The following is a 72,089-nucleotide window of genomic DNA, read 5'->3' as shown; positions in this document are numbered from 1 at the left end:
GACAATATATGGGTGTGATTGCACTCCTCATAGGCACACATAATTTTAAAACAAGACAATGATTATCTAGTCTCTCAGTCAAGGTTTAGTTACAACTCTGGACTAATGTAAGACGAAAAGCAATGGATTGACATTGACTATTGATTTATATATTGAATTTAAAATGTTGAGTAGCAGGGCATACCGGGCAATATGGATGCACTGTAACGGTTTTCTTTACTTGAAGGAGAGGCGGACCAAAACGCAGCGTGGTGGTTATTCATGTTTTAATTTATAAAGACACTAGACATGCATAAACTAACAAAACAAGAACTGTGAACCACTAAAACAGCCCTATCTAGTGCAAACACAGAGACATGAACAATCACCCACAAAACCCAACACCAAACAGGGTACCTAAATATGGTTCCCAATCAGAGACAACGACTAACACCTGCCTCTGATTGAGAACCATATCAAGCTAGACATAGAAATAGACAAACAAGACATCCAACATAGAATGCCCACTCAGATCACAGCCTGACCTAACAAAACATAGAAACATACAAAGCAAACTATGGTCAGGGTGTGACATGCACATCTATCAGTAAATAATAACCATCAAGAATTCAGCCAAGCCATAGTATAAATAGTATTTTATATTTCAAAATGTATAAAAGGAAATCTGGGGGAGCCAGTTTGAATGTGTCTGATGCAGCTGATAAAATGTATAATATCGTTATCTATAATTTACAGGTTCTATGCTTAAGTCAGTAGAGTAGATGCTGGATCATCAGCCAGTACAAGCACAGACTCAGCTGATCCACATCCAACCTCAGCCAGTACTAACACAGACCCGGTACTGGCAGCTTCAGCAAGTACAAACACAGACCCATTACAGGCAGCCTCAGCCAGTACTAACACAGACCCAGGTGAAGTACAGGCAGCCTCAGCCAGTACTAACACAGACCCAGTACAGGGAGCCTCAGCCAGTACTAACACAGACCCAGGTGAAGTACAGGCAGCCTCAGCCAGTACTAACACAGATCCAGTACAGCCGTCTTCAGCAAGTACTAACACAGATCCAGTACAGCCGTCTTCAGCCAGTACTAACACAGACCCAGTACAGCCGTCTTCAACCAGTACTAACATGGGGCGGCAGGGTAGCCTAGTGGTTAGAGCATTGGACTAGTAACCGGAAGCATTGGACTAGTAAGCATTGGACTAGTAACCGTTCAAATCCCCGAGCTGACAAGGTACAAATCTCTCGTTCTGCCCCCGAACAGGCAGTTAACCCAATGTTCCTAGTCCGTCATTGAAAATAAGAATTTGTTCTTAACCGACTTGCCTAGTAATATAAAGGTAAAAAAAAAAACACAGACACAGTACAGGCAGCCTCAGCCAGTACTAACACAGACCCAGTACAGGGAGCCTCAGCCAGTACTAACACAGACCCAGTACAGGGAGCCTCAGCCAGTACTAACACAGACCCAGTACAGGGAGCCTCAGCCAGTACTAACACAGACCCAGTACAGGGAGCCTCAGCCAGTACTAACACAGACCCAGTACAGGCAGCCTCAGACAGTACTAACACAGACCCAGTACAGGCAGCCTCAGCCAGTACTAACACAGACCCAGTACAGCCGTCTTCAGACAGTACTAACACAGACCCAGTACAGGGAGCCTCAGCCAGTACTAACACAGACCCAGTACAGGGAGCCTCAGCCAGTACTAACACAGACCCAGTACAGGGAGCCTCAGCCAGTACTAACACAGGCCCACTACAGCCGCCTTCAGCCAGTACTAACACAGACCCAGGTGAAGTACAGGCAGCTTCAAACAGTACTAGCACAAATAGAGGTGTCCAGCCAGCATCAGATACAAGCAGCTCAGACCCTAATAGAACAGTTGCTGCTCCACCAAATGACCCAGATTGGCCCCCAGTCTTAACAGACTGTATGAGGACTGAGTTAGTGCGCAGAGGTCCATTCAAACCAGGACTGGGTTTTTCTTACCCTAAAGACAATTCTAGAAAAGGTTTCCATTCAGGCTAATTATAGAGACAGCTGTTAAACGGGGAAAAGATTACCAGGAGCTGGCTTTCATATTCAATCAAAAACAACGCTGTGTATTGTTTTCGCTGTAAGCTCTTCTCTACAAAAGACTACAAAATAATAAAGGAAGGTGTGAATGACTGGTCAAATATCAACAGCATTCTGAAACACCGTGAGGATGGTCCTGAACACACAAACAATATGATTAAGTGGAGATGGTGGGAACATGTTTTGTATCAGTCTCCTGACAGAAAAGATGGTGGGACATACATGTTTTTATCACAGATGACAGAAAGAGATGGTGGGATGTCCTTACATGTTTAATAAGTATCACCCAGTCTCTGGCTGACAGAAAGAGATGGCTGGATGTCCTTACATGTTTAATAAGTATCACCCAGTCTCTGACTGACAGAAAGAGATGGTGGGATGTCCTTACATGTTTAATAAGTATCACCCAGTCTCTGACTGACAGAAAGAGATGGTGGGATGTCCTTACATGTTTAATAAGTATCACCCAGTCTCTGACTGACAGAAAGAGATGGTGGGATGTTTAATAAGTATCACCCAGTCTCTCTGACAGAAAGAGATTGGGACATGTTTAATAAGTATCACCCAGTCTCTGGCTGACAGAAAGAGATGGTGGGATGTCCTTACATGTTTAATAAGTATCACCCAGTCTCTGGCTGACAGAAAGAGATGGTGGGATGTCCTTACATGTTTAATAAGTATCACCCAGTCTCTGACTGACAGAAAGAGATGGATGGGATGTCCTTACATGTCCTTACATGTTTAATAAGTATCACCCAGTCTCTGACTGACAGAAGAGATGGTGGGATGGTTTAATAAGTATCACCCAGTCTCTGACTGACAGAAAGAGATGGTGGGATGTCCTTACATGTTTAATAAGTATCACCCAGTCTCTGACTGACAGAAAGAGATGGTGGGATGTCCTTACATGTTTAATAAGTATCACCCAGTCTCTGGCTGACAGATGGTGGGAACATCACCCAGTCTCATTGGTGGGATGTCCTTACATGGGGTTCATCAGATAAAGTCTCTGACTGACAGAAAGAGATGGTGGGATGTCCTTACATGTTTAATAAGTATCACCAGTCTCTGACTGACAGAAAGAGATGGTGGGATGTCCTTACATGTTTAATAAATCACCCAGTCTCTGGCTGACAGAAATAGATGGTGGGATGTCCTTACATGTTTAATAACTATCACCCAGTCTCTGGCTGACAGAAACATAGCATTAAGGGGTTCATCAGATAAACTCTTCCAACCAGGTAATGGAAACTTCCTAAAAGAGGTTGAATTACTGGCAAAATTTTACTCCATTATAAAAAATAATCTCAGCAAAATTAAAGATGGAGAGATACATGCTCATTGCCTTGGGAAACGCACACAGAATGAGCTGATACAGATTGTGAGTGACAAGATTCTGGAAGCAATGGTGACTCAAGTAAGAGAGTCAAAGTATTTCTCCATTATCTTGGACTGTACACCTGACATGAGTCACCAGGAGCAAATGTCCATTATTCTGAGAAGCGTGGCTTGAAAGGGAAAGTCAGAGATCAAGAAGCCCTTCCTCTGCTTTGTGAATGTTGAGGTTACAACAGGCTTGAATCTGTCATTTTAGATAAGCTGAACGAGCTGAAGATTCCATTTGAAGATTGCAAAGGGCAAGTTTATGATAATGGGGCCAACATGAGATGACTGACTGCCGTTGAGATGCTTCCCTTTCTCTGTGAGAACAACCTGGAGGAACTCTATCCTAATCTTTGGACGACCCTAAGAACTGCAGTCACCATACCAGTAACAGTAGTATCGGCAGAGAGGAGCTTTTCAAAATGAAAGCTCATCAAAAGCTGCCTGAGGTCTATCGTGTCACAGGAAGGTTTGAGTGGTCTGGCCGTCATGACCATAAATCATGACATGGAGAAACACACGTCCTACGATGACATCATTGATGATTTTGCCTCAAGAAAGTGCAGAAGAGAAATAATTTGACGGTAAGATTTTATTCAAACATTCAACTGTTTACACATTTAGTAACATTTAACATTGTAAAGCAGAAGTACATTTGTGTAAATGACTGCTTAACTAAGTATGTGACTTACGTGCTCAATTTCTTCCAGACAGTCCAGATAGACTGGTGCCCATGCCGATGCTGAACATGCCCAGGCTGTAGAGGGAACCAAAGTTAATCACACAGTTGTATAGGCTTTATTTGACTATTTTGAGACATATAGCTGCAGCCATAGACTATGGGCTTATGTTTACATTGTATAGACAAAGCTAATTGTATAATATTGTGAGGACTGGACTAATTACCAGGCAGCAGAGCCAAAGCTCAGTGTTACATTTGATTATTTTCCATATTTGATATTTTCTACAATTTCTTATTTATGTTAATGTTTATATTCACAAATCTTAAGATCCTATAAAAAAATATTCTATTCAATAAATATTGTTTGTTTAAACCTCATTCTGTTCTGTATAGGTCTACTTATTCTTAGACCGACAGATGAAGCAAACTGTTTTAAAGAAGGGAGGATTGTAGTGGGAGCACTGGGGTGTCAGGTGTGACTGTGTGGCAATGGTAAATGGTTTCCATGGCTCACGGGTCAGGTATGAGGGCCCCTTAGCAGAATTTTGCTTAGGGCCCCAGGGAGGTCAGTACTGGCTCTGGGGGAAGGTTAACCTTCCAACAGGACAATGACCCTAAGTGCACAGCCAAGACAATGCAGGAATGGCTTCGGGACAAGTTTCTGAATGTCCTTGAGTGGCTCAGCCAGAGCCTGGACTTGAACCCGATCTAACATCTCTGGAGAGACCTTAAAATTGCTGTACAGCGACGCCCCCCATCCAACCTGATAAAGCCTGAGAGGAGATGGATCTCTGCAGGGAAGAATGGGAGAAACTCCCAAAGTACAGGTGTGCCAAGCTTATAGAGTCATACCCAAGAAGACATGAGGCTGTAATCGCTGCCAAAGGTGCTTCAACAAAGTACTTATTTTTATATTTGTATTTTTTTATGAGTAAAGGTTCTGAATACATATGTAAATGTGATATTTCTGTTTTTTACTACTGGTCAAAAGTTTTAGAACACCTTCTCATTCAAGGGTTTTTCTACATTTTTACTATTTTCTACATTCTACATCAAAACTGGGAAATAACCAAGGGTGTACAAAGCAGTCATCAAGGCAAAGGGTGGCTATTTGAAGAATCTCAAATCTCAAATATATTTTGATTTGTTTAACACTTTTTTGTTATTACTTGATTATATATGTGCTATTTTATAGTTGTGATGTCTTCACTATTATTCTACAATGTAGAAAATAGTCAAAATAAAGAAAAACCCTTGAATGAGTAGGTGTTCTAAAACTTTTGACCGGTAGTGTACATTTGCAAAAATGTCTAGAAAACATTTTTTGCTTTGTCATTATGGGGTATTGAGAAAAAATAATATTTAATCAATTTTAGAATAAGGCTGTAACGTTTCAAAATGTGGAAAAAGTCAAGGGTATCTGAATACTTTCTAAATGCATTGTATAACAATGCAAAGTTCATTTAACAGTAAAAATAAGACAAAATGTATTTAAAAAATATATGCTGTGAATGCCTGAAATGTATTATCTTGTTGTAGTTCACCAGGTTATGTTACACCTGTGTGACTATGACATGTAGGCACAACTGTCAGCATGAAAAAAACATATTTTCATTGACAAGAAATAGTCATTAATGGCCATGAAATATGCCATTGTGCATATATCAGTTCATGAATATCTTAATTTTACATAAAGTATGATCACTTATCTGAGAAGCAACAAAACATTTCTGGAATATGTGTTTATCTGAGTGACGCCTCAACACCAATTTTTTTTGCAACTTTGAAATTGGGCGCTAGTGGGGAATTTACACAACTTTTCAATAGCTTCATCTGATTGGCTTAGAATATAAATTGTTATGAATATAACAACCAGATGAATTGGTTAAGATATTAAACAACAGAAAATGTTTATTTTTTTCCTTTGAATCCAAAGATGGAAGTGGGCTTGAAGAGTACGTGGGCTTAGCTACGCTTACCCAATTTATTTATCTTGTTATTCCTCTTTTTCTCTCTCAGCATTGTTTGGAAGGGCCCATAAGGAAGAATTTCACTGTTAGTCTACACCTGTTGTTCACAAGCTTGTGTCAAATACATTTGATTTGATTTGGACTGTGGGGTGGAAGGAAAACTTTTTAGGTCAATTATAGCTTGTATGACTGCCCCTCCAGGATTCAGCGACCGTGGACACACAACCGCATCAAATCCCAGTCTGTCCGAGAAGCATACCATATACCAAGCTAACATGGATACAATTAAGAAAAAGTACGTACTGTAAAATATGAATAATACACGCATGTGTTAAAAATGTGTTAAAAATCTAATGGATCTGACTTTTTGAGGTTCCTTTGAATTATACATTTCAGTTTGAATGTGCGGTATTGTTGAAAACAATCATGTAAACAATCAATTTTCACAAACAAACTCTGCATCGTTGGTGGTCCTGATCAAACATACCATGTTTGTATCCAAACCCAGATACACCCATTCCACTAGGGAATTACCCATCAAGCCATATCCTATCACCCACTGACATCCAAACAAGGCTGTGGTCAGTGGTCACATTCTCCTAACAGCCACTAAATAACAGCCACGGACCTTATCTTTCAGTGGGTTTACAGATGGCATCTCCGACAGTGGCAATTGATTATGTATCATCATCTAGTCATTTCAGAATGATCAGGCCATTTCCTAACAAACTGCATCTAACGGCCTGTAATTCTGATGCACCTTCCTGTAGGGTTCCAGAACATTATGGAAATTCTTTGGAATCCTTGGACATTTGCGGGAATCTTGTTTCTGAGAAAGTCTCTGTAGTTTAGTCTGAAACCACATTGTATTGTTTCTTTATTTAACCTGATTCTGATATAGTCTGATAAAAACAGCGGGACATGAGCTTACATTCACCCACCAGTCATTAGATTTAAAGCCATTTATGATTTTACATAAAACATAATCATATCCCACTGGGCACACACTGGTTGAATCAACATTGTTTCCACATCGTTTAAATTAAATGACATTGAACCAATGTGGTATAGATGTTTAATTGACGTCTGCGCCCAGTGGGATACCAGCAGGCATAATGGAATTGCAACATCTGCATCCATCCTAAGTCTAGAAACAAACAACTTTCATATTATATAATAAGTATTCAAATGTATATCTAATCTATATACTGTATTTAATCATATATATATATATATATATATATATATATATATATATATATATATATATATATATATATTTTAAATCGCATGGATTGTCTCAACCATATAATGATATCTAATATCATGGTAGCCTTAGCCATGCAATTGTTATTGAGTGCTTCTCTCTCCATGTATTCCTTGCTGGGTAAAAGTGTGTCACGGTAACCATGGTTTTGTGAAATGCCCAAACGCAGCGACATCACATTAATCTTGTGTTTTTCCCTCTGGCGACAGAAACACTTACAATGGGAAACGACATGATACATGGGGCTGCCATCTCCACAGCTTCACCCTGCAACAGCATTGGAGCCAAATGGCTTTTGATGAATTCGATAGTTAATTCCCCTCCCAGTCATGTTTACAGCAACAGATCAATACTTCACTCCATCAGGACAGTTTCACACCATATTGGATCTGATAAACTGATTTAAATACCCACTGAGTGACATGGCATTGGCAGTGCTGAAGCCCACAAACCTGTCTGTCTGCCTGCAAGTCTGTCTGTCTGTACGCCCATTATTATTCCTTCTGTCTGTTTGCCTGTCTGTCTGCATTGTTTTTGATGTGTCTTCATGACTTCTCCTCAGACAATTTTTCGTAACAACACAGACATGACGTGGTGTTGAGTGAAATGTCTGCTTAGGCTTTTGCTTAGTAATGGAAGATCTATAGCACTCATCTGTTGAAGTAATTTTGCGTTTTTTAGGTTAACCTTTTTGCTTCAGAATGGAGTTGTTGATGAGCAGCCGTTCACGAAACGAGCATCAGTACAATATGTAATGCCTTTTTACTGAAAGTGAATGATACCATCAATTGATAAGATGACCAGATATGATTATCATACAAATCGGAACAAAAACCTTCATTTTACAATGCAGAGGCAACGGCCTACATGTAAATCATGTTGCAAAATGGCTACGACTACTAAACAGCAAACACACATCTAAAAGGAGATGATACTTATGCAGACACACTGACAAAATACACAACCAGGACATACAAGAAGAAACCGTTGAATGATCATAAAGATTACACTCAGATAAGGTATTGACCTCATACCAGATAGTAGCACTAACTTCCTGCAGAATAAGGTCCTCCCCACTCTTCATAGCATTCCTGTGTTATCAGACTGGTGGTGCTTGGGCCTCTGTGGATCTGCCTGTCCCTGGACAAGCCCTGATCCTGGTGATACTGGCCAGGGAACAAGCTCGACTGTGAAGGGGAGAAGATTATAAAAGACTATAGGCTTGGGGAAGATTACATTAACAACTCATAGGAATCCAAGGCAGGCTGACTACACCCACACTGGCCACCCCAAGCCAGTAGTGCATGACTCAGGGAAGAGTTGATCTAGATTAAGATAATGTTGTTTGACAGTACTCTTCTTTTTGGAATATATTTCTTTATGAAATACTCTCTGGTACTATTGTCTGACTTCTGGGAAAATTCAATAAATGACCTGGCTTTATGACGAGGATTCTGTATTTCCTTCTTATTCTCTCCTGATTCCAGGAATCGTTCAAATGGGATTTCAGGAAAACCAAGGAATTCATAGAAAACCCTTGTCTGACAATATTTTGTTATGTAAAGTAAAGTTATCTGGCAGTACCCCTCATTCTGGAATTGTCTGACTAAACCATTACCTCTTGAATGGTGTTTTTTCTATTAATCTCCCCAGCAGACAAGCTATCGACCTACAACTCCTACAACAGTTTTGTCATCCTCTCTCTTCAACTGGCACTGATTGTCTGTACTGTACCATGCTCTTCTCCTTGGTGGAAAGTGCTGTGGAAGTCTTGGGTAAGGCAGAAATCTTGCCTTGCTCAGAGTCAGGGTCTCACCACTCATCATCCCTAATGATCTCCATATGGGCTGACTGCAGCTCAATGCCAATGTACTCACTTCCTGTTCTGACTAACTATAGGGAGTCACACCAGTGGAAATTCCTGAACTCCTGGTGTAGAAGAAACTAATACAGGGAGTTATTTCTGACCTTGTGACTTGACAAAGAGGAACTCCATGCCTTAAAGTCAATCACTAGCTTGGATTCAGTTTGAAGAACAGGTATACTGTTAGGCCAGGGTAAAGAATGATAATCCATGGACACTGTGACTTCAGATAAGACTCATGGTATAATTAGAGCAGCACAACTTCAGGGACAAATATAGTGCAATGAATGGAGATGTCTAGACTAATCCGTTTTTCAAAAAATTGTTCAAACCTTCCATAAATCACTCAGGCCTGCTCCCATTGATAAAGGGCCGTAGTAGGGTGCTTCCATAGCGGACATAAAGATTAGGAAACCCGGTAAATGCATTTAGAACAGTTTTTTAATTTCGGGTTACCAGATGCCGATTTTCAATCACCAGTTGCACAGAAAACATAGTGCAATGAATGGAGAGGTCTAGACTAATCCGTGAAAAAATATGTGAAAATGAATAAAATAAAGTTGCAGCTGTCTTTATTAAGATCAAACTGAACTAACTGCTATCTTGAAATGTTGAAAAAGTGTTTTTAAATAGTTCAGGCTGATCCCTCACCTTGATCAGCTCTGGAGATTAGATTAACAGCCTGAGGTCATTTTTTTAAGACAAAAAAATGAAAATGAAAATGAATAAAATAAATAAAATAAAGATGCAGCTGTCTTTGAAATTATCAAACTGAACACATTGCTGTCTTGAAATGTTGAAAAAGTGTTTTTTAATAGGTCAGGCTGATACCTTACTTGAGAAAAAAACTGACACTTTCCAGGGGTCTCACCACTCATCATCCCTAATGATCTCCATACGGGCTGACTGCAGCTCAATGCCAATGTACTCACTTCCTGTTCTGACTAACTATAGGGAGTCACACCACTGGAAATTCCTGAACTCCTGGTGTAGAAGAAACTAATACAGGGAGTTATTTCTGACCTTGTGACTTGACAAAGAGGAACTCCATGCCTTAAAGTCAATCACTAGCTTGGATTCAGTTTGAAGAACAGGTCCCAGTATACTGTAAGGCCAGGGTAAAGAATGATAATCCATGGACACTGTGACTTCAGATAAGACTCATGGTATAATTAGAGCAACACAACTTCAGCGGCAAATAAAATACAATGAGAAATCATATGAGCAGAGAGCTGGCATCTGGCTTGGTACCAAACTCTAAACTGAACAACTATCCCAGAAACCTCTGCTCTTTATACCCAGAGCAACAGCATCCAGTATGAAAATAAAGATCATCCAATTACCGTCCCACATCACCCTCTGTCTCTCATAGAAGCATATTTCTACTTACCTTTTACCACAGTGCAAACATAAAAAACATACATTATGGAAGGGCAAGATAAATATCATGCACTGAATAAAGGAGTGAAAAGGCCTGGAGTGTCACTGAAGCAAACCTTCACTGGGTGCATTGTGGGCGGCTCATGCAATTTTCAGCCACAATACTGTTTTGATGTCAATCTTTCACAATTCAATACTCTCTGTCTAGTCTCTCTCTGCCCAGAACGTCGTCTGGATGTCCTCTCTGACCCCTCTTTATAAACCCATCATTTCTGCTGAGCTGAGGGAGAAGGCACGGTACAGTTCCTTAGCTCGCTTGTAGTATTAAATAACTGCAGAGGGAAGCAGTGTGTCTATTGATGTTGGCCACGCAGCTTAGCACACCCCAACCATCCTTTTCCTTTGTTACTGTGATTCTAACCTTTAATCCAATATATGACCTTTCTCCTTGTTGTTTAAGTGATTTTAGACAGACTGAAAGACATACTTAATTTGGTAAACGAACAAAAACCCTGTAAGAGGTTAATATAATGGAATTCAGACCTAAACAAACAGATTTTGACTATAATTTTTTCATTCCAAATGAGATTAACATGGTAGAATTTAGATTACATAGATAAGTCTTGTATATCGCTGTAATATGCATGCGATCTCTCTCTCTCTCTCTCTGTCTCTGTCTCTGTCTCTCTCTCTCTCTCTCTCTCTCTCTCTCTCTCTCTCTCTCTCTCTCTCTCTCTCTCTCTCTCTCTCTCTCTCTCTGTCTCTGTCTCTGTCTCTGTCTCTGTCTCTCTCTCTCTCTCTGTCTCTGTCTCTGTCTCTCTCTCTCTCTCTCTCTCTGTCTCTCTCTCTCTCTCTCTCTCTGTCTCTGTCTCTGTCTCTGTCTCTCTCTCTCTCTCTCTCTCTCGCTCTCTCTCTCTCTCTCTCTCTCTCTGTGCTGGGTCAGAAGACACTTCTTTCCTGAATGAGCACTTCCTCGTCTGGGCTCTGTGATCAGTGGGGCGGCTGTTAAGAGGAATGTGGAAGGGAGGAGAGCATCAGCACAATGATCCCCCTCTCCCTCTTTACCTTTCACTCTTTCTCGTTCGTGCTCCCTTTCACTCTCCCTTCTCTCGCTCCTTCCCCTCTCCTTTTCACCTCTATCGCTCTATATAATATCCTTGGCCCTCCTTTTCCTTCTTGTTCCCTCTCCTCTCTTGCATGGTCAGGACACTGGGAATATGAACATGGATTTGAACTACTTAAACTAGCTGATATTCCTGTATGCTGCACTTACCATACGATACCACTATTCACCAACATCATACATGTATCTCTGTGTTGTGTATTTGTACTCTCTTACAATGAAGTAAGTGTTGGCAGCTTCCTCTAAAAACAACATCCAAGCAGGAATATGAGGAAACACCTCAGATATTCTCCTCCAGTTTCAAGCATTAACCAAGGTTATGAAAAAGTGCTCCAGACTCACAAATCATTAGTTACCTTAGAGAACATCTCTACTATATGAATACCAGACAGAGCTCAGCCCCGGCCCTGATTGGCAGATCTGGGAGTTTCTGTGAGTGGGGTCCATTCGGGTCATGGCTACAGCTTTTGTCAAATGAATTGAAAGTAAAAAAATTGAAAGTAAAAAAATTAGAAATTAAAATCCTAACCTTAACCTAATTCTCCTAACCTGCTACGTTAATTCTCATAACCTGCTGTGTAAGTTCTCCTAACCTGCTACAAAAAGTCAAATCTGACTGACGTTAATTTGACAAAAACTGGATCCCTTCTAGCCATGACCGTCTGTACCATTGTCTTGCCAGTTCTCTGGGAGCAGAGAGTGTGGGAACATGACCTACATTATACTGGAGATTGGTTGCAGATGCAGCCTCAGTGCTGTTGTAGCAGGGAGCTGCTATTGAATCAGCAAAAACCCAGGCTTCCTCTGAGGTTTGCCCCCAAGCATGAGATTTCTCTCTCGGAGGAGGTCTGGAAGTCTCCTTACATGTCCTCTATCTTACTACGAGGAGAGAGACACACAGAGAGAGAGAAGGAGAGAGGGAGACAGAGAGATGAAAAGGAGAGAGAGACACAGAGAGAGGGAGACAGAGAGATGAAAACAAGAGACACAGAGAGAGAGACAGAGAGATGAAAAGGAGAGACACAGAGAGAGAGGGAGACAGAGAGATGAAAAGGAGAGACACAGAGAGAGAGAGGGAGACAGAGAGATGAAAAGGAGACAGAGAGGGAGAGAGAGAGAGAGAGAGAGAGAGAGAGAGAGAGAGAGAAAGAGAGAGAGAGAGAGAGAGAGAGAGAGAGATGAAAAGGAGACAGAGAGAGAGAGAGAGAGAGAGAGAGAGAGAGAGACAAAAAGGAGAAAGAGAGGGAGACAGAGAGATGAAAAGGAGAGACACATAGAGAGAGAGAGGGATAGTGAGCTTCCGTCATAAGATACATTTCACTGCGGTGCATAAAGTAGAAATTGCTTTCTTGCCATCACACTGATATCTGTGTAAGACACAAGACACTTGTAATTTCATCCATGTGATATGAGTTCATTCATTAAAACATAATCAGCCACTCTCAGGTTATGGGAATTTGTGGACATCTCTCATCAGGTAGCTTATTTTGATCAGTTGGTTTTTGTTAAGGCTACCACTTCTTCCAACCAACATAACATGTGGTCATAACACTTGTGTAAAAGTCAGTATAAAACAGACTTCTGCACAGTTTTTACAACAACATGAACAGTTTATTGTAGAGGTGACCGTGGTGACGGTGACATAATTTGTCATGTGCCGCTTTCCAAGTTTTCTCGAGTATAACTACCCTCTGTTTGCAAAATTCATGACTCATATAACCAGTATCACCTTCTTTCCCAAGCACTCCCTTTTCCACAAGGTTTGCCGTTGAGTTCAATTCTCCGCTGGCAAAATGAACCACGGGCCGTTTTCCATGGAAAAGGATTTACCAGATTGGGAATGGGGCCCAGAATGTACCACACACTGTAGTTACTGTACTGTATCACGGCTATTGACAGCTAATGATGATGCTGCTGTGACGGCTGTCTAATAGCTCCTTTAACCACACTCGTTTCAGGGATTTTAAACACATTCAGACTGCATTGATTAACTGCTTTGCCAGGGAAAACATGCCACAATGATGCTCACCAATGAGCAAGGATTCCTATGCTGCTCTACGACTTGTATAGCAAACCACAGCCCCTAAGGTCCTCTGCCAATGGCCATATCTGAAATTGGTCAATGACCCTGATAATAGCCTGTGTGATTAATCTATACATAATGTCACTGCCAAGTGAATTACATGATTATATGGTTATTAACATGGTTTATAGAATAACATGGATGAGTGAGGTCTACCTGAACACTAAAGGATTACATTTCTTCCCAACATCTCACGTAAGAAGGAGACAATTCAAAACATACAGTAAACCCCACACACCTGAATGAAGTGATGTCACCTAATAACATTTCCAGATGTTTGTAAAATTGGATAGACTTTCCTAACTAACTAAGATTAATGGGCCTTTAAAGGGTTTCTGGTGTTTAAAAAAAAAATTGGCATATATATCACTGCATTCAAGAACAATTCAGCGTTCAATGAACCAACAACGTGCTTTGGGCCAATCGACATGGGAACCCCACTCTACCATGTTAAACCCATTGTAAACCCAATCCCTCCAGAACTTTCATTATGCACACTTGACCACTATTCCCAGTGATTAGTAATTGTATAAGTGTGTCCTTGGTTTACCATTGTCCTGTCAATGATTGTTCCCATGTCCGTTGGTGGTGTGAGTACCTATGCGTTGGTGCAGCTGTTATGCTGCGTGTCTTATATATTGGGTATTATTGGGTATCGTCCCGTGTCGTTCAACAAGGTTTACCCTCGCTCTTTTGTTTGGGTACAGCCAAGTGTTTTTGTATATGTGTTTGTTTTGAGTGTATTAAAAACCCCTACTGTGTATTCCTGCGCCTGTCTCCAAATCCTTTATACCAGCGTGACACCCACTCAACCGTGTTAAACGCATTCAGCAGTGTTAGTCTACTTTCAAGCCCTGATCTGTTTCACCTGTCTTTGTGATTGTCTCCACCCACCTCCAGGTGTCTCGTGTTTTCCCCATTACCTCTTCTCTTCTCTTCCTCTCCCTGCTTACCTCTTCTGGAGCGATCCTGGTACCTGCCGGGCATTCCGTTCCCAGTGCTCCCTCATTTTCGAACTCCAGCCCTCTTTGTTCCCGTCGGACAGATCAAAGATAACATATTTAGTCATGCTAATGTCCGGAAGGGTGCTCTCCTAGGCAATGGCTGTGTGGAAGCAGCAATCTGCTGTGTGCCATAGCCTGGAGGAATTCATGGCAGTGAGGAAGGTTTTTGATTCTCCGGTGCCCGGGAGGGAGGTGGCTCAAGCTACTGCAGGTACATCAGAACTCCCGCAGTGTGGAAGACTATGCAGTAGATTTTCGCACGCTGGCCGAGGAGAGTTCCTGGAATCCGGAGGATCTGTTTGACACCTTCCTCCATGGACTGTCGGAGGAGATAGGTTGATGCTTCTGATGTTGGAGTGGGGGCCATCCTGTCCCAGCGATCTGCTCAGGAGCAGAAGCTCCATCCTTGTGCCTTCCTGCCCTATTGTCTCAATCCTGCAGAGAAGAACTACAACGTAGGCAACCGAGAACTCCTGGCGGTCATGATGTTACTGGAAGAGTGGAGGAACTGACTGGAAGGAGCAGAACAGCCATTCTTGGTTTAGACCGACCATACAAATTTGGAATATCTCCGTACAGCCAAGTGCCTTAACTCCAGGCAGGCCCGGTGGGCTTTATTGTTCACAAGATTCAACTTCACCATCTCCTACCGCCCAAGGTCCAAAAATGTGAAGCCTGTCGCCCTCTCCTGCCTATACAGTTCCTCTGCCACACCCTCAGTCTCCGAAACCATTATCCCTACATCATGCCTTGCAGCTTCAGTGGATTGGGGTATTGAAACCTTGGTCCGCAAGGCACAACGCTCCCAGCCTGAACCTGAAGGGGGCCCGGCTAACCGGTTGTTTGTCCCTAACTCAGTCCGGTTCCGGGTCCTAGAATGGGCTCACTCCTCCAGACTGACCTGTCATCCAGGTTCCCGTTGTACCCTAGCCTTCATCCAACAACGTTTCTGGTGGCCCACAATGATTCCTGGCATCTCTACCTTTGTCTCTGCATGCACAGTGTGTGCTCAGAACAAGACTCAACGGCAAACTCCTTCTGGCCTCCTTCAGCCACTACCTGTATCTCATCGTCCCTGGTCTCATATCCCTCTGGACTTTGTCTTTGGGCTCCCTCCATCTGACGGCAACACTATCATTCTGACGGTAGTGGACCGGTTCCCCAAGGCCGCCCATTTTATCCCTCTCCCCAAACCACCCTCTGCCAAGGAGATGGACCAACTTATGGTGCAGCACGTCTTCCAGATCCATGGACTCCCGGTGGAGATGGTCTCCGACCGGGATCCTCAGTTCTCATCTCAGTTCTGGAAGGCGTTCTGCACCCTTATTGGGTCGTCGGTCAGCCTGTCCTCTGGATTCCATCCCCAATCCAACTGCCAGTTGGAGAGAGATAACAAGGATCTAACCCCCCCCCCACTACCCCACCCCACAGATGATCAACCAACCCCACTACCTGGAGCCAACAACTGGTCTGGGTGGAGTATGCCTGGAACACCCTTCCCTGTTCAGCCACGAGACTCTCCCCTTTTGAGTGTTCTATGGGGTATCAACCTCCACTCTTCCCAGAACAAGAGCAGGAGGTCAACGTACCCTCGGCCCAGATGTTTGTCCACCACTGTCGACGTACCTGGAGAAGAGGTCTGGCAACACATATCAAGACCAACTTCAGATATCTTTGACAAGCGGACTGCCGTCGGACTCCAGCTCCCCGCTATCGCATTGGGCAGAGGGTATGGTATCCACTCGGGACCTCAAATCAAATCAAATCAAATTAAATTTTATTTGTCACATACACATGGTTAGCAGATGTTAATGCGAGTGTAGCGAAATGCTTGTGCTTCTAGTTCTGACACTGCAGTAATAACCAACAAGTAATCTAACTAACAATTCCAAAACTACTGTCTTATACACACAAGTGTAGGTGATAAAGAATATGTACATAAAGATATATGAATGAGTGATGGTACAGAGCAGCATAGGCAAGATACAGTAGATGGTCTCGAGTACATTATATACATATGAGATGAGTATGTAAACAGAGTGGCATAGTTAAAGTGGCTAGTGATACATGTATTACATAAAGATGCGGTAGATGATATAGAGTACAGTATATATGTATACATATGAGATGAATAATGTAGGGTATGTAAACATTATATTAGGTAGCATTGTTTAAAGTGGCTAGTGATATATTTTACATCATCACGCCAGGTGGCGTCCCTAAAGGGGGGGATACTGTCACTCCCTGATCTGTTTCACCTGTCTTTGTGATTGTCTCCACCCACCTCCAGGTGTCTCCTGTTTTCCCCATTAGTCCGCGGTGTATTTAACCCTGTGTTTCCTGACTCTCTGTGCCAGTTCGTCTGGTTTTGCCAAGTCAAACAGCGTTTCTCCTAGCTCCTATTTTTCCCAGTCTCTGTTTTTTCCTAGCCCTCCTGGATTTGACCCTTGCCCGTCCTGACGCCATATTTGCCTGCCTTACCGCTGCCTGTCCTGACCTTGAGCCTGCCTATCGCCTGGTACTGTTTGGACTCTGACCTGGTCTATGAACTCTCGCCAGTCCCCGACCTGCCTTTTGCCTACCGCTTTTGGTATAATAAATATAAATCAACCATCTGCTTCCTGTGTCTGCATTTGGGTCTCGCCTTGTGCCCTTTTACACCCCTCGGCTCTGACGTTTAGAATAGATTCATTATGATATCAATAGGGTCATTGACCAACTTCAATTATTTGATATAATTGTTTGTTGTATAATCCTCATTGGAGTATCATTGGAAGCGGATCATCTTCATTTGAACAGGTCAATTATCCTCAAGTGTAATTTGTCTCCCCATAACATCATGTTACAGCTTTCTAAATCATGTGACAAATGTTTTTGTTTTCTTGATCAACAAATAGTTTGGCCATTTTTGTGTGTACGTCTGTCATTACAAGAAGTCAGGTGTTCCGGCCTGGTTTTGTCATGGCTAAGTAACAGCATATAGGGTTTGCCCGAAACGGAGCCCTCAGAAGCAGGCGAGCTCAGTGGGAAACAGCCCTCCCTTTCAGCCCAGCGCGTGTACTTAATGAATTTCGACACGTTCCCCATTCCTTTCTATCTCCTCTACCAAAATGAATAGAAGCAGGGCTCTACACTGAAAGGCTACGAGGGGAAATCTAAATGAAAGGAGATATTGTGTTGACACTATGGGACTTCCTAAAAAAAAAACGTTTAAAAAAACTATGGGACTTCCTGTCTGTATATTGTCTGCTTTCACAATATCCAATAACAGTGGGTCATGTTACAATGTTACAAGATAAGGGATCTAGAGAGCTGCTACACTATGTCTGTTGTTTGAATAACAGGAATTTTATCAACTGTGATCTCTCTTTAGGCTCTGGGAGGAACATGATTTCTAAGCCCATGTGAGAGCCATACTATGTGATCATGACACCAAAACCACAAGCACGACGAGATCACACGATCAGAGTCCAAGACCACAACACCAATTCCTGGCACAACTGCAGTTTATAGCTTCAATTAGGCATTTCACTACATCTAACTCCTCTCAGTTTATGCAACATTTTCACAGAAGACTCTCTGTGATTTGTCTAAAAGAGATGAAAGCACTGGCCTTTTTCGAAATAACCTGCTGTCTAATTAGGGCTGTAGACAGACAATAAGATGCCTCACTTGGCCAATTAGAGATAACAAACATTAAATCAAATATGTTGGGCTGTAACAGCAGTTATCTCTCTCTCTCTCTCTTCCATATATCCCTCTGTCTCTACACCCCACCCTTTTTCCAACTCTCCCTCTTAATCTTTCATCCTTCCCTTTCTCTCCATCACACTGTCCATCCCTCCCTTTCACTATCTATCTCTTTCTCATCTCTCTCTCTAATCACTGCACAGTCGTGGGCCAGTCATGGCAGCGTGCCATCAGGATTGATTTGCAGACCCTCCTCCTGAAAAGAGGACAATGAGGCCGAGGAGGTGGGTGCGCAGGGGCTCGCTTCTGATTAAATTCCACACAATCTTTTCCTCAGAGGGTTCCAACCCCTCAACACATACCCCTCCGCCCCCTCTGTATCCCACACAGCAGCTGGTCACAATGATTATAATAACACCCTGTACCTAGGTCAGAACTGGTAATGCCAGCAGCCACATGTGAGGGAGTTGATATAGTAGTGTTAGCATAGCAGGGGGTGATCTGGTCTCTGAGGTGTTGTTTTATCTAATGGATGTGATGATATCAGACACACTGTGATGCTTGACTGAAGGCCCTTTGACAGCCGATTTATGATCTCTTCATTATTTATTTATGATTTATTTGAGTAGGGACCCTTGACATTACTGTGCTGTATGTCTAAGAGAAGCAGTTATCGTCCATTTTTTATTTAACCTTTATTTAGCTAGGCTAGTCAGTTAAGAACAAATTCTTATTTTACAATGACGGCCTCGCCCGGCCAAACCCTCCCCTAATAACCAGGATGACGCTGGACCAATTGTGTGCCACCCTATCGGACTCCCAATCACAGCCGGTTGTGATACAGCCCAGGATCAAACCAGGGTCTATAGTGACACCTCTAGCACTGAGATGCAGTGCCTTAGACCGCTGCGCCACTCGGGTCAATGCCCTGCTCTCTTGCTGTGTTTCATGTGGGAGAATCAGAGTTTTGTGCTGCCACCTTAAATTTCCTGGCTTCTGTTCCATGCGCACTAAATCATCAGATGTGGTTGTCCTACTTCCTGTTGTTCTATTGTTCCCATATCTCCAGATAGACATCAAATCTCCAATAACACCCTGTTGCCCATAGTGCATTGCAGAGCTCTAATGTGGCTCTGGTCAAAAGTAGTGCATTATAAGATACAAGATAGGTTGGGAAATGAGATGCATAATGAGCGAATGGTATCTGAAACCCTTCCCCATTATATTAGATATTCAATACCAAATGCCTCAATGTCTGTCCTGAGATGTCTTTTGTCTGAGAAGCATCTAAGGAAATCCTGGAGAAAGGAAGGACTCAGTGAGTCTGAATATCTAGTAAGATGCTTCATGGATTGCAGTACAAGCATTGTTTTATTGATTTCATTTTTCTTCATTCTGACAGTCTCCCAACAGTACCCCCGTCTCTCATGCAGTCATGGAAACCCCTGGAGTGTCTGTGCCAATGGTGCCAATATCCATCCCCGTCACCTCAGAGGGAGCTGATGGCATTGTAGGACAAGACTGGCACTGGTAGGGTTCCAGCAGGCCTGGCATGGGACACACAAGGGAGGGCATCCTAAATGGTTATTTGTGTGACAGTGGAACAGAGCTTAGCGCCATGTGTTTCTGAAGGTCCCTGTGGTGAGAGGGGTAATGAAGGAGCTGTAATCCTGTGGTGAGAGGGGGAATGAAGGAGCTGTAATCCTGTGGTGAGAGGGGGAATGAAGGAGCTGTAATCCTGTGGTGAGAGGGGGAATGAAGGAGCTGTAATCCTGTTGTGAGAGGGGGAATGAAGGAGCTGTAATCCTGTGGTGAGAGGGGTAATGAAGGAGCTGTAATCCTGTTGTGAGAGGGGGAATGAAGGAGCTGTAATCCTGTGGTGAGAGGGGGAATAAAGGAGCAGTAATCCTGTGGTGAGAGGGGTAATGAAGGAGCAGTAATCCTGTGGTGAGAGGGGGAATGAAGGAGCAGTAATCCTGTGGTGAGAGGGGGAATGAAGGAGCTGTAATCATGTGGTGAGAGGGGGAATGAAGGAGCTGTAATCCTGTGGTGAGAGGGGGAATGAAGGAGCTGTAATCCTGTGGTGAGAGGGGGAATGAAGGAGCTGTAATCCTGTGGTGAGAGGGGGAATGAAGGAGCTGTAATCCTGTGGTGAGAGGGGGAATGAAGGAGCTGTAATCCTGTGGTGAGAGGGGGAATGAAGGAGCTGTAATCCTGTGGGGAATGAAGGAGCTGTAATCCTGTGGTGAGAGGGGGAATAAAGGAGCAGTAATCCTGTGGTGAGAGGGGGAATGAAGGAGCAGTAATCCTGTGGTGAGAGGGGGAATGAAGGAGCAGTAATCCTGTGGTGAGAGGGGGAATGAAGGAGCTGTAATCCTGTGGTGAGAGGGGGAATGTAATCCTGTGGTGAGAGGGGGAATGAAGGAGCTGTAATCCTGTGGTGAGAGGGGGAATGAAGGAGCTGTAATCCTGTGGTGAGAGGGGGAATGAAGGAGCTGTAATCATGTGGTGAGAGGGGGAATGAAGGAGCTGCTGTGGTGAATGAGGAGCTGGGGATCCTGTGGTGAAGGGGAATGAAGCTGTAATCCTGTGGTGAGAGGGGGAATGAAGGAGCTGTAATCCTGTGGTGAGAGGGGGAATGAAGGGGTAATCCTGTGGTGAGAGGGGGAATGAAGGAGCTGTAATCCTGTGGTGAGAGGGGGAATGAAGGAGCTGTAATCCTGTGGTGAGAGGGGGAATGAAGGAGCTGTAATCCCGTGGTGAGAGGGGGAATGAAGGAGCTGTAATCCTGTGGTGAGAGGGGGAATGAAGGAGCTGTAATCCTGTGGTGAGAGGGGGAATGAAGGAGCTGTAATCCTGTTGCATCTCCATAAATCCTGCAGCAATTAACATTAATGAGGCTGGTGAAAAGGCAGATGGGATGTTTACTGAGGGCCCTGAGACAAAAGAGGGTCATTTGTACCAATCTGTGACTGCTCTGTCTAAAATACGAGGAAACCAGAATCTTAAGAGTTCTCAAGCGTCTGCTTGTATTCACAGTGACATAATTTGAGGATTTTACTTTTCAAGGATAGTGTTGGTTTATTTCTGACTGTGTAAGCAAGCATGGGCTGATGGTGAGTATGGATGTGGTAGAGACTGGGAACAGCACAGCTGTGTGTGTGTGTGTGTGTGTGTGTGTGTGTGTGTGTGTGTGTGTGTGTGTGTGTGTGTGTGTGTGTGTGTGTGTGTGTGTGTGTGTGTGTGTGTGTGTGTGTGTGTGTGTGTGTGTGTGTGTGTGTGAGAGAGAGAGAGAGAGTGTGTCTGTGTGTGTTTTGGAGGTATTCCCTGTCTGTGTAGCCTACTTATAAGTGACTACTTTCATTCTTGCATCAAGAACAAAAAGAATTTAGAGGCACATGATCATATGTGCTTTTGTTAAAAAGTCACAAGGCGCATCTTTCATTTCAAGGCACAGATTGGATCATGCTCCCTAATTATTCAATTAGGCTGATTAAAGTGATATGAGATGGACAAAATGAATATGAATATATAAACGAATGTATATGCCAATGCCTGAAGATCACCGGGTTATGATTAGGGAAATGGTTATCATTAAATGATGTCACAGAAATATATCAAAACTGGAACATTTGCTCCGTTATTGCTTTGATGAAAGTGTATACCAGCCAGCATGATCCGTCTTCATAAAAAGGACGCATCTCCTTTAAGAGAAAATGGGGCGCAACATCTACAATGGTAGGGGTGCATAAATCGACTGAGAATGAAAAATAGCATCATATCTCTAGCACCAATTATTTATCGTTAACAAATCACCAACAGTTATGTTATAATAATCAAACAATGTGAACTTAAATCACTATACGAAGATTCATATGCAAGAACATTTGGAATATGTCCCTTGTCACCCCTTTCCCTGGCGCCGTCATTGTATGGATACGGACTGTACAGTGCGCTGCAGATTGCGTTGAATTAGCTGTTTGGTGTTGCCCTACAGTTTGGAGGCCATCCCCACACGTTCCGTATAACGGAACGATATTGCAGTATCCTTTGTTTTCTTTCGCTGGGTATCAAGGTAAGGAATTGACCTATGGTTTACGATATGCTTGTCTAGTAGCCGATATATTCTGCACAGACTGGCGTTGCTATGCATTCTTTACTTTTTTCGTCCGTTTCCCTCAATTCTCCATCACCGCAGGCTGAATGGATTGTTTGAATGATGTCAACTAGCTAGCTAGTTATTAAACACACAATATGGAATAAAGTCAAGTCTGAGTAAAGTCAATTTCAGAATAAATTCGTGAACATGTGCGACGTCGTGTTTCAACCGGCATGCAAGCACCAGGCAACGTTCGTGCGTACTCCACTGTTGTTTTTTTTGGCTCACAATGCTCCATACAGGTTGTTGGTGGCTGTAATTTAGTAGCTACACTAGTTCTACAACGTTGCGTCATTACACCAGCCTGAAGCAGCAGGTCACAACGAAACGATGCAACTCAACCTCAATGTTGCTCTCTTTTTTTTGCGGTTTTAACATTCTGTCATTATGATGTTTTGGGTGGCTCGAGCGCTGGGGGGTTGCGTAGTCAGCATCGTTATTGTATGATTGTATGGGGTTATGAGATGTGACATAATTCGAGTAATTGCCCGCTAACAAGCAGGGAAAGTTTGACTCGCCAGTCCACTGAAAACATGGCATAAAGGACAATGTTATGGTTCTTCTGAGATATTATGGTGTTTTTCTGTTTTGACTGACATTTTTAGGCTGAGACACTGTCTTTATTACATTAGTGGAAATTAAGTGCAAGTGTATTGCATTGATTATATATTAGCATTAGGTCTGTTAGCATCGAGTGCCAATAGTTTAAAGCGGCAATCGGCAGTTGAAACATTAACTAAGTGGAGTCCCCGCCCCTGTTTCTGGTAAAAAGCTGAAGGATGGTGCTGGAGAATTGTAACAACCTCTCAAATTCATAGACAGAGTTATGGCTGCAAGTACTGACCGTCCATGATATCAACATTATAGTTTTAACCATGTTTTGAGGCTCGTATATAGTGTTTGTTAACATTTACTTTGTTTACAAACATTGGATTGAAACAAGCTTATATTTTGGGTCTGATGGGGTACAACAGTTGAACTAACTCTTTTGATCTTCAGTTGATCTACAGTGCCTGGTACACAGCTGCACACCAGGTTTAGTGTCAAAAGCTAAATATTGGGATTAGAGTGTGCGTGTTCGTTGGTAGGCTGGGATGCGAAAATGCATTTGGGTGTTTTATATCAGTGTGAATAGATTCTCAGGAAAATACGAGGTGCTTCTACACCTGCATTGCTTGCTGTTTGGGGTTTTAGGCTGGGTTTCTGTACAGCACTTTGAGATATCAGCTGATGTACGAAGGGCTATGTAAATAAATTTGATTTGAAAAGCATTAGGCTTGGATGAATTTAGCAGAAACACTTTATTTGAATGTTCCGTCATACTGCCTGCATAAGTCATAAACATGACTTAGTTTAACTTAATGTTTCCTATTGACAGTATGTTAAGCATCATATGCTTATATCAGGTTTATGACAGAGACCAACAGTGGGGTCATAAAGGAATGTCATGCCCCAAGTCCCTTTTATTACACATCAAATGTGTGCATTAAAAGTTAAACTACCATTTAAAAAAAATATGCATTTGGCCCTGGCCTAATCATTTTAAAGGGATACTGTGAGGATCTGTCAATTATCTCTACAGGTATGCTAGCGTAATGCTACTGTACTTGTAGACTTCCAGTCATTGCGCTACTGCTAGTTAGCTTTGGCTCGCAAAACTAACTTCCGTCGCACTGCACGCAGAGACATTAAAATGGTATCCACGAGTTCTTCTGGCTGTAGAAAAACGGCTTACTTGCCAGAATCTCACAGTATCCCATTAAAGCTTGACACTGTTGTGATGCATATTGCATAACAGCAGTAGCCAAACATTTTAGGCAAAAAACCTGACTGTGTGCGTCATAGGTTGCCGACTCGAAACAACACATTATGACACTGTCCACACTTTCTGTCCCTGCTGTGGAATTGGACAATTTGAATTCCCCTCTTGATCACATTAATATTAAACACTAAACCTGCCCAGTTGCTCACCAATAAACTAATCCCTTATCTGGCCTGGCCATGCACACCTGGGCTGGCACAGCCAAGACAACAGCAGCTGTTGATTCTAGTGTTCATCACTAAAACTTTTTTTATTTGTGAGGAATGCTGAACCTTGACGAATTGGAGAGACTGACATGTCTATCATATGGGTCTCACAGTCAATGCCAGGTCAGTGTGATACATTTTATTCATTTCACTATTCCCAGTTATCTGGAGTAGTAGGCTGTGCTATTATACACTACATGTTTGTTGCCCCTTGCAAAGGGATATCATGTAGGCTAGCCTACACTCTGCTATGGCAAGCAGCAAGGGATCATGTCAAGAGGAACACAGAAAGGCAGTAAATGCTAACTCTAAATGGTATTACCTTCACTAGGGAGTCATTAGCTTCACTCCTGGAAGTGTTATGACTGCTGCTTGTACTGAATGTCCATAGTGCTGCTGCCTCTCTATGCTATAAACATGAACCAAAAGTACCCCCTTAACATCTGTTGGGTTTACATTAAAACAAAACATGAAGATGATAAGCTAGCCTACACATTTTCTTGCACAGGGAAAACCAGTAAGTCACTTGAAAATATCACTTGTATGAAAATGTAGGCATGTTCCTAAAAACATTGAGGACATACAGTGCCTTCAGAAAGTATTCATACCCCTTGACTTATTCTACATTTTGTTGTTACCGCCTGAATTCAGAATGGATTAAATATATTTTTTTCTCACATGTCTACACACAATACCCCTAATGACAGTGAAAACATGTTTTTAGAAATGTTATCTGTATTTCATTTTCAATAAATGTGCTATCTAATTTACATAAGTATTCACACCCATGAGTCAGTACCTTGTAGAAGCACCTTTGGCAGCGATTACAGAGTCTTTCTGGGTAAGTTTCTAAGAGCTTTCCACACCTGGGTTGTGCAACATTTGCCTATTATTATTTTCAAAGTTTTTCAAGCTCTGTCAAATTGGTTGTTGATCATTGCTGGACAACCATTTTCAGGTCAGGCCATAGACTTTCAAGTAGATTTAATTCAAAACTGTAACTCAGCCAGTCAGGAACATTCACTGTCGTCTTGGTAAGCAACTAAAGTGTAGATTTGGCCTTGTGTTTTAGGTTATTTTAAGGTGAATTATTCTCCCAGTGTCTGATGGAAAGCAGACTGAACCCGGTTTTCCTCTAGGATTTTGCCTGCGCTTAGCTTCATTCCAATTTCGTGATATCCAATTGCGATCTTGTCTCATCGCTGCAACTCCCCAACTGGCTCGGAAGAGGCAAAGGACGAGTCATGCGTCCTCCGAAACATGACCCGCCAAGCTGCGCTTCTTAACACCAGCCTGCTTAAGCTGGAAGCCAGCCGCACCAATGTGTTGGAGGAAACCATAAAGGAAACCATAAAGCCCCCCCCCCCCCCGGGTTTGGACCAATTGTGCCCCACCCTATGGGGCGATCGAACCCCAGGCTGTTGCGATGGAGTGCCTTAGACCTGCTTTTTCAATCCTAAAAAAAAAAACTCTCCAGTCCTTAGTGATTACAAGCATATCCATAACATGTTGCAGCCACCACTATGCTTTCAAATATGGAGTGGTACTCAGTAATGTGTTGTATTGAATTTGCCTCAAATATAACACTTTGTATTTAGGACAAAAAGTGAATTGCTTTCCCACGTTTTACAGTATTACTTTAGTGCCTTGTTGCAAACAGGATGCATGTTTTGGAATATTTTATTCTGTACAGGCTTCCTGTAGTGACTGGGTGTATTGATAAACCATCCAAAGTGTAATTAATGGCTTCACCATGCTCAAAGGGATATTCAATGTCTGCTTTTATTTTTACCCATTTACCAATAGGTGCCTTTTACAAGGCATTGGAAAACAGCGTTGGTCTTTTTGTGTGGATATGTGTTTTGAAATTCACTGCTTGACTAAGGAACATTACAGATAATTAATTGTGTGTGGGGTACAGAGATGAGGTAGTCATTCAAAAATCATGGTAAACACTTATTACAGTTATTACACACAGTGACTCCATGTAACTTATTGTGATTTTTCTTGCCATTTTTTACTCCTGAACTTATTTAGGCTTACCACAATAAAGGGGTTCTCTTTAGATGTGAAGCTCTAAGCTGCTGCAAATGCCTGACCTGGAACAATCTGCGAACACATGAGCATCCATACATCATACACTGAGAATCATCAGACAACTAAAGCAGTATTCGCCGACGTAAAAGACCATCTTACACCTGTGTTTTTCAACCTTTTCTGTGCCAGGGACTAGCAAGCTGTGGTTCTCCGCCTTATAGCTGAGTTTTAAAGCTATTAGTTGAGAACTGATGAAATAGTGAGTTGACACTATCTGACAGAGCAGATAAGTTAGCAACATCACATAGACCGGAGCTGGTCAACGGAACAGAGGGTTGAGAAACCTTATCCTACTCCTCCTCTGGTCCTCTGCTGATGTAGAGGTTAACCCAGGCCCTGCAACCCCCAGCAGCGTTCTCATTTGACTTTTGTAACTGTAAAAGCCTTGGTTTCATGCATGTTAACATCAGAAGCCTCCTCCCTAAGTTTTTTTTTTCACGGCTTTAGCACACTCCGCCAACGCTGATGTCCTTGCTGTATCTGAATCCTGGCTTAGGAAGGGCACCAAAAATCCTGAAATTTTCATCCCCAACTATAACATTTTCCACCAAGATAGAACTGCCAAAGTGGGCGGAGTTGAAATCTACCGCAGAGATTGACAGAACAATGCAGACTTACTATCCAGGTCTGTGCCCAAACAATTTGAGCTTCCACCTTTCCAGAAACAAGTCTCTCACCGTTGCCGCTTGTTATAGACCCCCTTCAGCCCCCAGCTGTGCCCTGGACACCATATGTGAATTGATTGCCCCTTATCTATCTTCAGAGTTCATACTGCCAGGTGACCTAAACTGGGACATGCTTAACACCCCAGCCGTCCTACAATCTAAGCTAGATGCCCTCATTCTCTCACAAATTACCAAGGAACCTACCAGGTACAACCCTAAATCCGTAACCATGGGCACCCTCTTAGATACAGTGGGGGGGGGGAGTATTTAGTCAGCCACCAATTGTGCACGTTCTCCCTCTTAAAAAGATGTGAGGCCTGTAATTTTCATCATATGTACACTTCAACTATGACAGACAAAATGAGGGAAAACAATCCAGAAAATCACATTGTAGGATTTTTTTTATGAATTTATTAGCAAATTATGGTGGAAAATAAGTATTTGGTCAATAACAAAAATTTATCTCAATACTTTGTCATATACCCTTTGTTGGCAATGACAGAGGTCAAACGTCTTCTGTAAGTCTTCACAAGGTTTTCACACACTTTTGCTGGTATTTTGGCCCATTCCTCCATGCAGGTCTCCTCTAGAGCAGTGATGTTTTGGGGCTGTTGCTGGGCCACTCCAGGACCTTGAAATGCTTCTTACGAATCCACTCCTTCGTTGCCCGGGCGGTGTGTTTGGGATCATTGTCATGCCGAAAGACCCAGCCACGTTTCATCTTCCCTTGCTGATGGAAGGAGGTTTTCACTCAAAATCTCACGATACATGGCCCTATTCATTCTTTCCTTTACATGGATCAGTTGTCCTGGTCCCTTTGCAGAAAATCTACGATATTATCTTCATGGATGAGTAGCAGGCAGTTGAATTTGGGCATGCTTTTCATCCAAAATTCCAAATGCTGCCCCCTTTCCTAGAGAAGTTAAATAAAGGTGAAATAAATAAATAACCATTAACCAAGGCACGACCAGTTACTTTCCCACTTTCATGGTTAGTGTTCCTCCTTGGAAGAGAGAGGCAGGTATTTTGTGATGCTGATGTTTTACGTCCAACATTGTTTTATTGCTTGGCGTCTTGTTGAACAGTAAGATCTTCTATAGCTGTGAGTGTGAGTTTCTGCTGTTTTCCAAAAGGCACGACCAGACAGTCAGGTCTTCTATCCCTCTCGTTCTTCTTGTCGGGCGCAGCATGGGGTGCATCGTAATAGTCTAGAAAGGGCTTCCTTTCCCTCTCTCTCTCTCCTCTTCATCTGCACTGGTCTGAAAAGGGTAGGTGAATCGTGAAAGGAAGTCCCTGGATACCTGCTGGGAATGCATAGTAGCCATCTGATTAATAGACTTGCATGTGGTGGTTTTAGTCATTATAAAACATTTTTATTGCAACATAATCACTTGCCAATCAATAAGGGATATGCTTTGGCTTTATGAAATAGCCGAGGTAAATCTACCATGTACATGCTGGTCAATTTAATCTACTTCTGATCTGAGGACACAAAGCAACTTATTGTGACTCTTACAAAGGTTAGTTAGGTCATTGAATTACACATCAAACAGCTAGTGATGTGCTATGTTCAGCAGGACCTGTACCACATGTCCTCTCTTCTATAATCTAGGCCGTTCCTTCCTCAGCCCCAGGGCATGAGGTGGTGGTCAGCGAGACGTCACACGTTTTGATGAGGACATTTTAAGGCTGGCTATGTTTGTCTTGAACATTTGGAGTCAAAGAACTGTTGGCACTGGCAGTGACATTAAATATCCATGGTTCCTGAGATAACTATGACTGCATAGTTACTCTTCCTGGGGTCCAGCAAACACTGCTAGCCAACAACCTCAGTTTCTGTACTCAAACAATAGTGCCCTCTTGTACATGAGTACGCTACAGTGTCTGAGGCATGTTAGCATGCCGTCTGAGGAGCAATAGAGAGAGACTGGGTCAGTCAGACAGCGTTCACTAGGACAGCTCCACTGATATGATTCTGGAGGGAGCAGAAAAACTGGGAGAGAGGGAGAAAGAGGGCAGAGGAAAGAGGGAGGAAGGGAAAAAGAGGGGTGTGAGGGGGGGTTTAAAGTGGAGCAGTGGAGTTTTACTGAGACTGGTTATAAAGCTGGCACTCAGGAGGGAGGAGGAGGAGAGGTAGAGGAGGGGTAGGAGGGAGAGCGAGTAGAGTACAAAGACTTTTGGGAGTGGGCATTTACTGTAGACCATGGGAGTCTTGAAGGTTGACCATAGACATCTCTAACTGTAGTGTAGAGAATCATTGTACCATCTAAACCGCTGTGAAATATATTTTCCATTACCAAAAATATTGTATTGTCAGCTGTTTGAAGTTGGGGTACAAAACCGAAAGTAAGACGCAAAAACAAAACTTTAAATGGGAAGCATAGAAATAGCGTACATAACCGATCTACTGCTTCTTAGACTTGCTTTCAATGAGAATGACAATCTATAACTCACATTTCTATTTTGAATTTTGTCGGGTCGCCCAAAAAAGTTACATATTGCAGCTGTAATGCTCTAAAACTAAGCTAGCTGTAATAAAGCCTTGCAGTTGCTGCTGATGCTCGTGAATTTTCTCTGATGGTTGTACTATACTTGAGTTAATTTACTGTTTACATTGTATGATAGTGGCATTTACTGGCTAGGTTGTATTGTCACTGTTATAGGTTTTGTTAAAGTGTGGCTGTAGTCTCAGCCACGCTAGCTATTTTTATGTCTGGGCTGTTTGAGTTGGCTGGGCTAATTCGGAGATTGCTGTGGTGATAACATTGTGGCTCATTAGAATTCTCTGGAAGGTCAGGCTATATGAAAATGTGGCTGTGCAGTGTCAATTTAGGATTGTGATAATGCGACTATCTGCATTTTGCTACAGATACTGTCTCTGTTGTGTCATATTGGAGATTAAAGTGTGGCCATTTTATTTATGGTTATGTGGCTGTCTCATGTTTCAGTTATGTTTGTGTGTACTACTAAGTCACTTTTGTTATTGTCTGGCCATCTAGGCTAGGTTGTGTTATTGTGTTGATGGTTTCATCTTTTGGTTGTGATAGTCTGGCCATCTAGGCTAGGTTGTGTTATTGTGTTGATGGTTGTGATAGTGTGGCCCTGGTCTCATATTTCTCAGCTCGTGTGAATCCTCTGGAGGCAATTTAGACCCATCTGTCTGATTCCTGACACATCAATGGAGACGCAGCTGTAAAAAAAACAGGGCCCCTTCAGGCCTTTTCCTGACACATCTCTGTGTGTGTGTGTGTGTGTTTTGCCTCCAGTCAACGGTTGCCCTACCTGCTGCTTGTTTTTTTAATGTTGAGTGCATCTGCCTCTGGAGAGACAAGAGAATTAGCTGATCTGATCATGTGGCCTAACACTCACCAGTGTGAGGCCTCCCGGATGGTCATTTGACTCCCAAAACCCTGATACCTCAACCATTCAACACATAACGGGCCAATCAAACACTCCTGAGCCCTGGACAATAGGCCTACTAATAATTTGCATACTGTACACATTTAGTGTAGAGCCCTGTGCAAGAACTCCTTGGCAGACACTGTGTATTTGCGCTTGATTGCGAGGAGAGCTACTTTCAGCGGCATTCGTGGAGGAACCTCCTTTTTTTTCTGGGATGTGGGCCTAGGCCCAATGTCTTGTAATTTAAGTTAGTGTACATCTAAGCTACTTTACTTCCTGCCGTGCTGTTATGTGAGGAGGGTGCACATCACACCCCTTTGTGCACACTGACTGATTCTCAAAGGGCCGAAGCCTTGACAGTGAATCATCTCGTTTTAGGATTAGATCCAGAGTGACATTTCTGTCCTGCTGGGGTTGTGCTTATGCCTCGCCTTTGGTCTGCTTCTGCTTGGCGTTAAGCCTTCCTGGTTCTCAGGCTGTTATGTTGTGGCTTCTAAAGGCCTCTCAGGCAGACATGTTCAAATGCAAATCTATTGTTTTCACCCTCCAAGAAACAACAAACACTGATAGGCCTGGCCTACATTGGGCTGGGTGATTTTGTTTGACATTCATGGCTATGCATCATCCTAGATGTTTTGTGTGACATTCATATAACCCAAGTATTGTTATTAGGTTTCTAAATCGTGATCCCATTGAGATTATTAAACCTGTCGCAGTGGTCACCAACCAGTCAATCGTGATCGGCTAGTTGATTTTCAATGCATTCCTTGTCGATCACCAAACATTTCTGTAGAAAATCCAACGATAAAGGCTTGCGCTCCATTTTGTTCCGTTTTTATCCGTGTTGCAAATTTGGCGGTAGGAGCACTTGATTCATAAGCCCTGCGCAGCAGGTACTCCGTGTTCACATTTTTAACTATTTAATTTGTTACAGAAGATAAACTCTGCCTACCTGGCGGACCGTTGACTAAATCGAGTGCTGAGACTACTGCGCTGGCCAATCGCCGGCCAATCGGATAGCTCAAATCACCACGCCCACAGAACTCTCACGACCCACAGCAAAGTTTGATTGGCTACTAGCCTATGTAAAGAGTTAATAATTTTTAAAACCATGATCACAGAGACCGTCCAAATTATACAGCAAAGAGCTGCTGTTTTTGAGTGAGTTCATGTTATATTTTTTATTCAGGACTGTCAACACTGTTTTTATTCGACACTTACAAAACATAAAACGCACTTCTCCTTACTTCCACGAGCGCTGAAATGAATGAGTAGCCAAGTGTAGGCCTATCAAAGGCCCTGCGTTTTAGTATTAGTAGCTTGTCGTGTCTATTGTAATATCGTGGAATATTTAACTTTCTCATATGAACAACATGAATTTGTGCATGAGGCAGATGCAATGCGACTCGAGTTTAGTCATCAGGTGGGAGACCTGTTCCCCCTCTAGTCATCAGGTGGGAGACCTGTTCCCCCTCTCTCTAGTCATCAGGTGGGAGACCTGTTCCCCCTCTCTCTAGTCATCAGGTGGGAGACCTGTTCCCCCTCTCTCTAGTCATCAGGTGGGAGACCTGTTCCCCCTCTCTCTGGTCAGTCTCACCGGAGGAAAGAAAGGAGAGCTCAGGGACCGTGAGAGGCGGGACCCTCTTCTGTTCTCTCCCTCTCTCCACACTAATGCCGCGTTCAAAACAACTGGGAACTCAGAAATCTCAGACAACTTGGAACTACTGGGGAAAACGACTGGGAAACATAGTTTTGAACGGTCATCCAACTCTGGATTCCAAGTCAGAAGCTCTGGCATCTTTCTAGACCTCTGACTTTCCAACTTGAAGATCACTGACATCATGATTTTACCTTGGGTCCCAGTTGTCGTGAAAGCACCTTGACCAAAACCACGTTTAAATTTATGCTCAGCTGTGTCTCACAAGTGCAACACCAACTGATCTATTTTGTTATCAAAGCTCGAGTTGTGAAATATAATATGGGCTGATTAACAATTTTGGGAGGCCAGTCATATAGTCAATATCCTGTGATAATGTATTAGGCCTACTGCCCAAACCTCATTCCTACACAACTGGTTTTATGAGGTTCATCAAATCACATTTTATTTGTCACCTGCGCCGAATACAGGTGTAGACCTTAGTGAAATGCTTACTTTCAAGCCCTTAACCAACAATGCAGTTAAGAAAAATACCTAATAAAAATAAAAGAAACAAAGTAACAAATAATTACAGAGCAGCTGTAAAATAACAATAGCAATGTTAAGGTTACATTTTTTTTTAGTGGTAGATCTCTGCTTGTTTTTAGACTGCGAAAGTGATCTTACTGCACCAGTAACCGAAAGGTTGATTGTTCGAATCCCCTAGCCAACTAGGTGAAAAATCTGTCTGTGCCCTTGAGCAAGGAGCTTAACCCTAATTGCTTTGGATAAGAGCCAAGTTTTGCTTGACACAATTTCATGTGTCCTGAAGGTAGAACTCCGCCTACCCGGCAGGCCCAGAGAGCAAATCAATTGCACCTATAGGCATGCCGCTGGCTAATTGGACAGCTCTGATCACCGTGTCTGCACAATTTTCTTGTGCCATAGACTGTAAAACAAAGCCTTGAACGCACAGCAAAGTTGATAATGTAAGATTTCAAAACTTTTAAGACAATGACTATAGAGAGACTCAACGAATACAGCAAAGAGCTGCTGTTTTTGAGTAAGTTCATGCTTAAGTTATTGAGCACTGTCAACACCTTGTTCAACACTTTTTTTATGAGACATAAAATGTGAGCTCTCTCTACTTTCACTCACGCTACAACCAGCACTGCAGCTGCATTGAATGAGTGCAGTAAAGTGTTCCCATAAGCTTGTGTTGCTTTTATTATTGTCTTGCCTTTTTTTAATATCCAGGAATATTTTACTTTCTCTGGTCATAGGAGTAACAACATTAATTGGTGCATGAGGCAGCAATAATGCAATGCGACTTGTGTTTTGCCATCAGCTGGAAGACTGTCTCCTTTTCTCAGTGGAGGAAGGGAGAGAGGAGGGACAGTGAGTCTGGTGAGAGGCAGCCTCATCGCTGCTCCCTCCCTCCCCTCAGACTGACCATCAGATGCAGGTCATCAGTCCAGTAAAAAAAGGAAATGGTGAGGCACAGCTGAGTGAGCATAATAAGTAATACAACAAATGATCTATTACCAGTGTGATCATATACCTACAATTTTGAAATATCATTTGAAAATGGGTCTGAAAAGAACCACATTGGCAGGGAATTTCAAGCATAGCCAATATGCAGTGATAATGTATTGGGCCTTCTATATAGCCTTCTGCACAAACAGAACTGTTTAGGTTTATGTTTTTTATGTCACATTTAAATCAAATCTGAGAGGTAGATCTCGGCCTGAATTTTGAATTAGAACGTGATCTTGACTCAGGAAATCTTGGTGACCACTGGTGTAGAGACTTATTTACAGATGGCTGGGCATGTTACCAGAGTCGTGAGATTATTCCAACATCAGGTCGAATGAAGGGGGATTATACGGCAGCACTGCTGTGAGTGTGTACGACCCACCAGAAGGTACTGATGAGACAGACCATATAGTACCCTGCCTGAGCAGATGGTCTCAACCAAAGGTCTCCACAGGAACAGTTGAAGGGCGCCAGGTAACGAGCAGTTCCATATTTCCCAAACACAAACAAGCGGTGCAGAGAGCCAGAGAAGAGCTGTGTCTGCAGTAGCACTGTGGACGATTGTGATATTGACAGTATTCGGATAAAGTCACTAACTCCTCAGCCAATTGATTTGGGTTTCGAATTACAGTACCAGTCAAAAGTTTGGACACACCTACTCATTCCAGTTTTTTATTTTATTTAATTTTCATATTTACTACATTGTAGAATAATAGTGAACACATCAACACTATGAAATAACACATGGAATCATGTAGTAACCAAAACAGTGTTAAACAAATCAAAATATATTTGAGATTCTTCAAAGTAGCCACCCTTTGCCTTGATGACAGCTTTGCACACTCTTGGCATTCTCTCAACCAGCTTCAAGAGGTAGTCAGCTGGAATGCATTTCAATTGACAGGTGTGCCTTGTTAAAAGTTATTTAGTGGAGTTTGAGCTAAACAGTTGTGTTGTGACAAGGTAGGGGTGGTATCAGTGGTGTAAAGTACTTAACTTCTCTAGGGTAGGGGGCAGCATTCTGAATTTTGGAGTGAAAGCATGCCCAAATTACACGGCCTGCTACTCGGGCCCAGAAGATATGATATGAGTATAACTGGTAGATTTGGATAGAAAACACTGAAGTTTTCAAAACTGTTAAAATAGTGTATGTGAGTATAACAGAACTGATTTGGCAGGCGAAAACCTGAGAAAAATCCGTTCAGAAAGTAGTTTATTTTTTGGTTTTGTAGTTTTCTATTCAATGCCATTACAGTATCCATTGACTTAGGACTCAAATTGCAGTTCCTATGCCTTCCACTAGATGTCAACAGTCCCATTGAAATATTCTAGAACATTTGGGCTAAAAACAACCTGAGGTTTGAATATAAACATCGTTTGACATGTTTCTATGAACTTTACGGATACAATTTGGATTTTTTTTTGTCTGCCTGTTTTGACTGCGTTTGAGCCTGTGCATTACTGAAGAAACGCATGAACAAAACGGAGGTTTTTGGATATAAAGAGACTTTATTGAACAAAAGGAACATTTATTGAGTAAATGAATGTCTTCCGAGTGCAACCATATGAAGATCATCAAAGGTAAGGGATTAATTTTATCTCTATTTCTGACTTGTGTAACTCTTCTACTTGGCTGGCTACTGTTTGTAATGATTTGTCTGCTGGGCTTTTTCTCAAATAATCGTACGGTATGCTTTCGCCGTAAAGCTGACACCGTGGTTGGATTCACAAGAAGTTAATCATTTAAACCGATGTATAACACTTGTATGTTTTCTGAATTTTTATAATGACTATTTTTGTATTTGAATTTGGCGCTCTGCAATCTCACTGGATGTTGTCAAGATACCCTAGAGCGGTTAAAACATCTTAAGGCTCCTTTTATCTCAATTTCCGCCTGAATGACGTGCCCAAAGTAAACTGCCTGTTGCTCAGGCCCTGAAGCCAGGGTATGCATATAACTGGTACCATTGGATAGAAAACACAGAAGTTTGAAGAAATGTTAAAATATTGTAGGACAATAAAACACAATAGTTATGGTAGGAGAAAATCCAAAGAAAAACCAACTAATTTTGTTTCTTTTGAGAGACCGTCCTCTTAGAATGGCCAGTATAAGGGCATACTGAGAATTAGCTCCCTGGATGCGATTCCTATGGCTTCCACAGGGTGTCAGTGGTGTATGTTCAAGGTTTCAGGCTTGTAACTTCAAAAACGAATAACAAATATCAGTTTTAGTACAGGGACACAGTCTTGGAAATTTGTGTTTGCGCGCGCTATGAAGACAGGACGCACCTGCTAAAATCTGTTTCCTATTGAACATACTTCTTTCCGTAAGAAATATAATAGTTTGATTACATTTTAGGGTATCTGAGGAGTAAATAGAAACGTATTTTGACTTGTTGAAACAAAGTTTAGGGGTAGATTTTCAGATTCCTTTCTCTCCATGTTGAACGAGTGGATTACGCAAAACGATGGCGCCAACTAAACAGACTTTTTGGGATTAAAAGAAGGATTTTATCTAACAAAACAACACTACATTTTATAGCTGGAACCCTTTGGATGACAAATCACAAAGATTTTCAAAAAGTAAGTGAATATTTAATCGCTATTTGTGAATTTATGAGACCTGTGCCGGTGAAAAAATATTTTGATGTAGGCGCTGTCCTCAAACAATCGCATGGCATGCTTTCGCTGTAATAGCTACTGTAAATCGGACAGTGCAGTTCGATTAACAGGAATTTAAGCTTTCAACCGATATAAGACACATGTACCTAAATGTTTAATATCCATAATATTTCTGATTATTTATTTGAATTGCGAGTCCTCCAGTTCCGCCGGAAGTTGGGATGCCTAGGCTTAAAAATTAACTGACTTGCCTAGTTAAATAAAGGTTAAATAAAAACATCTCTGACCAACAAAATCAATGCCCCCCCCCCCCAGTTGGTAATTCGACCATGATAGGGCGGTGCATAATTGGTTCAGTGTCGTCCAGGTTAGGGGAGGGTTTGGTCATCATTGTAAATAAGAATGTGTTTTTAACTGACTTGCCTCGATCATAGATCAAGAAGTTAAGTAAAAAATACTTTAAAGTACTACTTAAGTAGTTTTTTTAGGTATCTGTACTTTAGTTTATTTATATATTTCTGACTTTGCTTCACTACAGTCGTAAAGAAAATAATATACTTTTTAAAATTTTCCCTGACACTCAAAAGGACTTGTTACATTTTGACAGGAAAATGGTCCAATTCACACACTTATCAAGAGAACATCCCTTGTCATCCCTACTGCCTCTGATCTGAAGAACTCACAAAACACAAATGCTTAATTTGTAAATTGTCTGAGTGTGCCCCTGGCTATCCGTCAATAAAAAAATCTAAATTTTGCCGTCTGGTTTGCTTAATGTAAGTAATTTTAAATGGTTTATATTTTTACCTTTACTTTAGGCACACTGCTTCAGTGTGTGCAAACCTGGTCAAGAACTACAGGAAACGTATGATCTCTGTAATTGCAAACAAAGGTTTCTGTACCAAATATTAAGTTCTGCTTTTCTGATGTATCAAATACTTATGTCATGCAATAAAATGCAAATTAATTACTTAAAAATCATACAATGTGATTTTCTGGATTTTTTGTTTTGTTTTAGATTCCGTCTCTCACAGTTGAAGTGTACCTATGATAAAAATGATAGACCTCTACATGCTTTGTAAGTAGGAAAACCTGCCGATTTTGCAGGTTATCAAATACTTGTTCTCCCCACTGTAAGTACATTTTAGAAATTCCATTTACTTTTGATACTTAAGTATATTTAAAACCAAATACTTTTAGACTTTTACTCAAGCAGTATTTTACTGAGTGACTTTTACTTGAGTCATTTTCTATTAAGGTATCTTTACTTGTACTCAAGTATGACAATTTAGTACTTTTTCCCACACAAGGTGGTATGCAGAAGATAGCCCTATTTGGTAAAAGACCAAGTCTATATTATGGCAAGAACAGCTCAAATAAGCAAAGAGAAATGACAGTCCATCATTACTTTAAGAAAGTCAGTCAATCTGGAACATTTCTGTCGGGTCTCAACTTACTGTTATAGAATAATACACAAGGTGCAATTTCGAAATTTGGTTGTGCATCAGCAGTTTTTCTCTTATGTCAATCACTCAATTATCCCAAGCCTGCTAACTTTAGATTGGTAAGTTATTCTAGCCAGCTATTTTATTTTTATTTAACCTTTTTTATTTATATTACAGGTCGAAGAAACATTTCAAACTAAATATAGAATCAATCATTGGGATGTTTTTATCATAAATCTTCAATAAAGTTCCAACCGGAGAATTCCTTTGTGTCTAGAGGAGCAATGGAACGCAGGTCAATATCATGTGGAATGCGCAACCACTAGGCTACCTCCCTCCCCCAGATTTCACATTAAAAACGGCAAACATTTCTCCCCACCCTATGAAAAAAAAAAAAGTGTAGAGTTGCAGGAAATGTGCTTTAAAACGGCTAATTCTTCTTTCTGCACCATGCCAAAATGTGTGGAATTGCAGGAAATTAACTCCAAGCTAAACATTGCAAGATGAGGGGAAACACAATTTCACTTGTTGGTACGCCGACCGGCGAGCCTCTGCAGCCCCTCATGATGAATTCAGATTTTTTTTGTGCCCCCCCCACCCCCAACGAATTTCTCATCCCTGAGATAGAACATCCCTGGCCCAGCCTGCTCCTCCACAAATGTATTTTGTTGACATTTATTTTGATGTTGTCCCTCATGGTAAAGTAAAGATACCCAAGGACCGTATCCAAGTGTCCCTGCATCCTAAAGCTGGCTCCCTCTCACTTTCCATCCACAACTGCACCTGCTCATCCAGTAACACAGGGACAAAGAAAACCTTTCTAGTGTTGTGTCAATGATTTGTGATCTCTGCAATACTAACAAGGGACATATGACAGTAATAGGACCAAAAACAGACACATTTCCACCTACAGGTGTGCATAGTATTGAAAATATTTGACAGAACTTCCCTTAATGCAGACAGGTCTTCCTGGGACAAGGATTGGAGTCACTACCATTCTAACTCCGTTCAAAAGATTCTCATAGAAGGAAATGAGCTGTTTCTATTCAGCATCTGAACTGACTTGACCCCAACCCCGCCGGAGGGTTATTTTGAGGTCACTTCATGACCTAGTACACTACACAGTATCCCTGGTTCACCCATAATGTTTATCTGTGCGGTATAACATCGTAATCTCTTAAGACCTTTTGGGGCCATGATCCTCTTGGCTCTCTAAGACTTTTAGACTGAGACCACGGCTGTTTCAGAAGGCTCATCATTCTTTGAGTGTGCGTGAGTTTGTTATTAGCCCTCTCTGATTTGAGCCAGGGTTGTTTTGTTAGCCTATTATTTGTGGATGGGGCAATTTTGTCTGATCTTCCTCAGTGAACTCCGTAACCCGCTGTATTTGGACAATAGGCAGTGATTACTGTGCTGTACAGTCGATCTTTGTGAATTAACCTCAGGGCCAGTGAGATCAGTCTAACAGTCTGACAAGGGGATTAAAGGATGACCCAAATCCTCTGCATGGGGGGTGGGGTACTACTGTACCAGGCTCTAGAACACGTTTTTTTGGGTTTCCGCACCTGACTTTTTTGTTTCTCTCATTCAATCACTCCTACATAGGTCATAATGAGGGCAGTTGTCTCAAGTCTACTTTTGTTAGGTGGCATCTACTGGCCCTCAAGTATTTGGTATTCCTGAAATAAACTGCTGCATAAAAGTAGTTGAAAATAGGAATTGACTGGCGGTCAAGTCTCTCAATATAACATAAAAAGCCTGTCTTCAGTTAATATATATATATATATACACGCACCGTGCATTCGGAAAGTATTCAGACCCTTCACTTTGTTCACATTTTGTTATGTTACAGCCTTATTCGAAAACGGATTAAATCGTTTTTTCCCTCCTCAATCTACACACAATACCTCATAAGAATGGGAGAAACTCTCCAGATTCTGGTGTGCCAAGCTTGTAGCGTCATACCCAAGAGGACTCGAGGCAGTAATCGCTGCCAAAGGTGATTCAATAAAGTACTGAGTAAAGGGTCTGAATACTTATGTAAATCTTATGTACATTTTATAAATATGCAAAAAAATTCAAAAAGTGTATTTTTGCTTTGTCATTATGTTCATTTAAGAACAAGGCTGTAACGTAACAAAATGTGGGAAAGGGGTGTGAATACTTTCCAAATGCGCTGTATGTATGCACCATTTAGCAGATGCTTTTATCCAAAGCAACTTAGTCATGCGTGCATACATTTTAAGTACAGGTGGTCCCAGGAATCAAACCCACTATCCTGGCGTTGCAAGCACCATGCTCTACCATCTGAGCTACAGAAGACCAGGAGGGTTTTTGCATGGACCTCCCCTTGGATGCAGACTGACTGTCATCCAGACTAAGTAGTTTTCCGGTGAATCAAAAGAAGAGGATTAGTACTAGGCCTACTCAGGTTGGTGGGTTCAGCTCCCCTCAGCCAAATAGGTTTCTCTGCCATGAAAAACAGAACCTGGCCAAGTTAATACTCACCTCAATAACCAGAACCTGGCCAAGTTAATACTCACCTCAATAACCAGGCCCTGTCCATGTTAATCCTGTTGAAGTTAATATTTACTTATCATTTTTGTTAAACAACTCTAATGACAAGCTAGGGCCTAATAGTTTTTGAACTTTGGTCGATCTGGTTGTCTCTCATAGTCAGTTATTGTAGTAAGGCTTTAACCAATGTCTGTTAGAAGTAGGGTGCAGTTTCTCCTACAGACACTGAGTGTTAATCATTTACCCCTAAAATGTTTCAGGATAGGATTTAGGGAAGGCCAGCTGCTGCTAGATCTGTGCCTAGGTACAGCTTTTACCCTGAGCGATGTGCGAAATGGCTCTGAAGGATAGGCCTATTAGCAGCTTTTATCCTGAGTGATGGGGTGAAATGGCTCTGAAGGATAGGCCTATTAGCAGCTTTTATCCTGAGTGATGGGGTGAAATGGCTCTGAAGGATAGGTCTATTAGCTGCTTTTACCCTGAGTGATGGGGTGAAATGGCTCTGAAGGATAGGTCTATTAGCTGCTTTTACCCCGAGTGATGTGCGAAATGGCTCTGAAGGATAGGTCTATTAGCTGCTTTTACCCTGAGTGATGGGGTGAAATGGCTCTGAAGGATAGGTCTATTAGCTGCTTTTACCCTGAGTGATGGGGTGAAATGGCTCTGAAGGATAGGTCTATTAGCTGCTTTTACCCTGAGTGATGGGGTGAAATGGCTCTGAAGGATAGGTCTATTAGCTGCTTTTACCCTGAGTGATGGGGTGAAATGGCTCTGAAGGATAGGTCTATTAGCTGCTTTTACCCCGAGTGATGTGCGAAATGGCTCTGAAGGATAGGTCTATTAGCTGCTTTTACCCTGAGTGATGGGGTGAAATGGCTCTGAAGGATAGGTCTATTAGCAGCTTTTACCCCGAGTGATGTGGTGAAATGGCTCTGAAGGATAGGTCTATTAGCTGCTTTTACCCCGAGTGATGTGCGAAATGGCTCTGAAGGATAGGTCTATTAGCTGCTTTTACCCTGAGTGATGGGGTGAAATGGCTCTGAAGGATAGGTCTATTAGCAGCTTTTACCCCGAGTGATGTGGTGAAATGGCTCTGAAGGATAGGTCTATTAGCTGCTTTTACCCTGAGTGATGGGGTGAAATGGCTCTGAAGGATAGGTCTATTAGCTGCTTTTACCCCGAGTGATGTGCGAAATGGCTCTGAAGGATAGGTCTATTAGCTGCTTTTACCCTGAGTGATGGGGTGAAATGGCTCTGAAGGATAGGTCTATTAGCTGCTTTTACCCTGAGTGATGGGGTGAAATGGCTCTGAAGGATAGGTCTATTAGCTGCTTTTACCCTGAGTGATGGGGTGAAATGGCTCTGAAGGATAGGTCTATTAGCTGCTTTTAACCCGAGTGATGTGCGAAATGGCTCTGAAGGATAGGTCTATTAGCTGCTTTTACCCTGAGTGATGGGGTGAAATGGCTCTGAAGGATAGGTCTATTAGCAGCTTTTACCCCGAGTGATGTGGTGAAATGGCTCTGAAGGATAGGCCTATTAGCTGCTTTTACCCTGAGTGATGGGGTGAAATGGCTCTGAAGGATAGGTCTATTAGCTGCTTTTACCCCGAGTGATGTGCGAAATGGCTCTGAAGGATAGGTCTATTAGCTGCTTTTACCCTGAGTGATGGGGTGAAATGGCTCTGAAGGATAGGTCTATTAGCTGCTTTTACCCCGAGTGATGTGCGAAATGGCTCTGAAGGATAGGTCTATTAGCTGCTTTTACCCTGAGTGATGGGGTGAAATGGCTCTGAAGGATAGGTCTATTAGCTGCTTTTACCCTGAGTGATGGGGTGAAATGGCTCTGAAGGATAGGTCTATTAGCTGCTTTTACCCTGAGTGATGGGGTGAAATGGCTCTGAAGGATAGGCCTATTAGCAGGGTCATGTTGTGCAAAAAGTGGATTACTAAATTTGAAGAAGCAATTAGGCTAGTGAAATCAGGTACAGGGTGACCTGACAGCTTTTTAAAGTTTCTCATCGACATCAGTCTTTGTTATATCTGAAATATATTATCCCACACCAGTTGGTTTCAGATGAACCATGCTTTCTTTGCCAGTATAAATAGAAAGTGTTTTGCATGGTGCTTCTTAGCTCGGGTGGCAACACCATTATCTGGTCTGAGTGTTCTCTAGTCTAGGTGTTAGCGAATTAGGTTGTGTTCCTCAGACATTACCTGTGGACAGGGTCAAGCTTTGGCCTTTAATGTTGTTAACCCTTCATCATCCCACTTTGGAGAGATCATTACCCTGAGAGCCATTGGCCTAATCTGTGTTGAGGGAAGCACTGAGATTATTTCTCTCCTGTGCACATTTGCAGAATAAGTGATCTTATACTTTACATACTGAAAATACAGAGTAAGTTACTTTTGCTTTTCTGTGTTGACTTGGTTAATGATGGAATCCGCACTAGGTGGAAACAGCGCCACTGTCACCCATTGCTTTTGCTTTGTTGACGAAGCAAAGACAAAGACTGGGAGCTCTGGGGAGCGTCAAGTTTTAAAAAATGCAGTACATATTCTCCTGTTTTATCATGCGTGCAATGATGATCTTGAAGAACGATCTGGCCTTAATGACCATGTATTCTTATCTCCACTGGGCAAAGCCAGAAGCGGACTGGCCTCCCCTCAGAACTTGTTCCTCTAGGTTTCTTCCTAGGTTCCTGCCTTTCTAGGGAGCTTTTCCTAGCCACCATGCTTCTGCATTGTTTTAGGCTGAGTTTCTGTATAAGCACTTTGACATCTGCTGATGTAAAAAGGGCTTTATACATTTTAAAGAAACTGTTTGTTTGCAGTAACTTCTTCGTTGTAATATCGCAAACGGTCAGTTTCACCATTCGGGAATCCAGCTTCAAGGTGTGGTTACAAGAGTCTTAGTCTTGCCGTAAGGGTCTTGCCACATGGTTTGGCTAGCAGTACTAGCATTTTCATTAGGCAGGATGTAGAGCTGTGATTAAGGCCCCAGGTAGATCACACTGTATTAGGCTAATGGGGTCTGAAAGCAGGTTAGCTCATGTCCTACTCAGTTATTTTCCTACGTGTGGTTATACTGTTAGGGTTGTAAAATGCTCCCATTCTGTACCGTGATTCTCTTTTTCCTGATACCGCAGCTCTGGAAAGTACTTCAACGTTTGGGCTGCTAGGAAGATCTGCATAAGCAGTAAGTTTGTATGCTAATTTGCTTGTTTCTTGTATCAGGCAAAGTGTTTGGAAAACAACCTGTTAGGGATGTTTATTTTTTCCTCGTAAGATGTGGCACATAGTTTGACAGTGTTGAACGTTTTCATTTTGATAAAGGCTAGTAGAGCAGTTGTGATTATTTTGCAATTGGTCTAGGCCCTACACAGGTCTGTCTTTCCCTTTTGACTAGTCTACCGTCCAATAGTATCTATGGCTACGCCTCAAGTCCTTTTCCAAGTATGTCAGTGTCTCATGGCCCTGTTGAATTTACACAGAAAATCCCTGGTTTAAGGTAAAATAGCAATTCCTCCAACATTGCAAGAAAGTGCATGAAATTGACAATCATGCAGTCAACTTATTTATTTTACTCCATAGCCTGTTGTTGAATTATGTATCCAAATGTAGTTTGCTGAAGTGAAGTGTTATTTTCTCATACCCTTTCAACTTCTAGATACCAGTTTGTTTGAAGACAAGACACTGGCAGACAGTATATCTTGATTTCATTGTGGCTCAGTACAACTGTTGAGGGTCAGGAGACATCCCTCTATCCTTTAGTGTCCTTCGAAATAAAAGCAGACCGTTAGAGGTAATACTAGCTAGTGGAATACAAACAAGGCATCGTTGTCCTATTTTATTGCATAGTGTCTGCGCTGGTTTAGATGATGGATTAATCATCATGCATTTGATTGATCAGACTAAACACATGTTTTATATGAGAAGATAATTGGCCTGCAAGGGCCCCCAGTTGAGGGCAATAATTTAGGTCTACCTCACAAAGAGGTGGCTATATTGGATCTTAATACACATGGTTATTTTCCTGTGGTCCTGTAGGTCCTTTGTTGCAAAGAAGGTTACCCAGTACTTTATGCTAATAATGAACCAGCTATGGTTACGATTAGGGAGGGTCTAAGACAGATGTTCTGGGCATACTTGAACCAGTGCAATGACTCAGACCTTTTCATTTCGGTCAATGCAAAATTATAATCTTAAAAGGAGAACAAATATTTTACGTAGATAAATAGCCTACATTCAGTATCTTTCACGATCTCACTTCCATGCACACACACACACACACACACACTTAGGAGTGCTGTTACACTAGCATTCACTGCTTCATGAGGTCATGGCAGGCAGACACCGTATCCGTCGCCATTATGTCTGGGCTGGCTAGTCTAAACACACAGGCTCCCTGTCCACAGGGCTGGATCGAGTTCATTGTGTCTGTCCTCTCGACAGCGTTATTAAGAACGGCTGCTTCACGTCATCTCCTGATGATTCCATTTATAAATGTATAGTACTGGTGCTGCACCCCCCTCACCCCACCAGACTATCGGAACGGTCCACTGAAGACCTGGAACTAAATGAGGAGAAGAGGAGAAAGCCAGGGGTGTAAGGGGGGCTGTGCTGCAGCCTGTAGTCTTTTAGATCTCAGCGTCATGAGTCTGCCTGGTGCTGCAGGTGTCAGTGGCCAGCCGATGTCAGTCTGACAGGTGGACCACCCCCCCCAATGCTCTAATCCTGACACTGCGGGTCCTCGCTGCTGTTGCAGGCGGTCCATCTCGATGCCTGCGGGGAAACCGTGGGCAGGAAAGGGGAGGAAGAGGGAGGTGAAGGGGGTGACTTTGTTTTAAAGGTCAGCATAAAGTATTCAGCAGCAAGCGGCGGTGGTAAGTGTGAGTGTGTGGTGGTCGGTAACCAGATACTGGGCCACAACCCTGAGTTACGCAGATAGCCGAGTGGTTACGTGTGTTGGGCCACTAACCAAAAGGTTGCTGGTTCAAATCCCTGAGCTGACTAGCTGTTGATGCCCTTGAGCACGGAACTTAACCCTAATTGTTCTTGTAAATTACTCAAATGTAAATGGTATGGCTGCTTTAATTCAAGTGTGTGCTATCATGTCTGAGTGGGAGCCTGTTTCCAGGCCGTGTGTCAAGTGGCTGTTTGTGTGTATATTTCAGCACTGGAAGCTTGTAGATTCAGAACCCTAAGAGCTTTTCAGAGGGTGCTGCTATGTTTTAAGTACTGTGGTGTGTTTGTGTGTGTGGGATGGGGAGTATTGCTTAATAATGCTGCAGCACTTCTAAAGTGGCTGAGGCTGTGTAATGGAAATTCATTGAGGCTTTATCTTGGTTGTTTATTTTAGTATTATAAATGATGTAATGACTTAGCACCATTTCAGTAATTGTTTATGGATTGAACCATTTGTTTTTACCTGCCGCTATTTCATTGTTGACTGAACTAAACCTAATATTTTGTTTAGCATGTTGTTCCTCTTTAAATGTCCTTAGACATGTGACTCTTGACTGCGGTCTCATGTTAGAGGATACGCCACATCATGTATCAAGGTCTGGTTCAATAAGACCACTGTTTCCATGCCAGAGCTGTCTTATTTTGATGGCTTGTGTGTATTTATTCAGCTTAGCTAGCCCCTTCTCCAAGACTGTGTGTGTGTGCAGCATGTTTCGAGGAGTTTGGGCCAGTCTTGTTGCACTGAAACAAGACTGGGCAGCAAACAGCGCTACTCCTCTCAGCTCCAGATTTGTGAAAACAAATGAGAATATTTTGTGATTATAGAAAAAGGATGAAAGAATGATCATATGTTTGTCACGGCTGCATGGATGTCATGTTCATGCATGACGGTGTGATTTTTACTATTGACTACTGTAGTACAGCAGACCAAGCCTACCTTGATTCTTTTCACTTACTAAGTAAAAAGAGTCTCAAAGTCAGATGGACGTTTCCAGCTGAATGATGATGGGAGTTTAGTTCCTCCAACGGGAGTAGGCCTTACTCAGCACTACACACACACACAGCACCTTCCCCTTTCTCTGCAGTCTAAACACTCCCCTGTGTGTTGTGTGGAGGACTCTATTCTGATGCTGCCAGTCTGTCTGACAGAGAGATCAGACACTGCTGCAGCGAGTAGCCAAGCTAATAGCAATATAAGCAACTTCACTTAGAAAAGCTTAGCTTTGAAGCGTCCAAGCCTAGGATAGGAAAGGAACTAATGGCTTTCGAGCTTATTCAGTGCAGTAGAATTACAAAACAAACTATTATAGATGACATACAAAGAAAGCATTCCTTGACAGCAGGTTCAGTAGCCTTGATTATATTCTACAGCCTGGTATTGTTGTATTCAAAACAATGTTAATGACTGGAGATTTGGTGCCTATTCAAACTAAAATGTTCACCTCTGAAACATGACATTCTCCCCTTTTGATCAAAACCATTAAAAGGAACAAATCTACCAAATCCAACCACTAACTTACTCCACCTGTCTCCCTAACTAAAAATACAGGATCCAGGGATAAAGTTGTCCATCAGCCCTTAAACCGTATCTGTTCGCCTCTTCGTCTAAACACCTTCAAAGTAGTTGTGATTTACATTTGTTCAGAGAGCCTGAACAGACTTCGTTCCTTTCTCCCAGTACCCACCCTATCCTGCCAATCCCTGAAGTACTGTAACTATCTAGGCCTAGCACTGCTGAACAGAGGAGCATCATCCCAAATGTTTTCATTACTTCAGTGCAACAGTGTTTTTCCACTCTAGCACCAAGGCCAACAAGCAGCTAAGCTAACAGGCAGCAAGGTAGCAGCAGTCTTCTGCAGAAGAAGAAAGACAGACCCAAATGTTATTCCAATGTGTTCAAGATAAAGTCAGGACAGAGGAACACAAGTGGACTAAGTTTATCACTCACTGGTGGTGATGATTTTCCACTGTTAGACACCGAGGCCGATTGGAACTTATGTTCTCCTTTTAGCCAGGCGAATTATCTTGCATTTGAGATGCATCTGCTTTCAGCTGAGACAGTGTTCTATCTATGGCTGGGACAGCTTTCCTGTCTATCTGTACTGTAAGCTAGTATCAGTACTGTAAGCTGGTAGAGCAATATACTGATCCCCCACTGTGCCAAGAAGCAGGGACTCTCAAACACGCCCACCTCGCTCCTGCTTCTGCTGGTGTTAGTAAACAAACTATAGATAATGTATCACAACTGTGACTATCTCTGCTAAGAACAGGATGGATGTATCACAACTATGAGAAGGCAAGCTGTTAAGAACAGGGTAGGATGCTACTGATCTAAGTCAGTTCTGTGTTAGGTTAGTAGGCCCACCTTCTCAAATCCTATCTTCTACCTGCAGCGTTTAGAACAGGGAACAGAGGAAGCCAATGATTCTGGCCATATGTTGCATGTAGTGCAACATCCTTTGTTCCAGCCCAGAACCCTAAACACCTGACTCAACTAATTGTGGTTTTGAACCAGTACTGTCAAGACGATGATTAGGTGCTGCGGTGGACCAAAAGCTTTACTCCGTACTAAACAGTCATAGTAACAGTAACCTTTAGTGGAGTCAGTGTGCTGAACAGTCATTTTGGCCTAGATCAGATCTATCCTAGATTAAGTGATCACAGTGGGCAGAAAGGCTGGTTAGTGTAACTACATGACTGGCAGCCCATGTTATGTGTAGCTAAACAGCAGAGGGTCAAAGTCATTAAGAATTCAGCTCTAGCATAACAGACGGCGCTGAGGCTGAGTCCTGGGGCCAGTTTCATTATGCCCTCTAATGGTCATGGTCTTTTGTTAGTTTTTCTCCCCAATTTTGTGGTATCTAATTGGTCTTGCCTCATCGCTCCAACTCCCGTATGGACTCGAGAGGCGAAGGTCAAGCTTCATGTGTCCTTCGAAACACAACCAAGCCGCACTGATTCTTGACACAATGCTCACTTAACCCAGCCGCACCAATCTGTCGGAGAAAACACCAAACACCTGGCGACCTTGTCAGCATGCATTGCGCCCTGTCCGCAACAGGAGTAGCTAGTGAGCAACGGGACATGGACATCCCTGCCAGCTAAACCCTCCTCTAACCCGGACGACGCTGGGCCAATTGTTCACTGCCCCATGGGTCTCCCGGCTGCGACAGAGCCTGGACTCGAACCCAGAATCTCTAGTGGCACAGCTAACACTGCGATGAAGTGTCTTAGACCACTGCGCCCCTTGGGAGGCCATTGGTCATGGTCTTTATGGAATGTTTGGGAAACAGATCCTGAAACTGCTTTCCGACATCAAAGGATGTTATTCAGCCTCTTTATTTATGACTCCAACTGTCCTACTTTTAAAGGACAGAGGCTGAGGAGCTGTTTTTGTGGTGGTGGTGCCAGGAAGAAGATCGGAGGACTACTCTCCTGTTTTCCCCCTGTTCTCTGTGGCGTGACCATAATTAACACCACTGAAACGCGCAGCATGCTGGGAGGGAGGGGGAGAGCGGCGAAGTCAGGCGGGTTAGCAACTCAAGCAGGCGCACGTGTGTGCCAGGAACCCTGTTTATAAATATCCCTGCCTACACTGCTGCATCGTGGGATGCTGAGGCTCATCATGTGGAGGCTGTGCTCTCCGCAGTGTATGAGATAATCTGCTGTTTTTTATGAGGGAAGAAGAACCGATATTATGAGGCTATGCCCCCGTACTCTTACAAATTGAGAGAACAGATTTAAAAAAAGCTTTAGCCTATTTCATTTGCAGCCAATTTGAAAAAGTTTTTCTTATTAGGCTTATTTGTCAACAAAATACCCGATGCCACGTCTGTTAATTTAATTGTATTCTCTCAAAAGACTTCCATGTGAAACTAAAGTAATTAAGTTATGAATAAGTAGAATATCCAGTATTATTTTTTTATTATTGTAATAACTAACCGGCTTCATTGCAGTAATTTAGTTCAGAGCCATATTTCTGGCTATAAGGAACTGAATCTGCCTCATTGTTACAGGTTAGTCATGGTTGATTTGGGAGATTGCTATAGTGGAGCGCTTGTTCCACATTTTGTTACATTACATCTTTATTCTAAAATGTATTAAATAAATAAAAATGCTCAATCTACACACAATACCCCATAATGACAAAGCATTGTAGACATTTTTGCAAAAAAAACAAATACCTTATTTACATAAGTATTCAGACCCTTTGCTATGAGAAATTGAGCTCAGGTGCATCCTGTTTCCATTGATCATCCTTGATGTTTCTACAACGTGATTGGAGTCGACCTGTGGTAAATTCAATTGATTGGACAGGATTTGGAAAGGCACACACAAGGTTCCACATTTGACAGAACATGTCAGAGCAAAAACCAGGCCATGCGGTCAAAGTAATTGTCCGTAGAGCTCCGAGACAGGATTGTGTCAAGCACAGATCTGGGCAAAAGTACCCCAAAAATTCTGCAGCATTGAAGGTCCCCAAGAACACATTGGCCTCCATCATCCTTAAATGGAAGAAGTTTGGAACTACCAAGACTCTTGCTAGAGCTGGCCGCTCGGCCAAACTCTGCAATCGTGGAAGAAGGGCCTTGGTCAGGGAGGTGACCAAGAACCCGGTGGTCACTCTGACAGAGCTCCAGAGTTCCTCTGTGGAGATGGGAGAACCTTCCAGAAGGACAATCAGGAATGGCTTCCGGACAAGTCTCTAAATGTCCTTGTCCCCCCCCCCCCCCCAGTTCTCTAGTGAATAAACATAACTGCTTGTGTGAATAGAGCTGGATAAGGTGATGTGCTGGCAGGCACCAGCATTGTAAAGAAGTGTCTGTGTTGAACGAACTGTCCCAAAACAGCCTCCCTCTCCAATCCCATTAGCAATATTTGTCGGCAGCCGTTAGGCCTGCTGATGGTGGGATCACATTTACGGAGTCTGTGTGTCCACCCACTGTGAATGTTGAAGTGTGTGGAGGAGAGGGGAGATTTGTGTGTGAGAAAAGATTGTCAGTATTCTTTAGGAGAGAATACTGACCTTCTCTCTCACACAGTAGCATCTATGGTTGTAGCTCACCACTAACACATCTAGGTAAGGACTTGATGATCAGTTGAATCAGGTTGTTAAACATCTGTGGAGTTTAAATGAAGACTATGCATGCTATATAAAGCCTTTGTTTGTGGGACCAAGCCTGAGCACCACATGAGACTAAGTTTAAAATGGGTCTGAGTGTGTGTGTGTGTTTTTCTTGTACTAATAGAGACTACGGTGTTTGTTTCTATCTCTATAGGAAACCCTGCCTGCCTGTTCTGATGCCCTTTGCATCCGTTTGCCTGGGATCACAGATTAACACAGACTTCACTGACTAATTCCTGAATTGATCTTTGTACCATAAATATTGATTCTCACCATCCAAAATAAGTAACACAGGCCTGCTTGTACAGTCGTATCGGCACAAATATGCTCTAATGGAAAAACTGGCAGTTTCGGACCAACAAACGCTTTTACAGTTTCTCTCTGTTCCAAATAGTATAAAATTCAATAGACTTACTCAGCCCACAATACTTTTCCTGTTGCGTAAAATTATTTTTATTCTAATCAGTTTTCCGACTGAAAAATGTTAGGTTTATTTACACGGTGGGATGGTCAAGATGTAACGGGATAGCTGAAGTGTACAGGTACAGCAGACCTATTCTGTAACAGATCTATTGTAGTGTCTTTTGGCTGAAGACACAGCGCTGGCTGCCGTCAATATCTCCATATCTCCTCAGAGTAACAGATATTCCAAGCCTTGTATTGACATTGGAAAGTATTGGCAGTTGATAACTGTCGCTGCAATTCTTGAGTTTTTGACATAAAGACAGTGTTGGGAGTTTGTGGGCGACCCCTAGAGTCTGAACATCTTTTACTGTCACTGTGATCTCAAGCTTTTTCCCATCTTGCTTTTGGAGACAGTGCAGACCAACGTTGAAGCAGAAAGAAACCTAGAAAGTTGTAAAGTATATGTTTACTACTAAAGGAGAATCGAGTGCTTAGATGATCAGTGTGATGAACCAGAAGGGAATTGGAGTGTCTTTTCCTTTGACATTTGTGAATGGAGAATCCTGACTGGTTTTGTGCTCCCCTTTTTGATGTGTGCACTGCATTCTGATTCTACGTCAACAGCGCCATCTACAGCCATTTTCTACAAACTACTTTGCCATCTAATAGAGCCTCATCTACAGCTTCTAGAATTCTCATCGTCGCCTCATTTTAATAGAGGGACATTTGACTGGTACATCGTGGGAGGAACTGATCTGATATGAGTGCACTCACATTTTATTTTCATTTTATTATTACTGTATTGGACAACTATTGTTGTGAATGAATGTGCATTGAAAACAAACTATTTCAACAGTAGATTCATTGAAACATTTGTCACTGAGTCCTTGTCGTATTCTTCCTTCAGTAGATATTACATGTTTTCTCTTGCCTTTATTAGATAACATTGCTTTAGATCGCAGTCCCCTTTTGTACTGCAATAGACTGTATGCACAATGTACATAGTAACTCTAAAGTACTTCCTACAGTGTGTTGCACAATGTTTTTGGGGAAATAAAGGTATTATTTTGTGCGGCTCAAAGCTGATCCAACCCCCGTTGTGCGGCTCAAAGCTGATCCAACCCCCGTTGTGCGGCTCAAAGCTGATCCAACCCCCGTTGTGCGGCTCAAAGCTGACTGTCATTTTTTATTGTCAAAACATTTGTGGTCTTCATCCACTGAATCCGTTTAGATCTAACAAAGTGATTGAGGAAGATGCTTTACATCACCACAGTTTAAGTAGTAGTAGTAACATTGTGGACTTCATTGTAGTTTGTAATGAGTTTTGATTTTGCATGTGCAGTACTTCTCTCTCTACATGCTGCATTGGTCATTCAGCTATACTGTACGTAGTTCTTATTCTGTCTCAATTTGTCGCAACAATACCATTATTTAACTGAACATGGGCCCCTAGCCATGTCAGTGCAGTCATCACCAAATGTCTGGGTGCCTACTTACTGCCTAGTACGTAACACACTGACCATCATGTGTTTGGGGCCTGGGGGTGAGAAAACAAAAGGAGTGTCTGCCTCTCCCAGACCCAGCAATGAATTTGAGCTCTCAGCTGATATGGGGTTTTTCTGTTGGCCTTTGATTTATTTTTAAGGAGGAGAATGGAATGTTAGGCTAATGCGGTTATGAGAATGAAGGATTCTGTTCGGTCGAACATTCCAAACATACGCCGCTGTTATGGATGTGCTCATTCTGGTCAAAGGACACTATGCATCTCCTGTGTTGATCAACCCCGGGCCAACGGCTCTGCACCCCCCCCCCCCCTCTTCTCCTTCATCCAAATCCAGACAGCTGATGTTCTGAAAAGAGCTGCAAAATCTGGATCCTTACAAATCAGCTGGGCTAGACAATCTGGACCCGCTCTTGCTAAAATAATCTGCCTCCATTGTTGCAACCCCTATGACTAGTCTGTTCAACCTCTTTCATATCATCTGAGATTCCTAAAGATTGGAAAGCGGCCGCGGTCATCCCCCTTTTCGAAAGGGGCGACACTCTAGACCCAAACTGTTACAGACCTATATCCATCCTGCCCTGCCTTTTTTAAAAGTCTTTGAAAGCCAAGTGAGCAAACAGATTTCGAAACCCACCGTACCTTCTCCGCTATGCAATCTGGTTTCCGAGCTGGTCACGGGTGCACCTCAGCCACACTCAAGGTCCTAAACGATATCATAACCGCCATCGATAAAAGACAGTACTGTGCAGCCGTCTTCATCGACCTGGCCAAGGCTCTCGACTCTGTCAATCACCACATTCTTATTGGCAGACTCAACAGCCTTGGTTTCTCAAATGACTGCCTTGCCTGGTTCACCAATTACTTCTCAGACAGAGTTCAGTGTGTCAAATCGGAGGGCCTGTTGTCCGGACCTCTGGCAGTCTCTGAGGGTGCTCAGGGTTCAATTCTCGGGCCAACTCTTTTCTCTGTACATATAAACGATGTCGCTCTTGCAGCTGGCGATTCTCTGATCTACCTCTACACAGACGACACCATTCTGTATACATCTGGCTCTTCTTTGGACACTTTTAACAAACCTCCAAACGAGCTTCAGCTTCATACAACTCTCCTCCCGTGGATTCCAACTGCTCTTAAATGCTAGTAAAATTAAATGCATGCTCTTCAACTAATCGCTTCCCACCCACCCCACTAGCATCACTACTCTGGACGGTTCTGAATATGTGGACAACTAAAAATACCTAGGTGTCTGGTTAGACTGTGAACTCTCCTTCAAGACTCACATTAAGCATCTTCAATCCAAGGTTAAATCTAGAATCAGCTTATTTCGCAACAAAGCCTTGTTTGTGTCGCACTGCTTAGCTTTATCTTGGCCAGGTCGCAGTTGTAAATGAGAACTGGTTCTCAACTGGCCACCTGGTTAAATAAAGGTGAAATAAAAACTCTTGATAAGATCCATGGAGAATATACGTCTAATAAAGAGGTAGTCTGTTAAGGAGAAAGACATGGAAAATGGTATTTATTAGGAGGAATCGGCTTCCTCAGACAGAGGAAGAGGGGGAGAGAGAGAATGAGGTGTGTGTGTGTGTGTGTGGACGTATCTGACTTAGTGACTTTTGCTTTGAGTAATTGAATCAAAACTGTAGGTCACTGACCGTAAACATGTGTATTATATCATCCATTCTCTGGTTGAATGTCAGGTGAAAAACTACTGTACTCTGTGCTGACATCATATACATACACTACAACCCTGCACCAAACAACGAGTGTTGCAGGGCAGACGGGACAAAAGGCCCCCACAGCTGGTTGGTTGGCATAGCCCTGTTGAGAGGGGGGGTAAGGGTATTGTGAGGGGGGGGTTAAGACTGTAGCCTAGTAGTCCAGGGGTGATTATAGTCATTTGTATTGGCTTGAGGAGAGTCTGGTATTTACTGGTATTACTGTGTATAGTACTGGCTCTGACCCCCTCCTGCTCCTTAATTACGGTACGGTGGTGTGTGTGACTGCAGACAGTGTGGTGGCAGACTGCGGCCTCATATGTATGGCCACTGACCCACCCACTTCTAATGAGAGTTTCCTTTTGTCATGCTGTTTTACACATTCCTCGGTCTCCCATAACATTCATAGTCATATTCATATAATCCTCTCAGATTTACATTATAATATAGGTGATCTACAGGGTCCTTTAGCTCTAAGGTCTAGCCGTGACCATATCTATGGAGGAAGTGTGGCCTGGGAGAGTTTCTGTTCATTCAGACGTCCTTCTGTGGATGACCCTGCAGTGTTTCCCCTATGTATTTTCATGTAGGCGTGTTGCAGAGGCCCCCGACTCTGCATCCGGGGCTAACCAAACAAATGTATTCCATTGAAGAAAAATGTAAGCGGGGTCAATGGGCAAGGTAGCCCTCCTAATTTATAATAAGGGGAAACACTGTCCCTCCGTATTAACCACTAGGGACTACAATGGTTTGGTTTATTCTCCTGGAGTGTCTTACCTTTAGATGATGAAATGGGTCCCCACGGTTACCCCGCGGCCACTGCTGTGTTTCGGCTGGAGCTGGGAGTCTGTGTCATTGCTCGATTGAATTATGTAAATATTCCTTTGCAGATTGCTGTGGGAGTCCCCAGACCCCTAATGTGATTATATTACTAAATAGAGGGAAGCAGGCTCGCCTCAGGTCTTTTTGTGTGTGACGGGTCAGGATATAAACTAGTAGTGTGTTTCTATGCTGTACGACAGGGGGGATTGGGAGTGAGGCTTTGGATCTCAATCTAGTCTGGACTATAGTCCCCTCTCACCCTATCTCGTTTGTGGCATTATTTTGATTATGAAAAAACAAGTATAATTAGTGCTTCGGGTGGATAAAGTTGGAGATATTGGATTCAGGCATGTGTATATGAAGCAATTATTACTGATATGATGAGGAGTGTGGGTGTGGAGAAAGTCACATGTTGTTTGCAGATTGTGATTACATTTTGTTGTAGTAACAACCCTCCTAATTTCAGTGATTGAGGGGATTCACAAATTAAAAACAGTAGCATCCAAAGGTACCTCTGATAATTACATTTCCATAGTAGCAAATTGAGGTACCACAACCCCGTTCAATCCAGAAACAAAAGCAAAACCCACAACAAATGGTTAGATTTGCCCTGATCCATGACCCCATCACACCCTCCGTCCAGGCAGTGCCACCACTTGAAAATGACAAAGTAAACTACAAATTGTCCCTTTTAAAAGGAACTCATTAGTCTACTCGTATCTGTAGTAAGCCAGACATTAGGGTGTGTTTTTGGTTTGACTGAGGCAGTCCAGGTGTCTGCTCCCCCAGACTCCTCTCCCTCAGTAATGTGTGACGTGTCACAGGCAGCGCTGCCTCAAGATCAAAGCAGACACACATACACATACGGTGGGGCTATAAAACTGGTTTGTCACTGCAATTTCCCTGTCCATCAGCGGGCACACAAACAGCCCTCTCCCTGATGCCACTGTAATGATTTTTTATTTATGACGGCCAAAAATTCCACTTCATAATTTTTTCTGTGAAGTTCCCTGAGGTTCTGGTCAAGGCTGAGTGCTTCAGTCTATACTTCACTGCACTCTCTATTTCACTCTACACTCTCTATTTCACTCTACACTCTCTCGCTCTCCTTCTGTCATTCCCTTTCTCTGTCTTTCTGGCCCTCTGTCTCGTGTGTGTGTGTGTGTGTGTGTGTGTGTGTGTGTGTGTGTGTGTGTGTGTGTGTGTGTGTGTGTGTGTGGTGAAGAACAGCACACCACTGGTGGCAGTGTCAGCACTTTCTCGTGTGTGTGTCTGAGGGAGAGGAGGAGAGAGTGTTGGAATAGTCTGACTCCTCTCACTGACAGACATCTTATCCTTCATAACTCTTCTGATGTTAGAGCAAAATGTACTGTGTGCTTTTCTACTCCGTCTTTCTTCCTTTGACTAACACTGTGTGTGCTTGCATCTGCATGTATTCCTTTGTGCGTGTGTTTTATATAGTGTTCCCGTCAACAGACAAGTACATGCATGTCTCCCAGCTCTTCATGTTGTTATGACCTGATGTCACCTGATCTCCTAACGCAATTGGTCCGTCTGTTTCAGATCTGCTGCCTCCAGTCAGGCGAACAAAGGAGGGGAGACGAGGCTGATCCTTCCCACAATCCTTCAGGGCCTACTGATCCGGACCACTGCTCTGCCTTCTCACTCCCCGCTCCCCCCCACCCTAAGGCTGGCAAGCTGTGGGGCAGTAGGATCAGGGCAGCAATAAGGGCTGATTGATGCTCTGTGGGGATGAGACCTGGCTGCTGAAGGCCAGTGGAGACGGCTCCCATTCTCCGCTCGCCTGGCTTTATGTGCGTGTCTGCAGGCTGCCCTACGCGCAGCAGAGCCACCCCCCACGTCAGCCACGGTGGCCACCCCGAGCCATCCAGACATGCCCACTGAGACCCTGCCGTCGCTGGCAGATAGCAAACCCACCGGCCCTGGGGCGGCCTTTGTCTCCGCTGTCCCCCTGCGCATACTCAACAAGGGACCCGAGTACTTCCGGCGCCAGGTGGAGACCAACCCTAAGCGGCTGAGCGCCGTGGAGAGGTTGGAGGCGGACAAGTCCAAGTACGTGAAGAGCCAGGAGGTCATCAACGCCAAGCAGGAGCCTGTCAAGCCCCAGCTGCTGGCCAAGCCACCTGTCTGCCCCGCCATGGCCAAGAGAGGGGCGAATGGTGGCGGTTGTGGTGGGGTGGCCCTCAAGACATTCAATAACAACTCCAAGTCGGACACATGCGCCACCACCAGCAAACGGGAGAACCTTAACCTGGAGATCCTCAAGAACCTCCTGAACAGCTCCGGCTCGGTCTCTGATGGCTACGCAAAGAGCGCTACTCTAAAACCTGGGGCCAGGAGCTTGGCCCCCCACCGCTCCACCCCCACACCCATCACAGACTGCACTGAGCCCACCAGCCTCCGTTCCGTCGCCAAGTCCCTCAAGGTGCCTCCGCCTGCACCTGGCCGACAGAGCCCCCAGGGGGGGAACCTGAACCTCAGCCGCCGGCTGCTGGAGGAGCGGGGCGAGGGCAATCACTCACCCCTCCATGCCTCCCACAGCTCCTCTGACATCCGCAGGCTGTGCAACGGTAAGCCTCTAAGGGCGGCCCGAAGCAGCAGCAGCTCCGCACCTCCCTTACCCCCCAAGCCCAGTACCAAAGTCCTGGCACCCCTCTGCGACAATGCCCCTCAGTCCCCTGAGAGGGAGCCTCCGCCGCCCTCCTCTGCCACCCCAGATGAGCAGTTGGAGCTAGAGTTGGGGAGCTCGTTGGCCCGCCGGCCCTCTCTCCACCGCTCCAAGTCGGACCTGAGCGACCGGTATGCGCGGGCAGGCGCCGACGTGGAACGCTTCTTTAACTACTGTGGGCTGGACCCTGAGGAGCTGGAGAGCGTGGGCGTGGAGAGCTTTGCCCGCGCCAACTCCGACATAATCTCCCTCAACTTCCGCAGCGCTAGCATGATCAGCTCGGACTGTGACCAATCACGGCATAGCAACGAGGACATGACGGACGAGGAGGAAGACGTGAGCGAACGCGTGCCGTACGGAATCTCGGCCGTGGAACGAAATGCCCGCGTCATCAAATGGCTGTACAGCATCAAACAGGCACGCGAGTCTCAGAAAGTGTCTCATGTCTAAAAGAGAAGGAAGAAACAAACTATTAGATGGTCCTTGCAACAAAACAAAAAAAGACTTCCGATGGAATGAAGATCTTTGGACACTCTGAATCTCTGAATGTCAAAGTATTGACTGGCAAGACGCCCTTGGATGGATCTTGCGGTCGCTATTGCGTTCAGTGTTTGTTGTCCTCTGAATCTGCATGGCTCCTCCCACCCACCCGCCACTGCAGCCTCCAGCTAAAGCAACAGGTTTAGGAAAATATTGCCTTTTTCAAGATGGCAGCAGTTCAGTTCCGTCTCTTCGAGCAGTACAGCTCTCTCTCATTGTTATGCTTTCTGTCTGTTTAGACCAGCACAATGACACCAGCTCTTTTTAGATGTCATCTTAATGTCCTTTCTTTCTGAACAACACTGAGCCTGGAAGCCATACGGGTGTGAATGCAGCTCTTCAGTGTGTAACCAGTCTTTAGTCTGATAATTCTGAGCTTTGAGTGTCTATAGAAAAAAACTTCCTTGAAAAAAGGGCTGTGAGCATGGTACAGTCCAAACCTGCTTCACCCCTTTGGTACCAGGAGAGTTTGTTTGGTACATTCCAGACCCTGCCCCCTTCCCGGGGAAACCCCATATTTATCCCCTTTTTCAGTGTTACTATGGTGATAGCATTCAGGCAGCATCATGAAATCATTCAGCATTACGTGGTTTTTGCTTCTGTTTAGTTTGTTGTCCATAACATTCTCATTGGCAGTTTGATTTTGTGGTACTTGCTTTTTTTAAAGATATGTGTAAATGCTGTAAGAAAATGTATATAATTTCAAAACTGTTAGCTTAACAGGCGCCCTCTGACAAACATCTAACTTACTACATTGTTCAGTCTTCTCTCTTGGCTTGACTGTGAGACTGCGTCAAACCCAGTTCATGATCAAATTTTTACGACGTTATGATGACATACACTACCGTTCAAAAGTTTGGGGTCACTTAGAAATGTCCTGGTTTTTGAAAGAAAAGCTTATTTTTTTGTACATTAAAATAACATACAATTGATCAGAAATACAGTGTAGACATGGTTAATGTTGTAAATTACTATTGTAGCTGGAAATGGCAGATTTTTTTATGGAATATCTACATAGGCGTACAGAGGCCCATTATCAGCAACCATCACTCTTGTGTTCCAATGGCACGTTGTGTTAGCTAATCCAAGTTTATCATTTTAAAAGGCTAATTGATCATTAGAAAATTGCAATTGTTAGTACAGCTGAAAACTGTGTTGATGAAAGAAGCAATAAAACTGGCCTTTAGACTAGTTGAGTATCTGGAGCATCAGTATTTGTGGGTTCGATTACAGGCTCAAAATGGCCAGAAACAAAGAACTTTCTTCTGAAACTCATCAGTCTATTTTTGATCTGGGAAATGAAGGCTATTTCATGCAAGAAATTGCCAAGCCACTGAAGATCTCTTACTACTCCCTTCACAGAACAGCACAAACTGGTTCTAACCAGAATAGAAAGGAGTGGGAGGCCCCGGTGCACAACTAAGCAAGAGGACAAGTACATTAGTGTCTAGTTTGAGAAACAGAAGCCTCACAAGTCCTCAACTAGCTTCTTCATTAAATAGTACCCAGAAAACACCAGTCAACAGTGAAGAGGCGACTCCGGGATGCTGGCCTCGCAAAGACAAAGCCATATCTCAGACTGGCCAATAAAAAGAAAAGATTACGATGGGCAAAAGAACACAGACATTGGACAGAGGAATTCTGCCTAGATGACCAGCATCCCGGAGTCGCCTCTTTGCTGTTGACGTTGAGACTAGTGTTTTGCAGGTACTATTTGATGAAGCTGCCAGTTGAGGACTTTTGAGGCGTCTGTTTCTCAAACTAGACACTAATGTACTTGTCCTCTTGCTCAGTTGTGCACCGGGGCCTCCCACTATTTTTATTCTGGTTAGAGCCCGTTTGTGCTGTTCTGTGAAGGGAGTAGTACACAGCATTGTACAAGATCTTCAGTTTCTTGGCAATTTCTCGCATGAAATAGCCTTCATTTCTCAGAACCAGAATAGACTGATGAGTTTCAGAAGACAGTTCTTTGTTTCTGGCCATTTTGAGCCTGTAATCAAACCCACAAAGGCTGATATGCCAGATACTCAACTAGTCTAAAGAAGGACAGTATTAATGCTTCTTTAAATTAAAACAACAGTTTTCAAAGGAGTTTTCTAGTGATCAATTAGCCTTTTTAAAATGATAAACTAACACAACGTGCCATTGGAACACAGGAGTGATGGTTGCTGATAATGGGCCTCTGTACGCCTAGGTAGATATTCCATTAAATAAAAATCCAGCTACAATAGTCATTTACAACATTAACAATGTCTACACCGTATTTCTGATCAATTTGATGTTATTTTAATGGACAAGTGACCCCAAACTTGTGAACTGTAGTGTACATGTTCAGTATATTGGAGTTGGAACTGTTTTGGTACTCAGTACTTCAAAATGAAGGCAATGAATTGTGTTCACTTTCATTTATTTTGCATTATTTCAATAAATGGCTTGTTTTGCCGTCTACTTCGGAAAGTTTTGTGAGTATTATTTCATAAAAATGTGTATGTGGGCTGTTTCTCCATGTATTCTAGTGGGAGTGTTAACTATAATACATCTCCAGAAGTATGTGGACACCCCTTCAGATTAGTGGATTCGTCATTTTCAGCCACACCCGTTGCTAACTGGTGTATAAAATCGAGCACAGACATGTGATCTCCATACACAAACATTGTCAGTAGAATGGCCTTACTGAAGAGCTCAGTGACTTTCAACATGACACTGTCATAGAATGCCACCTTTCCAAGTCAGTTCTTCAAATGTCTAGAGCTGCCCCAGTCAACTGTAAGTGCTGTTATTGTGAAGTGGAAACACCTAGGCACAACAACGGCTCAGCCATGAAGTGGTAGGCCACACAAGCTCACAGAACGGAACTGCCGAGTGCTGAAGCGCATAGAGCGTAAAATCATCTGTCCTCTGTTTCAACACTCACTACCGAGTTCCAAACTGTCTCTGGAAGCAACATCAGCACAAGAACTGTTCGTTGGGACCTTCAGTGGAAATGCGTTCTCTGGAGTGATGAATCACGTTTTACCATCTGGCAATCCGATGGACAAATCTGGGTTTGGCAGATGCCAGGAGAACGCTACCTGCCGCAATGCATAGTGCCAACTGTAAAGTTTGGAGGAGTAATGGTCTGGGGCTGTTTTTCATGGTTCAGGCTAGACTTTTTAGTACCAATGAAGGGAAATCTTAACACTACAGCATACCATGACATTCTGTGCTTCCAACTTTGTGGCAGCAGTTTGGGAAAGGCCCTTTCCTATTTCAGCATGACAGTGCTCCCGTGCACAAAGTGAGGTCCATACAGAAATGGTTTGTCGAGAAATTTGACTGGCCTGCACAGACAGAGCCCTGACCTCAACCCCATCTAACGCCGACTGCGAGCCAGGCCTGATCGCCCAAGTCAGTGCCTGGCCTCACTAATGCTTTTGTGGCTGAATGGAAGCATGTTCCTACATGTAGTGGAAAGCCTTCCCAGAAGAGTGGGTCTGTTATAGCAGCAAATCGGGGCCAACTCCATATTAAGGCCCATGACTTTTGGTCTTGTAGTTTATTTGATGATAAAATGGTGCGCTTTGTTCATTTTCTGTACTACATTATGTATGGTTACTGCAGGGCATTGCATTTAAGGGTTACCATTACGTCATCCATCTAACTGCTCTACAGTGCATCAATTTGACTTGCATATGCACCTAATATTTTGCTGTGCGACTTGTAATTTTTATTTAGGAACACAGTGCACCTAGAAAAATGAATGATTCTAGCTTTATTACCTCAATTATTTTTGCATTATGCTCCTAAATGTATTTTTGTGCACCTACACTTTTCCACGTAGATGCACACGTGCTCCTTGCAAAAAAAAAGGGTTCGTGTACAGCACTGACCATGTGAGTGGAGTCTGATGTTCAGAGGAAACCAATATCACCTTCCTTGGGCGGTCCTGGAAAGCGAAAACCTGTCGTCATTTTCCATGCTTCTGTGTATCGCTTCACTGGCTGTACAAGGAACCTGAGCTAGTGTGTAAAACTGTATGGCACTTGCAACGCCAGGATTGTAGGTTTGATTCCCTGGGCTATCCGTACATAAAAATGTATGCAGTGCACGCATGACTGTATGTCGCTTTGGAAAAAAGCGTCTGCTCAATGGCAAATTACCATCTCCACTCTCCATGTTCCAGGTTTACCAGGCTGTGGGAAATGTTACAAGAGTGATATATCTGGGTAATGCAGCAGTTTCTTTACATAATTGTCTGTCTCCGGCTCAGAGAGGAAGTGACCTAATCAGTGGCGACCCATCATTCAGGGCCGCAAACAAATATGGTCTCTTTTTTGCTTTCTTGAGTAAAGCAGCTCCAAAATGCAGGTGTTTCAGCCTAGATCAGTACTTTCTGTGGTGGTGGGGCAGCCAGCGGAAAATACGGAGCGTAGGGGTTGGTAATGTTCTCTAGTTGCACTGTGATTGGCTCAGTGTTTTTCCACTCATGGGGACAGTAAGTCACTGCCAAATCTAAGCCCCATGGGCGCTGCCTTAGAGTTACATTGGAAGTGCCCATCCAAGAAGGCTCAAGATCATTGGCCACAGATAAAATGACGATAAATCCCGTTATATCTAATGTAGCTTTGATTGGACTGATCATCTAAACATCATAGTTTCAAAATCTTAGCATGCAGTCATTATGAATCAAGTTGACAATCTACTGGCAAATCCCTTTTAATCCTTGTCATATGAAGAGAAATTATAGATAATATATCGGTGCTCATCAGCCATTGGACATAAACATTACACAACAAGTTTTTGAAATCTACTATTCAACATTGAGTGGTTTGCAAGGAATCAGTGGCTCACTGCAAGCATTGCAAAGCAATCAATAGCCGACTATTCAGTGGAGTGACTGTGTGGTCCTAAGTCTGGGTTTAAGGGTCTCCTTTCCAAACTTAAAATGATAAACATTCAACATTGGCCATGCTGTCAGTCCAGCATGATTTCTGCAGTGCTCAAAACGACTCTTAATTCAGATCTGGGAAATCTGACTTCGGTGAGTTGAAGACAACTGGGAACTTGGGGAAAAAAATTGCTCTGACTGGGAAAATACATTTTGAACGGACATCCAACTCAGAATTGGGCGTCTTTCTAGAGCCACGACCTGAAGATCACTGATGTCATCATGATTCGACATTGTTTTTTTCAGTTGTCTTGAAAGCACCATATATCCAGACAATGCCATTCTTTGTTGACAAAGTTTGATGACAAAATTTGCCCACAAATGACTGCTGCGCCACCTTCCTGTTCAAGTGAGCACAGCACAACAAGGTGAGTCCAAAAATGTCTTGTATGCTGCTGCATAAATTATGTAATATGCCAGGGAGATATGTATACTGTAGCTAAGAAAGTAATACTAAGTGTATGTTGTGTAGTAAGGTGTTAGTAGCCCATGTGCCTCACCCTAATAATTTTGTCTATTTTCCCCTCTTAATTTTGCCTACTGTTCTGACTTGGTGGTGCACATGTAGCCTATAACCTGTTTTAGAGAAATGTAATCATCGAATATTGTAAGAACTTTCATTGTCTGCTTATATGCTCCATTTATTTATCACACGGTTCTGACTTGGTGTACAGGGAGAACACTAAGAACGGCCCATATTCTGAATTCTGTCGCTATACATTTAAAAAGTGCTGAGCAAATAGTTATATTGACTACGCCCGTCCTAGCTCGTTCGTTAATGTTTTAATTGAAATTACGGATTGCCTCTTATCCGCTTGTCATCCCCTTATGCCATAGTTTGTACATCTAAATCGTCAGTAAAACCACATTTGTTTAAGCAAGTCAGCCATATCAGCTATGTTTTTTTTATAAAAGGCAGTAAATGAGACTGAATTAATTGTTTCGCTGCCAGACAAGGCTCCGCTGATAGCCAGGTGTAGCAGTGATGGAACAGCTTTATGTAGGCCCTAACAGTTTGTTGGCACCGTTCGTCACCGTTATAGTGCAATGAATGTATTGTTTAGTGTTCTGTTGTGCAGTGGCTTTGCTGCATCCCACATGTTTTTGTTTGCCCCACCAAAATGTACATGCTAAAATTGCCACTGGACCTAATCCAAAACCAATGTGATAAGGCTAAGATTCACTCATCTATCAAGCACAGTTTACTCAACCCATGAAGCACAAGGTCCCACGTTAGGCTACACTGTGAAACATTACTGATGTAAGCACCCCATTCATTGAATGAATGCTCACCCTCAGATTGTTTCTCAAATGTAATTGGTCCAGTCACCACACCCTAAGGTGTTTCACCAAATCAAATTTATTTATATAACCCTTCGTACATCAGCTGATATCTCAAAGTGCTGTACAGAAACCCAGCCTAAAACCCCAAACAGCAAGCAATGCAGGTGTAGAAGCACGGTGGTTAGGAAATACTCCCTAGAAAGGCCAAAACCTAGGAAGAAACCTAGAGAGGAAACAGGTTATGTGGGGTGGCCAGTCCTCTTCTGGCTGTGCCGGGTGGAGATTATAACAGAACATGGCCAAGATGTTCAAATGTTCATAAATGACCAGCATGGTCGAATAATAATAAGGCAGAACAGTTGAAACTGGAGCAGCAGCACGGCCAGGTGGACTGGGGACAGCAAGGAGTCATCATGCCAGGTAATCCTGGGGCATGGTCCTAGGGCTCAGGTCCTCCGAGAGAGAGAAAGAAAGAGAATTAGAGAGAGCATAAGTGGGGTGGCCAGTCCTCTTCTGGCTGTGCCGGATGGAGATTATAACAGAACATGGCCAAGATGTTCAAATGTTCATAAATGACCAGCATGGTCGAATAATAATAAGGCAGAACAGTTGAAACTGGAGCAGCAGCATGGCCAGGTGGACTGGGGACAGCAAGGAGTCATCATGTCAGGTAGTCCTGGGGCATGGTCCTAGGGCTCAGGTCCTCCGAGAGAGAGAAAGAGAGAGAGAAGGAGAGAATTAGAGAACGTACACTTAGATTCACACAGGACACCGAATTGGACAGGAGAAGTACTCCAGATATAACAAACTGACCCAGCCCCCCGACACATAAACTACTGCAGCATAAATACTGGAGGCTGAGACACCAAGGGCACATCAATTGACCTCACATACCCATACTATACGGTAAAACTACAACTGCTAGAGGGACAATGACCACGTTTACATGCACACCAATATCCGGTTGTTATTCGGAATACTCAAGTATTCTGTTTTTGAGTTGATGCATATAAACATAATTTCCTGTTTAAAATAACCTGAATAAGTTTGTATCCCGGTTTTGAGAAGTCTGAATAAGATGCCTGGGATATGCTGATATTAGATGAGATACTGTGGCATGTAAACATATTATCCCATTTACTGTTGTTTTTGCAGTTGCGAAGGCTGTTTCAAATAGTATCACTTTTGAAGGTCAGATGGAAACAGTTATAGTTGGAATACTGACCGAAGTCTGGACATTGATTGTAGGCCTCACATTGCCTATTATAATATTAATTCCTGCAGAATTAAGTGTTGTAAAATTATAGACCAAATGTTAATATTTTCTCGGGAACAGGCGTGGAGAAATTAGATTAATTTCTTTCACTTTTAAAAAATGTGAACATGCGCTTAGGGACCGTGTTGTGTATCCTAAATGTGCAAATTTTTTCAGCAACATAAAAGCTGAAAGTATTTCACATTTAACCACAAAATATGCATTCAAGATTAAAAGTGAAATACTATCAGAAACATGTTGGATCGTTTTCACAGATTTTCATTTCCTTAAAACCGGTCAACAAACTTATATCGTTTGGAAATTTTGCACTGAAGATCTCCCTGGTCCCTAACTGTCTTTTGCTCCAGGAGAGAAGCAGAAATGAAAGAGAGAACTTTACCGATGTTAACTAGGTTGTTGATAATGCATTCATTTATCGATTTATGACATCATTCTAGTGAGGAAGGCTTTATTTAATATTCTAGAGCATTTTTTCCCAATTGGCGGGCCACGGAACGAATTTGGTCTGCTGGTGATTTTTATTTGGCTCCCCAAGTTTCCTGAGAAAAAAATGTATATTATTGAACATAAAAGACAAATCAGCTCCCACAGATTCTTTATTTAGAAATCTGTTTCAAAGTATTCCCACACATAATAGAGAGATATGTGATTGTATAAAGCAAGATTTGAAATGATTATGTTTTAGTCAAATATTATATATGTTTAGGCTTCCTGCAGTCAATTTGCAGTCTACAAATTATTTGTAATTATGTTCTGGCCCCATGACCATCCGCTCAAGAAAAAATTGTCCCGTGACTGAATCTAGTTGATGATCCCTGTTGTAGAGCATCAAGTAATGACAGAAGATAAACTGCATGTACTGTATCTAATTATAGACAAGTTGACTAACAAATAGCCTACATAATTTCAGAAATTATAAGCAGAAAAATAGAGGCTAAACTTTTTTTCCCCGCACCCCATGTCAAAATAATTGTACTGCTGTCCCTGGGCAAATTAGGAATATGTTTATACATGGGTACAGGGATACTTGTGAGCGGGATATCAAAGGTGCATTTAAACAGTTTATACTGAATTAGACCTTAAAGCTACAATATGTAACTTTTTGGAAGACCTGACCAAATTCACATAAATGTGAGTTATAGATCTGTCATTCTCATTGACAAAGTCTAAAAAGCAGAAGATTTGTTCTATGTGCGTAATTTCTATGATTCCCATTTTTAAGTTTCGCTTTTGTAAACCAGTTTAAAACAGCTGAAAATACAATATTTTTGATAAAGATATTCCACAGCGGTTTAGATGGTACAATCATTCTCTACACTGCTTGCTTGTTTTGCCACATAAACTGAAATTAGGCAAACTATTTGCATTTTAGCAACCAGGAAATGGCAGAGATTTCAGCATATTACACCTTTAACAGGAATAAGAGCTATTATCCGGAATACGCTGCGGATGTAAACGGATGTAAACATAGTCAATGTGGTTATAGCTTCTACAGTATTCTCTGGAGAGACATTCCCGGTCTTCATCTACTCACAACTGGTTGATTTAAGAACAGCATGACCTCACCATGACCTCAGCCTCACTCTGGAGTCTCAAATGGTAGCTTCTGTTTCCTGGTGTGCTGCCAAGAGAGTAAATATGAGTGTTTGACAGCCCTCTTAGCTTGCCTGCCCCGAAAATTAACTATAGCATACATTCAGCTAAAGTAGGGCCTGTTTCAATGTCATAGGATCAAACAACAACATCACAGACTCAAAACAAACAGCTTCTGTTTGGTTAGTTGGACATTAAAATGAAGTGAAACGACACCTGAAGAGGCTGTAGCTCTAATAATCACAGAAAGTTGATTATAATATATTGAACAAAACTATAAACGCAACATGTAAAGTGTCGGTCGCATGTTTCATGAGCTGACATAAAAGATCTCAGAAATGTTTCAAATGCACAAAAAGCTTATTTCTCAAAAATGTGCACCAATTTGTTTACATCCCTGTTAGTGAGCATTTATCCTTTGCCAAGTAATCCATTCATCTGACAGGTGTGGTATATCCAGAAACTCATTCAACAGCATTATCGTTACTCATGGCTCCCGAGTGGCACAGCGGTCGAAGTTACTGGATCTCAGTGCAAGAGGCGTCACTACAGTCCCTGGGTCGAATCCAGGCTGTATCACATCCGGATGTGTTGGGAGTCCCATAGGGTGGCACACAATTGGCCCAGCTTTGTCCGGGTTTAGCCGGAGTAGGCTGTCATTGTATATAAGAATTTGTTCTTAACTGTCTTGCATAGTTAACTACATTTTTATTTTATATTACACATGTGCACCTTGTGCTGGGGACAATAAAAGGCCACTCTAAAATCTGAAGTTTTGTTATACAACACACTGCCACAGGTATCTCAAGTTTTAAAGGAGTGTGCAACTGGCATTCTGACTGCAGGAATGTCCACCAGAGCTGTTGCCAGATAATTGAAAGTACATTTCTCTACCATAAGCCGCCTCCGTCATTTTCGAGAATTTGCCTGTATGTCCAACCGGCATCACAACCGCAGACCATGTGTAACCACGCCAGCCCAATTCTCAGACCGACTCTTTTCTCTGTATATATCAATGATGTTGCTCTTGCTGCGGGCGATTCCCTGATCCACCTCTACGCAGACGACACCATTCTGTATACTTCTGGCCCTTCCTTGGACACTGTGCTATCTAACCTCCAAACGAGCTTCAATGCCATACAACACTCCTTCCGTGGCAACTGCAACTGCTCTTAAACGCTAGTAAAACCAAATGCATGCTTTTCAACCGTTCGCTGCCTGCACCTGCACACCCGACTAGCATCACCACCCTGGATGGTTCCAACCTAGAATATGTGGACATCTATAAGTACCTAGGTGTCTGGCAAGACTGTAAACTCTCCTTCCAGACTCATATCAAACATCTCCAATCTAAAATCAAATCAAGAGTCGGCTTTCTATTTCACAACAAAGTCTCCTTCACTCACGCCGCCAAACTTACCCTAGTAAAACTGACAATCCTACCGATCCTCGACTTCGGCAATGTCATCTACAAAATAGCTTCCAATACTCTACTCAGCAAACTGGATGCAATTTATCACAGTGCCATCCGTTTTGTTACTAAAGCACTTTATACCACCGACCACTGCGACCTGTATGCTCTAGTCGGCTGGACCTCACTACATATTCGTCGCCAGACCCACTGGCTTCAGGTCATCTACAAGGCCATGCTAGGTAAAGCTCCGTCTTATCTCAGTTCACTGGTCACGATGGCAACACTCACCCGTAGCACGTGCTCCAGCAGGTGTATCTCACCGATCATCCCTAAAGCCAACACCTCATTTGGCCGCCTTTCCTTCCAGTTCTCTGCCGCCTGTGACTGGAATGAATTGCAAAAATCGCTGAAGTTGGAGACTTATCTCCCTCACCAACTTTAAACATCTGCTATCTGAGCAGCTAACCAATATCTGCAGCTGTACATAGTCCATCGGTAAATAGCCCACACAATTTACCTACCTCATCCCCACATTGTTTTTATTTATTTACTTTTCTGCACACCAGTATCTCTACCTGCACATGACCATCTGATCATTTATCACTCGTGTTAATCTGCAAAATTGTAATTATTCGCCTAACTCATGCCTTTTGCACACAATGTATATAGACTTTTTTTTCTACTGTGTTATTGACTTGTTTATTGTTTACTCCATGTGTAACTCTGTGTTGTTGTCTGTTCACACTGCTATACTTTATCTTGGCCAGGTCGCAGTTGTAAATGAGAACTTGTTCTCAACTAGCCTACCTGGTTAAATAAAGGTTAAAAAAATCTGCATGCTTATCGTCCTCACCAGGGCCTTGTCCTGACTTCAGTTTAACATCGTAACCGACTTCAGTAGGCAAATGCTCACCTTCGATGGCCACCTGGAGAAGTGTGCTCTTCACAGATGAATCTCGGTTTCAACTGTATTGGGCAGATGGCAGCTGTATCATTGTGTGGGTGAGCGGTTTGCTAATATCAACGTTGTGAACAGAGTGCCCCATGGTGGGGTTATGGTATGGGCAGGCATAATCTACAAACAACGTACACAATTGCATTTTATCGATGGCAATTTGAATGTGTAACCGATGCGAAATGGCTAGCTAGTTAGCGTTGATGCGCGCTAATAGCGTTTCAATCGATGATGTCACTTGCTCTGAGACCTTGAGGTAGCTCTTGCTCTGTTCACAGTTCCTGGAAGCTGAACATGTCCCAGTTCTTCCATGGCCTGCATACTCACCAGACATGTCACCCATTGAGCATGTTTGGGATGCTCTGGATCGATGTGTATGACAGCATGTTCCAGTTCCTGCCTATATCCAGCAACTTCGCACAGCCATTCAGGAGGAGTGGGACAACATTCCACAGACCACAATCAACAGCTTAATCAACTCTATGCAAAGGAGATGTGTCGCGCTGCATGATGCAAATGGTGGTCCCACCAGATACTGACTGGTTTTCTGATCCACACCCCTAATCTTGTTTTTTTTAAAGGTATCTGTGACCAACAGATGCATATCTGTATTCCCAGTCGTGAAATCCATAGACTAGGGCCTAATTAATGTATTTAAATTGACTGATTTCCTTATATGTAACTGTAACTCAGTCAAAACCTTGAAATTGTTGAATGTTGTTTAAAAAGGAACAAAAAGTTTAAAAACCCACTCTCTGTGCTGAGGTCCTGCTCTAGTATCTCTGGCAAGCTATTGGATTCGTCAGCTTCTTTCCTCCCACACCTGCACACACAGTAGAAAGACAGACACTGCTTTTTAAGCCTTCTGAGACATTCTACTCAACTGCAGCAGCTTAGCCTAAGTCCATCCGCTGTGCGAAATAGAGAGGAGACGTTTAGTTATGAGTAAACAGCTGACAGGCTCCTTATCTCCTTAACTCAGAAACGTGCTGTCACCACCACCATCATGGAGTCTCCTCCACTGAGCTCCATGGAGTTGTGTTTTAAGTGGTGGGAACAATCAATCTTTCAGTGAGGAGCCGCTTAACTGGAGGGGAAAAGAGCCCAGAAGGCCACTCTACTGTACTCCCTGTGCAAAAGTAACTGTCCAGTGAAAATCTCACTTTTAAAAGTTTACATTCTGTTAACTCATACCCAAATAATCTTGTTGATTCATCCTATGCTCGTATTTGTGGCCAAAGCATAAATCAGAGAAAAATACATTAAAAATACCTCAAACTGACGATTTCAAAAATGCTTGCAATTTCCTCAGAGGATGATGTCATCTTCCTGAGAAGAATGAGCTGGCCAATCAGCGGTCAACTCGCATAAATATTTAAAAAAAAATATATATTTTTTAACATTTTACCCCATTTTCTCCCCAATTTCGTGGTATCCAATTGTTTAGTAGCTACTATCTTGTCTCATCGCTACAACTCCCGTACGGGCTCGGGAGAGACGAAGGTTGAAAGTCATGCGTCCTCCGATACACAACCCAACCAAGCCGCACTGCTTCTTAACACAGCGCCATCCAACCTGGAAGCCAGTCGCACCAATGTGTTGGAAGAAACACAGTGCACCTGGCAACCTTGGTTAGCGCCCACAGGAGTCGCTGGTGTGCGATGAGACAAGGATTTCCCTACCGGCCAAACCCTCCCTAACCCGGACGACGCTAGGACCTCCCGGTCTCTGGGCGTGAATCCTTACCACTAATGTGTCTAATATCAAGGTTGAATGGTTGCAAGAACAAAGCCCAACGCATCAGACGCTGGTTGGGATTTTGCAGGGATTGTTGTTGTGTCCCCTCATTTTGCAGGGATTGTTGTTTGTGTCCCCTCATTTTGCAGGGATTGTTGTTTGTGTCCCCTCATTTTTGCCACAGGCTATGAGCCGGCCTGTGACAAGTGGGGGCTCATCCGTAAGTTCAAGTTAATTGTACTTTAGTCTTACTTTAGTATTTCTAGTTCTATTTCTTTTTATTTAGTTCTATTTCTAGTTTTTTAGACTTCTGCCTGACCAAATGAACTGACCAGGAATAACTCTAGGTCCTCGTTATGTGGCATTTTGCCATCAGGTGAGCAGGTCAAGTGGACCATGGGAGGAGGTAATACCATTGTTCAGATGATACTTTATGATCCCGGTTACACCCAAATGTGTGTTCTTTTGATGTAAAACATGAAGAAATCGAAGGTCTCAGGTT

General features: G+C 42.9%; 1 protein-coding gene across 1 annotated transcript; it reads left to right on the top strand.

The window, feature by feature from the left end:
• Positions 1 to 22,499: 22,499 nt before the first annotated feature.
• Positions 22,500 to 60,852, top strand: LOC135558599 (protein FAM110B-like). The gene is made up of 2 exons (XM_064992521.1): positions 22,500 to 22,602; positions 56,736 to 60,852. Exon 2 carries the CDS (start codon positions 57,067 to 57,069, stop codon positions 58,309 to 58,311), a length of 1,245 nt encoding a protein of 414 aa, XP_064848593.1. The 5' UTR covers positions 22,500 to 22,602; positions 56,736 to 57,066; the 3' UTR covers positions 58,312 to 60,852.
• Positions 60,853 to 72,089: the final 11,237 nt, after the last annotated feature.

Source organism: Oncorhynchus masou, chromosome 17 (assembly GCF_036934945.1).
Source record: "Oncorhynchus masou masou isolate Uvic2021 chromosome 17, UVic_Omas_1.1, whole genome shotgun sequence".
Classification (NCBI taxonomy): Eukaryota; Metazoa; Chordata; class Actinopteri; order Salmoniformes; family Salmonidae; genus Oncorhynchus; species Oncorhynchus masou.
Note: the sequence above shows the minus strand (reverse complement) of the source record. Positions and strands in the feature narration are given on the sequence as shown.

Bases quoted from the DNA above. Each gene is read 5' to 3' on its own strand.
- LOC135558599 (XM_064992521.1), top strand. From the start codon at position 57,067: ATGCCCACTGAGACCCTGCCGTCGCTGGCAGATAGCAAACCCACCGGC.